Source organism: Moschus berezovskii, chromosome 10 (genome assembly GCF_049115385.1).
Source record: "Moschus berezovskii isolate FMDL1 chromosome 10, NW_MosBer_1.0, whole genome shotgun sequence".
Taxonomy (NCBI): domain Eukaryota; kingdom Metazoa; phylum Chordata; class Mammalia; order Artiodactyla; family Moschidae; genus Moschus; species Moschus berezovskii.
Window position 1 is genome coordinate 28,596,329 of NC_142469.1, and position 72,089 is coordinate 28,668,417.

Consider the following 72,089-nt stretch of genomic DNA (forward strand, 5'->3'; position numbering starts at 1 on the left):
ACTCTCTTATATGACTCCTGCATCATACTTGGAAGATGAAATATTAGTATTAGCCCCTCATTTGGACTTAGAAAAAATGAGTTTAAGATTTGGCAAGGCTAGAAGTCAGTGTTTCATGCCCAAAACTCTTATTCCTGGGTTCTATTCCTTACCTTGAGCTCGTTGGAATTTTAAACTTTAATTCCTCCCCCCAGGAATTAGCAGACCTGGATTCTGTTCCTGACATTGCCAGTAAATGGCTTTGTGACCCTCAGTAAATAACATAGAGGCCTCTTCCCTCAGCTGTAAAATGAGAAGCTTGACTGGACAGTTCCAGTTTTTTCTGGTTATAAAATTCTATAAGTCTGGAAACACCTCCTAGTGACATTTATGCTCTCAACATTCCTCTTTCCCCCTTTCCAAAATGTTTTAGTTTGTGGCTTGATATCATCATTTATACAGATCATTTCAAACCCTTTCCAGGATTTTCTGTTTTTGTTTCTTGACAGCAGCTTGTGTTTCTACGTTTACTTTAAGTATTATTATATGCATTTCTTTACATATTTGTTACACGTTGAAATAGGATTAGTATGACATCAGATACAAATGATTCTTCCAAATTCTCTCCAATGTATAGAGCAATAATTTGAGTCAGTTTCACAGTTGAAGGTTTAAATATTTAAATGGATTCAAAGTAACCTGTATTATGCAACAAACTACACTTTTTCTATAAGGTTTTCAGCCATTATGACTCCTGCATGAAAATGTCAGGAATTTCTAAATGTCTGAATATTACTCTATGGCTGAGCATACTGGCATCAGTCTTTAAAATCCATTTGTTTTGTGTACGTAACAGCAGGAACTTTTCTTGGAACAAACTTTCTTAACATTTTTAGTGGGAAGGTTCAGAAATACCTGTGCTGAATATTTATTGCCTTTGTTTGTTGTCATCTAATTGTATTACTTTATTTCTTTAGGGTGTGAAATACAGCTTGGAAATATTAGCTAATACACATAAAATTATACAACAGAAAAGGTTGGCAGATACTAGAATAAATGGTAGATTTGGGTGAAATTCCATCAGTTTTTCATCCCTCATTTTTTATTCTATATATAATTTAAGGTCAACTTTACCATGACAAGATGCAGATGAAACAACTACAAAAAATAATTACTGGAACACCCGTCAAAAATGACATTGAAATAGGTACTGATGAGTGAAAGTACAGAGGAGAGAGCAATACAATTCTTTCTGTAATTAGCTACATGTTATCTGAAGTTCTGATAGGGTGTGGAAAACTGTCTGAATTTAATTTGCAAAAGACACATGGAAATTAAGAGGTCTGGAGTGACAGAGAGGGTTCAGTTCAGTCAGTTCAGTCGCTCAGTCGTGTCCGACTCTCAGCACGAGAATGAATCACAGCACGCCAGGCCTCCCTGTCCATCACCAACTCCCGGAGTACACTCAAACTCATGTCCACAGAGTCGGTGATGCCATCCAGCCATCTCATTCTCCGTCGTCCCCTTCTCCTCCCGCCCCCAACCTTTCCCAGCATCAGAGTCTTTTCCAGTGAGTCAACTCGTCGCATGAGGTGGCCAAAGTATTGCAGCTTCAGCTTTAGCATCAGTCCCTCCAATGAACATCCAGGATTGATCTCCTCTAGAATGAACTGGTTGGATCTCCTTGCAGTATAAGGGACTCTCAAGAGTCTTCTCCAACACCACAGTTCAAAAGCATCAATTCTTCGGCGATCAGCTTTCTTCACAGTCCAACAGAGAGGGTAGGAGAAACAATTTCATTAGATGATCCTGTAGAGATGCCTTGGGGATATTCCTTTCCCCCCACCCCCACCCCCATGCCAAGATCCTCCTTCTGTCCTGATGAGGATGGAGGCAGAATGAGCTAACATTTCTTAGTACCTGGTACGTAAGTCGTCCCCCCACCCCCCATACTCTTGAAACATCCTTACCAAGTAAATTTTCCCTTTACAGAATTAACAAACTTGAAGTTCGCACAGATAAGTGGTAGCAGTAATTTGAAACCAATATCTCTATGACAAAATTCCAGTGTCCTCATTTAGAGAACCCAGTTCTAAGACCTATTCCTCTGTGTAGTCAAGCTTCTATGAATTTCAGCAAGATACTTGGCCTCTTTGAGCCCTGGTTTTATCAGTAAAATTGGATTAATATCTACAGACACATTTTCTGCAAGAGTGAACTAAAATGAAGATACATTAGCTATCAGAAGTACTTAACACAGAGCTGTGCAGAGTTGTCTCTAGTCCTCACTATTTTTACTATAACTACCATTGTTGTTAATTGCTTTTGAGATTATGATGCTAGGCTTTCAAAACACAGCGTATGATTTCATTTAATTGTCCTACATATACTAAAGTCCTACTATGAGCAAGTTATACTTAGTAAACATTTTAGCTCCCCAAGAACCATTTATCTGGAAGGAGGCAAAATACTGTGACAGTGAATATGTAGAGCTTTAAGGACCACACAGACTTTGGACTTGAGGATAAGCCCTTATTATTTAAAGCTTTATCTAGCATATTTGCTGAATTAGGCTGCAGCACACCTTAATTGAAAACAAGTGTCTCATTGTTTTTTTTTTCCCTTCCCACAATAAATATTGTCCTTTCCCATGGTACCTAATTTCCTCCAGCAGAAAGACATCACCATCACCACATAGATATAGGCAGCAAGCTACCAATGAATCACAAAGAACAAGGAGGCTGGTCTTTATATGCCATTTCGACCTTATTTCAAGACAGAAGTTTGATACATCCTCACAAATCTTTTGAGATTATATATATGAAATTCCTGCCACATTGAAAATACCAACTTCCAAAGGCACCAAAAAGTGCAGTTCTGAAAGGGGGGAAGAGAGAGGTAGGCAAGATGATTCTGGCCTGTAAACAAGGAGTTAACTTTTCCAAATAAGTGAAGTCTAAAATTGGCCATTGTCATCGTGTGATATTAACACCAGCTCTTTTGGCAAGTTTAGAAATACTGGGCTCCCTTATAAAAGTTAAAAATGTCCTGGACCTGGAGTTGTTTACCCAGAGTAGGAGCTGCTCTAAAGTTACAGAGCTCTGGTTGGAAGAGGTGACTCAAAGGCCGCCTCCGAGAACCTGACGTCACAGTAGTCTCAGCTGCTGCTGTGACACTGGGCTGAGCAGCTTTTTGATTTGTGAAAGTGGTAGAGGTTTCAAAGGGACTTGTCAGTACCTCTCTGTTGAATGGTTGGACTGATTTTACATTCCCATTTCATGCAAAGAAGCAAGATTCACTGCTCCAAGACTTCAAAGACTTTTCACTCTAAAACAACCTCCCATTGCTAGGCTGACCGGTGGTTGGACCTCCGTAGGATTTCTCCCCAGTGCAAAAAGGTATGTTTGTTTTCTGGCAGTTTGAAAGCAAGTGAGTAATTGTGGCAAAATATAGAGAGGGTCTGCTGCTGACATGTTTAAAGCTGCGGATAGACCGTTTAAGTGGAGGGTGATTTAAACATCTGCTTGATTCAGCATCAGTGTCTGGGCTTCAAAACAGTGGGGCGGGGTGCATAATGGATTTTACTGACTCCCAGGGAAGAAAGGGTTTAGCTGCTGTGAGTGGATTTCCTGACTCTGGATTGATGGTGCCACCCGCTCTGTGAGACGGTTTTTCAAACACTGCCTTTCAGAACTTTGAAGACCACATTCCCTGCTGTAGGATTTCACTAAATTTATTTATTCAAAACCTAGTTTCATTAGGATGAAGACTTTTTAGCGTTCGCCGAGTAAAGTTCAGTCTTTGAAACTGATGGCATTTGAAAATGGCAGAGAAAAATAAATCAGTGTGGTTTCATCCAAGATGATGGTTTACTCACTGCATGAGAAGTGTTTCTGTAATTTGAGTTGAAGTGCATGACATTCATAATGGGTTCATCTGCAGTTAGGAGGGAACTGTAATCTACACTTCTACTGTTTAAGCTGGTTAAGTTTAGGCATCTGTTTATCCAAGCCAAATGTATTTTTCAAAGCTTTTATCAGTTAAGTAAAATCAGTGTGCCTGTAGGTTGGATGTTTTCTAGTTTGAATATATAACTGAAGAGAGAACAAGAAGATAATGGAAAGGCAAAACTGATTTTTCAGAATTGCGTGTGGTAATATCCCTTTGACCCTATTGGAAGATAAAGAACATGTTGAAATAGCCAGTTTTAAGAATTCCTTTTTGCCTTGTAACAGAATCAAGTCATGGTTTTCTTTGGAAAGTGCCTTTGCCAGTGAACACTAAGGGAGGAATAAGGTCTGTTAATCAGTTGAAATGTTGCAAGTGATTCCTAATAGCCTGGAAAAAGGGCTGGAGAATCCTGGAAGCAAATGGTGCATAACTTTGATGGGTATAGACAAGGGAATTCCTGATTCCTCAAAGTTAAGAGGAAGCAAGGCATCTCCAAGGCAAACGGTTGTTCTAGGAATTGTGAGATTGACAGTACCTACTGTGTGTGGCATTCCTATAGGAATGTGTAACCTCCTACGAATGAAAATGTTTCCATGATATGAAAAGTAGCATGTTTAGGGAAAGGAAATCAGAGAATAGTAAACTCTGAACAAAACTCTCCAAAGGGAGAAGTTACCATCCAGTCTGCTCTCCTAACATTGTTTCATTTGTTTGGCTAAAATCCAGTTTTTAGTGGGGAAGATGAAGGTTTAAGTGGTAATGATGAAGGTGTAGTTAAGAGTGGAGCATCCCTCAGATGAAGAAGTTGTTACCATGACCCATGTGAGGCTAACATGGGAAATGGAACTGACTCACCGTGAAATTCCTGTGTTGCTCCTAAATTTTGCTTCCTGGTAGGGCCGGAAGGTTAGCAGAACTTACTTTCCTCTCATCATCATACTTATGCAACCCACTCACAACTCTTCTACAAATCTGGCTTCCGGCCTTGGGGAGGGAGAAGTGGGTTAAAATGGATGATGTAATGCTCACTTAGAGTTGTTGGGGGAAGAATGTGAGCATGACTGAGTAATGCAACTCCGTCTGTCCCTTTACATGTGCTCTTACACATTTTTATTCTGAATGAAATTCCGGAGAGAGTGAAGTGAAACGGAGAGTCAAGGAGACCTGGGGAGGGGTGTAGAGAGCAGAAACTCTTCCTTCTCTCCCACGGAGATACCAGTATCTGTGGGTGAAAAAGTGTGACGGCTAGGAACAAAGAGAACTTTTATATTGGCCTCCGCAGAAAGCACTGAAATTGAGTTTTTGAATCAGCAGAGCCATTTTACCCCATAACTTTTCATTTCAGAACATTATGTCCCTGCAAAATTGCCCTATTTAGTTGGATTTTTTTTTTTTTTTACATTTAGGGAGAATTATAACAAGAACAGTTTTATGTAAGATTCGTCTACTCAGATTTTTACTAACAATAAAGAAATTCCTAAATCTTTAACTTGCCTTCTGTTCTTAAAATACTTGACAAACACTGAAGGCAAAGGAAAACCATTAAAAATATGAGTCCACACAATTACACTTGCTTCTATGAATTTTCTAATTAAATCAAAATCATAGTTTTATCTAGAGGAAGATAGATTAAAGAAAGAAGGGTGCAGGGGAAGACCAAAAAAAGAGAGAGGGAGAAAGGAGAGAGGAAGAAACCATCCCTTTATTGAGCACCCAGTATGATCCGAAACAGTGTTAGGTGCTTGGATTAAGCGTTCTCTTTCTTGCATATTTAATCCTCACCAAATGCTTTGGACCCCACTTTATTTTTGGAGGAGAAAGCAATATATTCAGCTCTGTTATATTTGACGTTTATGACAAGACAGAGACAATGGAAAGTACAATAAACTCACAGAAATTGACACAGACATTGCCCTATAGGAGTTTTCTCTCAAAGTCTTGTTTTTGATCCATAACCATTGGGTTTTGAGGCACTAGATATGGCTCTAGTCTTGGAAAGGAGAAGCTCTGTAGACTGGTCCTTCTCCGTATTAAGTGATGAGTTTGGCTCTTTGCAATTAAGTGCAGGGTTCTGTTTGCTTCAGGAACATTACCTGGATTCATGTGTAGTCATGTTACCAGGAGCAAGCCTGACTGAAGGTTTTCCTGGATGATGTTCTTCAAGTAGGTTAAAAAGAAAAGGGTCTGTTGCCCTTTAACCCTGATTTGAAAGTGGTTCAAGAAGAATTTGAAGTGAAAAGTTAAAGCCACTTGCTACATAATTGTAGGAGACGCTTTATGATGATTTCTGTATATTTAGTGTTTAAAGACGGAATGAAACATGGACTATCATAGTACCTCTTTTCTAGTAGCCTGAAATTAGCCTGCTCTTTCTGTAACTTGCTTGGTTAAATTTGCAACTTTTTCTCGATATCTTAAATCATTCCACTCTTCCTAAGAAGTTTTAATGTTAAATACCTGTTAGTCTGCAAGAGAGTTTTAGCTCACAATTAATTACATATAGTAAAGCGGTCTGTATTCTCTGAAAATTAACACTGTCTTCATATCCTGTGAATAGTTATCAGATGAACCTAGAAGATTAATAGGTAATCAAAATCAGTAACAGATTCACTAAGACACAAAATTCTGTGTATTCTTTACTATCTTCATTATGTTAGGTCTGCATCGACACATTTATTTTGGGGCAACTTCCATTTGCTGTGGCACGTACCTCTGGTCACTGTCTCATAGGGCTGGAGGGTAGCCAGACGAGGGAAGGGGGACAGAGAGGATGGAAAATGAGATGAGAAAAAGTGGGTAAAATGAGACATGGTAGTGTTTTTAATGGCTAAATCTGAAATTACTTCTTTTTCTTGGCTGAATTTGTCACAGTAGAGTGCCAAAGAAGTAGGTAAGAATGATCGAAGTATCTGTAACAAATTTTTTGAGAGAAGAATAACCATATAGCTCCTAACATTATTAGGGTGATTTTTGAGGGTGGAGCCCTGCATATAGCACTGATATTCTTTGACCCTTATTCAGTTCAGTTCAGTTCAGTCGCTCAGTTATGTCCGACTCTTTGCAACCCCATGGATCACAGCACGCCAGGCCTCCCTGTCCATCACCAACTCCCAGGGTTCACTCAAACTCATGTCCATCGAGTTGGTGATGCCATCCAGCCATCTCATTCTCTCTCGTCCCCTTCTCCTCCTGTCCCTAATCCTTCCCAGCATCAGAGTCTTTTCCAGTGAGTCAACTCGTCTCATGAGGTGGCCAAAGTATTGGAGTTTCAGCTTTAGCATCAGTCCTTCCAGTGAACACCCAGGATTGAGCTCCTGTAGAATGGACTGTAGAGAGTCCAAGGGACTCTCAAGAGTCTTCTCCGGCACCACAGTTCAAAAGCATCCATTCTTCGGCAATCAGCCTTCTTCACAGTCCAACTCTCACATCCATACATGACCACTGGAAAAACCATAGCCTTGACTAGACGGACTTTTGTTGGCAAAGTTATGTCTCTGCTTTTTAATATGCTATCTAGGTTGGTCATAACTTTCCTTCTAAGGAGTAAGCGTCTTTTAATTTCATGGCTGCAATCAGCATTCACAGTGATTTTGGAGCAGTTTATTGTAATTCATTAATAGAGTGCAGCTCAAAACTGTATGTTTGGCACAGTTTAGCACATGATATGCACATTCAGGACAGCCTGACCAAAAAAATCAAATATCTTCAATGTTTATATTTGGCATATGAAATATGCGGCCTTCTTCTATGACTGCAGACTGGGGCTTGCTGCCTGGTTTTGTGGGCTTCATTCAACAATGCCAGTACCCAGGCAGCTATGACTCTTGAGAATTAGCTCAAAAGTAGCATCATCTGCCACCTGGTAAGTTAAGGCACTTTGGTCGTGGCCTAAAAAGTCGAAGAGCTGAAAACGTCTTTTAGTCATGATTATCTTAGATGGAGATTTGAACATTTTAAACATGCTTTTCTGCCCATTAAAAATGTATCTGACTTTATTAACAAAAATACTTTCCATGGAAGTCAGCACAAGATTTTTTTTTTTAAACAAGAAATAGGGGAAATTTTCTTTCTCAAATCTCTTTTTATTCATGTAATTTAATATTTATAATAACCCTGTGGATATCCGCCATTCTAATGTAAGTAAATAAATCTCAGAAATTTTAGGTGAGTTATAAAAGACTTACCAATCAGGTATTTTAAAGTGCATCTTAAAATCCTGAGTACACATGCCCTAAATGCTAGAAATCTATTTCAGTCAGTGCTTAGTATGATCGAAGATTTCCCTGCAAAGTGATCAAAACATTTTCTTCAATACTCTAAATTCAGTATCAGAACATACATTATAAGGAAAAAAGAGCATGGATAAGTTCTAACATTGTTTTCAAAATGATTTTGCTGCTTCAGTATTTTCAGTCAGTTCAGTTCAATTCAGTTCAGTCGCTCAGTCGTGTCCGACTCTCCGCGACCCCATGAATCACAGCACGCCAGGCCTCCCTATCCATCACCAACTCCCGGAGTTCACTCAAACTCATGTCCACAGAGTCGGTGATGCCATCCAGCCATCTCATTCTCCGTCGTCCCCTTCTCCTCCCGCCCCCAACCTTTCCCAGCATCAGAGTCTTTTCCAATGAGTCAACTCGTTGCATGAGGTGGCCAAAGTATTGCAGTTTCAGCTTTAGCATCAGTCCTTCCAATGAACACCCAGGATCGATCTTGATGAAATAAAATAATGACAATATTTTTCCATGCTTTAGTTTGGTTTCTTGCTGATACCATCAGTCCTAGATTGACTACCAACATTGGGGTCTTATTGATACGGTAACTACATTTGCCACAAGATTGAACTGTTCAGTATAAAATGAAGACCATAGTGCAGCACCATCTTGGGACTTTAAAAATCATAAAATTATATAATCTGGTTGCATCAGAACAGAAGGAGTAATTCTACTGCAGAAGAATCTGCCACAGTTGTGTAGCTGTGACTATCCAGTTGAATTTCATCCTTCCACTCTTAAATATTCATGAAAAATTCTATCTTTAGAATTAAGCAGTTAGTTTAAGGAATACTTATATCTCACACATGCATTTAGCCATCCTGTCCACTGTAATTTTGCTGTCTGGTTTCAGAAAGAAGAAGAAAAAAAAACCTGGACAATACTTTTTTTTTGTTTTTGATTGTGCTAGTCTCTTCTTAAGCAGATATTTTTGAGTCCGTCTCTTCTTTTGAGTCCAATTTTCCTGTGGTTTGTTTATGTCAGTGGCTCTTGACAATCTGATAAAATGTTTCCAGAAAGCACATGGATTTGGAACTCTCTCTTGTTATGTTTATATTAGGCTTTGTTTTAAAGGCAAGTGAGACTGCTTCAAATAAAACAACTCCCAGCTTCCAAGAAACAGTTAAGAGAAGGCAGAGACGAGCAGAAATACCCCTTCACTGACACTCACACGGTTGCCATGGACCTGCATAAGCAGTGGGAGAACACAGAGACTAACTGGCACAAAGAAAAAATGGAATTACTGGACCAGTTTGACAATGAAAGAAAGGAATGGGAAAGTCAATGGAAGATAATGCAGAAGAAGATAGAAGAGGTACGTGTTGATTTGTTTGAATACGTTGGAAACTTAAAACTCAGAATGAAAATCCTTTTGGTTTGTTTTGTATTGGAAACTGTTTTTACTTTCCAATTCTACCTAAAATATATTTACTGGTATCAGTGATGCTTACTAGATTGAAAATAACCTAACCCATTGGTAGTGTAGAAACTCTGCTTATTTTATAACTTTGCATGAAAACTCTAAAATATGTCAATTTACTCTTTGACTAAAATGCTGATGGTATCAAAAGTGAGGTATGTATTTTGCATGAGTTTTCAAATGATGAGCTCAGTGTGAAAATAAAAGAAAAACATAATTAGTGGAACATACCTTTGGAATATTACAATTGGGCATTAAAATAGATCTTTTCTGAGAAAATTTATGAATAACGTCTACTAAAGGAAATTATGTACTCAATAATTCAGTCTAACCAAAAGGAGTGTCGTATATCAAAAAGAAAATGACGGTGGACATGATATTTATCCTTGTAAGGTGTGCCATGTTTATTGGCACATTTATTAGAAAAGAGTGTATGAAAAATGACATGCCCAGAATCTGATACAAATAGTAATTTTATCCCTTCAGCCTGTTGGACCTTGAATATTTCCTTTAATGATGTGCATTGATGTATATTCAGGCTTGTTCCAACGGAAAATTATTTATACTTATCTTGCTTTCATCTAACATCCCTGCTGTTGACTTACATGGTTTGTGCACATTTCAAGACAGTTATTTTAACAGACTCCTTGGCCTTCATTCACAGGCAATCAAAGCTAATGCTTTGTGTGTTTATAGTGAAAATATTTTTGTTATTAACAGCCATGTAATTGGTTATGAATAAAATACAAATTGGCATGCTAAAAGGAAAAATAAAAAAAGAATAGCCGTTAGTCTATTAGAAAATTCCATGGACAGACCATTGGGTCACAAAGAGTCGGACATGACTGAGTGACTAACACATAGCCATTAGACTGTTGTTCTTGGAAAATCCAGCTAGAAGTCAGGCATGTGGTAGATGACTGCAGATTGAAAGGAGAATCTACTTCTTGTCCTTCTATAGTTTGGAAAATGCATTTTGCTTCCTCTGTTAACTCCTCCACCTAGAGTTCAATTGGATCAAAAAGGAGATGGCTAAATCAGAGTCTACAATGCCAGTTTGAAACCTGAACTCATAGGTCACTGGCTTCTCAAGATTCAGAAAATCCATTTAATAATAGTCTCAGATAATTCTAGCATCTGAGCAAAATAATTAAGGGAGTCAGGATTAGTCTAACCAATTGTTTAAGCCATGTAGATAAAGATGGTAGCTAAGATAGTCTGCTGTCTGGTTAAATTTGTTATTGTCAAATAATCATTCTGACAGCTCTGCAGATTCCATCTATGGAAGATATTAGGCTTATCAATTAGCAGGCATTAGACATACTTAAAACGTAGGTGATAGTCCGTAAAAATACTGACAGAAGGAATGGAATACTTTTTCTTTATCTTGGATAGTAGCTGTGGTGCTATTTATGTCATGATGCCTGCATTGTACAGCACCATACCTGAGAATATATTTGGATAACGTCCTTACCCAGACTACCCACCCAGAGAGGATACCCTGCAATACCTGAAGACTAGCATTGTGTCCCCCTTGTCGTAACAGTATAGTTGTCCCTCAGTAGACATGGGAAATGGCTCCAGGAGGCCCCATGGATACCAAAATTCATGGATACTCTCAAGTTCCTTATATAAAATGGCAGAGTATGTCTGTATTCTTTTCCACTCCCAGCTTTCCACTGCCAGTATTTGTACCTGTAATAATGTATCTTTAATATCTTCCTGCTTAGACGCTACGAAGCTGGGTTAGAGAAGATTGGGAAAAACAAGAAATTGTCCTCACATGTCATAGAAAGTCAAGACAATATTTTTAACTAAAATTGAAAGTCTACACTTGGAAAAAATGTAAGATACTACAAGCATGTGCATGTGTGCGTGCTAGTCATTTCAGTCGTGTCCGACTCTTGTGACCCTATGGACTGTAGCCCACCAGGCTCCTCTGTCCATGAGATTCTCCAGGCAAGAATACTGGAGTGCATTGCCATGTCCTCCTCCAGGGGATCTTCCCGACCCAGGGATCGAACTTGTGTCTCTTATATCTCCTGCATTGGCAGGCAGGTTCTTTACTAGTAGCACCACCCTAAGAGACTGCATTTCTTTCTTATTTGTCACTAATTCTGTGTTTTAAATCAGACGACAACTTATTAATTCACATGCTAGAAAATTTGACATTTTTAGGTGCATACTTATAACTTCTGTGATTCCAAGTAAATATATCATTAGTGAGAGGATCAGTATTGGGTATTAAGATGCTAATAATTCTTTATTCAGCCACTATCCACAATCATTGCATTTGCTGTTACAAAGTGAAGATGTAGATACTTGGATCTTTGAAACCTAGATGATCCAGATAGTTACCCTTAATAGAGTTAATAGACACCTGGGAATTTTTCTTTTTTTAAATCACTTTGCCATCTTTCCTGCTTGTGTCCTTTGTTTGAATGATCAGATACCCATTGAAAACAGCTGAGTACCAAGTAACAGATTTCCTTACACAAAATAAATGGTTTCCCATCAATAATATAATGTTTTTTGCTTTTTCATACTTCACCTAAGTCCCCAAGAGAATTTAAGATGTCAAAAGAATTCTATGTAAATTAAAGTATTTCAAAATGAGAAGAGAAAGGTGAAATGAAGACAAGAGGAAGGATCCTTTGCAAAATGCATGCAGCAGGTCCGTCTTTCTAGCAAGTAACAAAAAATTATCAGATGCATATTTCTCAATATTCAGGAAACAAAAGCAGGCTAATTTCCCAGAAATAGCACTTTGGTCCCTGATTTTACATTGAAGCAATTTTGTTTTCACCCATGATTCCTCTGAAAGAGGACAGTGCCACCAAGAACATCCTTAGATTTAGCATGGTGCTTTTGAGGGTTGCTTCTTATTATTCCCCTCAAGGTCGGCCAAAATTATAATGCCCACAGCAGTTCAATACAGATAATTTTACAAGGGCCAAAACAGTTGATTCATGATGGCAATTTGATGCTATCCTGACTTCATCCAATGACAAATTTATAACTAGGGCAATAAATGCACTGCATATTCTTCAGGCATTAAATATGTTCTAGTGCTTCTCTCTGAGATTTGGGTAAATACTGAGCAGCAATAAATCTGTTATTATATTCTTTGATTAATAGATCTCGTGCAGATATAGGATGTGACTGTAAAATGTAGAGTCATTTGCTTTAATAGTTCTCTGATAGTCTTTGGAATTTGACAAGCTTTCCCAGAACTCAAGCCTGAAGAGAAAGTCACTAATTGCCTGTAGGTTAAATTAAATCCTCAAGAACTAATTTGGGGCAATTAATAAACTAACAGATGATCAAAGCCTTAGAGTTCGATTATATCACATAGGACAGGGTCACATTTGTTTTAATTAGGACAAAGAAAGAAACTTTTTCGAATGTATATAGCCTTGGAAGTAGAAAAAAAGCAAGACTGAGAATTACCTACTCCTCACCCACGTAACTTCCTAAAGAAACATCTTTTGATGATGAAACAACTACTTAGGGGACAGGATGAGCTGAGTTACTATGTGAGATTGTCAGTCATTTAGACAGTTCAATGTTGACTTACAAGTAGGATCATATGTTTTTAAAACGTGGCCTTAATGTTGGTTAAATTAGAGCACATTGCCAGTAATTGGGAGAAGGCAATGGCAACCCACTCCGGTACTCTTGCCTGGAAGATCCCGTGGATGGAGGAGTCTGGTGGGCTGCAGTCCATGGGTTCGCTAGGAGTCAGACACGACTGAGCGACTTCACTTTCACTTTTCACTTTCATGCATTGGAGAAGGAAATGGCAGCCCACTCCAGTATTCTTATCTGGAGAATCCCAGGGATGGTGGAGCCTGGTGGGCTGCTGTCTATGGGATCGCACAGAGTCAGACACGACTGAAGCGACTTAGCAGCAGCAGCAGACAGTAATTGATTGAGGTCCTTCTAATTTTGTTAACAATGCTGCTGTATCATTATGACATCTATGTATAAATGCAGGTTTCTGTCATTTTTGAATGAGTTGATTTCTACTCAGAATAATAGAAATTACCTTCTTTGTCCTACTACATGTAGTCTTTATGGTTCATCAAGAGTTGCTCCAGCTAATCCAGATTTTAGAAGCATGATTTGGGAGCATAAGCATTAGTGTCCTGGAGCAGTCTATGTATGCATGTGTGCTAAGTAGCTTAAGTCATGTCTGACCCTAGGGACTGTAGCCCACCAGGCTCCCCTGTCCATGGGATTCTCCAGGCAAGAATACTAGAGTGGGTTGCCATTTCCTTCCCGACCCAGGGATTAAACCCAAGTCTCTTCTATTTCCTGCAATGGCAGGTGGGTTCTTTACCACTAATGCCACCCGGGAAGACCCACTATATAGTAATATGGCCAGGAGAACTCAGAACACTGTGTTTAGGATCAAAACTATTGAGAAAGTGGGTTAAGGGAAAATTTTATCTTTGTTTTCCTTATAGCTCTGCCATGAAGTAAAGCGTCGGAGGAAAATCAACATGAGTGCACGTGCTAAGATCACTGATCTTGATTGTGAGAAGGCCGTTGGAGAGAAAATGGAATCTTCTCCAGATAACCCCAATTCAGGACAATTTACAGGGATACATCCCAGGGACGTTCTGGGAAAAAAAGATAAAAAAACAGAGCAGAGATTACTCAGGGAAAGAAATCAAGTGTGCAAGGAACAAAAAACAATCAAAAAATCAAAAGTAGGGTATATGGATTCTGAAGCCAGAGATAATCACAAAGAACATGGGGCCCGGCCTGACCTGAGGACTTCTGAGGCAGAGAACAAGAGCTGCTCTGGTGCCCTCTACACAGTAAGTAAGACGGGATTGGCCTTGGACTGTTTCTAAAGAAATACTTACATTTCAAAGGGCTAACATGCTATTGCTTATATGTATAAAGGCTCTTGAAGAACTTGCCAAAGTTAGTGAAGAATTATGCAACTTTCAAGAGGAAATTCGAAAGCGGTCTAACCACAGAAGGTAGGCTGGTACATCTATGATGATTTTTATGTTGAAAAATCAAGATGGATATTGTTTTAACAAGTCCAAATTACCTTTCACATTTAACACTTTGTTAGCAAGAATTAGTAATGTTACTAAAATCTGTTATTTTAGGAGATAAAAGCTTAAATTGTACATTTCTTTGTTCATTAATTCTTAAATCTTCTGGTTTTCTCTATAATTTGACTTTTAGGTGTACTTTACTTTTTTTTGATGTTTAGTTTTACTTGCCATTGTGCTCAGTCACTCAGTCGTGTCTGACTCTTTGCGAACCTAGGAACTGTACAGCCCACCAGGTTCCTCTGTCCATGGAATTTTCCAGGCAAAAATACTGGAGTGGGTTGCCATGCCCTCCTCCGGGGGATCTTCCTGACCCAGGGATCAAACCAGTGTCTCCTGTGCCTCTTGTATTAGCAGATGGATTCCTTCCCACTGAGCCACCTGGAAAACCCCAACACTCACCATAATAAATAGTAAATTAACAAGTGTATGCAATGGCCTTCTTTTTGTTTTCAGTATTTGGCCAGTGGAGGAGTATGCTGGGTTAACCTAGGTAAATACATCTTTAAGCTGTGTCAAATTTAACAATGTGGTGTTTTAATTTTATAATGATGTTCTGCTGAAATATTCTGAATTATTTATTTCTCTACATTTATTATGTATATAATGAAAGCATTCATAATTTTCAGAACAACATACTGTAAATACATACACACATATGTATTTACAAAGTGCTGTAAAAATGCTGTTTCAGTTCAGAAACACCTATATAATTCTAAGGGTAAGTTTTAGCCAAATTGAAAAATGATGGATTCTCTGCAAGTTAAGTTAAAATCATCATTTATCTCCTTGTGGGACAGCGTATTTCTCTTAGAAGCTATAGCAACGTGAACCCTTATTTTTCTTCATCTCTTTGGAAGCTCAGAGAGTTTTATACTGACTTACAACAGATTTTACTTATCCAACCATGTTTTATACATAATTTTGCCTTCCACTTTTCCCACTTAGCTTTTGCCTAGTAGCTTCTGCGCTTTATTATAAGCTATCTCATAATGGAAGTTAAATAAGTATAAATGTGGTTTCTATTTATCAATATGATTAATTAATGTTAATTTGTGAACCCACATTATTGCTACATTTAGGTTTTTATTTCAATAATTCAGAAAATTCTTACTTTCCAATTTGCTTTTACAAACCATCCCTGGTATAAAGTTCTCACTGTGACTTCATGGCCTTTGGAAAAAAAGCTCAAAATTCTTAATATGTAATTCAGAGTTATTACAATTTGACCTAGTGTTTCTCTCTTATCTGTCATCATTCTTTCCCACTCTGTTTTATATTCCGTGTATGCCAAATGACTCACTGTAGCTTGAGCAGCAACATGATTTTTACTGCAGCTTTTAAAAAAAATATGTCCTTTACTCATTAAAAAAAAAAAAAAAGCTCACTTCTCTTTCTTGTCCAAATAACACCTCCCATTTGGTATTGATCATGTCTCTCTGTGCTTTGATTCAGATTTCTGGAATGAAACAGAATGTTATTTCATTAATTTCTTAGAATGTTATTTCAAATTTGAGGGGAGGAGATTGAGCTCAGAAGACATTATGAATAGGAATTCAGTAGGCCAAGCTGACATAAGGAAATGGCAAGAGAAAACCTATGGAAATGAGAACACCAATAGGAGACACCCAAGAGACTACACAAAGTGGAGTCTGAGTGTAGGTGAAGTTTCAGGTAATAGAAGAAAATGAGAGTTAAAAAGACAGTTTGGGTCAGACTATGTATATAGTCTTGAATACAACACTGAGTGGTGGTCTTTATCCTATAGCAAAAGTGACTTGAAGTTTTGTACTAGGAAATTTTAAAAAAATGTTTAAGGAAGTTGCGACTCCTTTTCCTATAACAGAATCCATTGTTTTAGGCCCAGTGTCTTTTAAGAGCTTATCATAAACAAAGTCATCACTAATATAGAATGTTTTATAATTTTTAGGATGAAGTCAGATTCTTTTCTCCAGGAAACACCAAATGTAATGAATACGCCTCATGGAGGTCACATGATCAACAACAGCCAGTGCATTCCTTCAACCAGTTTAGAAAACGAGAAACAGAAAAACAGAAATAATCTGAGCTGTACCAATGTTTTCCAGAACAATTCCAAGAAAAAAGATGGAATTGATACAACTGATCTGAAAAGAAGGGAAACCCCACCAATTCCTCCTCCAAGAAGCACATCTCGAAATTTTCCCAGCTCATATTCTGCACAAGCCCGTGAAAGTTGGAAGGAATGTTTCAACCACAGCAGCTGGGTGGCCCAAGAGTGTCAAAGTGAAAAGAACAGCCACCCTCATTTCCTCTGGAAGCACGATGAGATGCCTCTGCTGAGTCTAAATGAAGGGAAGACTCTGAATGATGGTATCACGTTTCCTTTTTTGGCACCAGAAGCCAAAGTAGATAACAAGCCTTCATGTAATGAAAATGTTGGACTTAGCATGTGGTTGTGCAAAACTGGGGTTTGTGCAAAAAATTGCCCCTCTACACTGTGGTTTCAGAAAGCCTGCTCTACTCCTGATAAGCCAAAATATGAAAACGTAATTCCAGATCACCCTGCTAAATCTCCTCCTGATCTTCATATAAGCACTGACTGTAGCTCCTTAGCGTCACAGAGCAGCGGCCCACTGAGAAGTTTCAGTTATGGCTTTGAAAAGACTACTGGGAATGAAAAGCTGGCAAAAAAGACTGATGAATTTAATAGAATTGTATTTAGAACAGATAGAAATTGTCATGCTCTACAACAAAGTCAAAGCTGCTCAGAACGATCGGAAGATCTTCAGCGCTGTGAGACCTTGACTGCGTGCTCAGGCAGCACCTTAGTCAATGACAGTGTTTCTGACCTTCTGGAAACCAGCGTCCCCATGCCTGTGCCCAGGGAAAATGTGCCTGATAATTCCACCAAAAGACCCACACCAGGCCAGTTCAGACAAACGCGGGAGCCCATAAGCCCTAGCAGTTACCGGAATATGCTTCACGAGCATGACTGGAGACCAAGTAATTTGTCTGGCCGGCCAAGGTCCGCGGACCCCAGGTCAAATTATGGTGTGGTGGAAAAGCTGCTGAAAACCTATGAGACACCCGCGGGGTCTGCATTGCAGAATTCTAGATGCTTCCAGGCCAACTGGACCAAATGTAGTTCTGATGTCAGTGGTGGAGCCACATTAGGTCAGCATCTAGAAAAGCTCCAAATAGAACAAGAGCTTGAGCACAAGACAGCAATGCATGGAGCACAGCAAGTGAAGCCAGGAGTAGATCGGAAAAAGGTCACTGAGGTGAGAAAGCAATTTAACATATTTTGGTGGAACTGCATCCATATTTAGCAATGGCTCAGAGTTCAGGCATTTGCCCATTCACATAAATAGAACATAGGCAAATGTTTTGACATCTTCTTAATTCTTTGACCCTTCATTTGTGAATAAATACAAACCTTAGGATTGTAACTCAGCGCGAACTTTTAAAAGTTTAGTTTTTAAGTCTGGGTTTAGCACATTACAGCTTTTATTTAAATTCTGAAATAGCAGAAAATATAATGTAATAAATGGGCTCAAGAACAAAATGATCAAATATTTGTTGTGTTTCTTTCTTGAAGAATATTCTGAATGTAAGTTTGTTCATTTATAGAATTTTATCCTATTAAAGTGTTTATATTTTTTAAGGTATATGGAAAGTACTTTAAAAATAACTTGTATTTTTCTGTTACTAGCTATGATTGGTTCATTCATTCCCAGAATTTGATTTATGTTCTTCCTCATGGGATTATTCACATGAATATGAGTTTGGTTAAAAAAAAATAATTTAAAATAGTGCCTCATAAAGTTCTCTTATTATGGAGCTAAAAGGCAGTATATGAAAAAAAAAAAGATAGTATAGCATAAAAGCTTTAAAGTCATTATTATAGGTATAAATTCTTTGTGTGGAAATTTTCCCCCCCAAAATGGGTATTTAAATAAACCGTTACCTTTTTTTTTATTACAGTGTGTTTGCAAAAGAGTGTAATCTTAGAGGAGAGAAAAGAGGTTGAAGAGATCTGTATTTACAGTGAAGAGCTATCCATCAGTACCTTATATACATAATTTATAAAAAGTTACAAGGTGACATATTGTTATAATTAGGCAATACTTTGAAAATCCTAGTTTTATAAAGCACAGTGTGTATGCAGCATAGTTTTAAACAATGCAAGTTGCCTCCTTCTGGTGTGAGAAATTTTTATGTGGTTTTCAAGTCCTACAAAAATATCAGTTTACATCCAGTTGATCAGAAACTTTGTCTATTTGCCCAAAGTGCAAATAACTATCCTGCTTTTCTATGTCTGTTGTTTAGTTGAAACCATAAATACCTGTAAGGTCCTCTGACTTCAGATGGAAGGGCATGGAAGTGGAAGCATGTATATAATAATCAGCCAAAAATTCTCATTAACAAATATTATTAAATATTTCCCATTTTTGCAATGATTGGAGGTTTGAGAAGGGTCCTCTATGTAGATCCTTAAGAGCAGTTCTTATATTTGGGACATCCCTGGTGGTCCAGTAATTATGAGTCCACCTTCCAATACAGGGGACGTGGGTCTGATATCTGGTCAGGGAACTAAGATCTCACATGCCCAAGGGGCTACTAACCCCAAGTGCCGCAACTAGAGAAATACCTCACACATGCCAACTGAGAGCCCACTCGGCAACAAAAGACCCCACATGCCCCAATTAAGACCTAGCACAGCCAAAAGTAAATCTTTCAAAAGAGAACAAAGTTCTATTTTAAAGTCTTTTAAAGATAATTTTGAAGTTTTTGAAAGATTGATAGTAAGAGTGGTTCTTAGTGTACAAAAAAAAAAGGTAGCATCAGACAAATCATTTGGTGGTTTGTGTCTCTTTTGTTTATGATCTCTAAAAGTATCAATAACATGACATAAAATAACCCGGATGCAAATTAATTCTTCTTAAATGATTATCTTTAAAAAACTGAAATATCCTAACACTCCACTAAGGAATATCATTAGTTCCATCATATCAGTGTTACCTGACATAAACTTTGAGTTCTAACATAAGATTAACTTACATAGTTAGTTCCAAAAAGAAATTAGTTGTATTAAAACAGTACGGCAAGATCCACAAGATTAGCAAATGCCATATTCATATTCAAAGTGAGTTGTTTTGATTAAAACATTCCAGACCACAAATATTAGACAAAGAGCTTCTTTAATTTTTCTTGCTTGTAAACATGGTAATATATTAATCCTACAGTTGAGATCCATAGTATATTAAGCTCATTGTTGGTGCCTGAATAGTGAGGTGAAGGTCTTCTTTTGTGTCTTAGGAATCCATGGCAGTGAAATCCTCACCTGGAAAAGGATTTTCCCGACCTGCCAGACCAGCAAATCGCCGTCTCCCATCCAGATGGGCATCTAGATCTCCTTCAGCACCCCCTGCCTTGCGGAGAACTGCCCACAACTTCCCCATTTCTCTGCGATCAGAAGCGTCGATGGTCTAAGTCTCTGGCCTGGATTGCTAGACTATGAAAGTCCCAATTGCCAAACAGTGTATTCCAAGAGTTTACAACCAATTCTGTCTCTTCGGTATCTTACAAGATTAATGGGACAGTTTAAACCTTAACTTCCCATCAGTCTTCAGTGTTTTTAATCTATCGAGTAATTATCTTCCTGTATTTTGATTTCCTAGATCAGAAATTTTTAATGCCATCCTCATTAATTTGCCAATATGATTTAAGTTGAAACAGTGTACTATATTGTATATTCTGACTTTCTTGCAAGTGGCAGAAAGCAAGGTTATGTGCATGGCTATGTGTTTTGTAGGTGCATGTGTTGATACAGGAAATGTCAGTATGTATTTAGATAAGTAAAACTTATGTGCTAGTGTTGACTTTGAAATTATAACATATATACCTACATATTCTTTGTGTTTATTTAAAATTTTTAAAAATACACAGTATTATTTATATTTTTTGTACCTTTTAATAGGTATCCACTTAAGGCATTTGAGGTACATATATTAACTAACCACTTCCTTGGCCCCAACTACGTAGAAAACTAACTATACATATACCTAAGGTTAGTAGGTTTCTACAGCCAACTCAGTTCATTAACCTATATAAGAATAGACTAATAACATTGATCTCCTTGATTATTCTTTTAAATATTAATAAATAAAAAGTTTAAATAGGTTGAAACAGATCAGCCTTCTAAAGCAAACATAAAATGTCCACAAAAATTTTATATATCTTTCATCAGTCTATTATGGCTTTCACTGTATACTTGATCCTCAGAGTTAGCATAAGACTGCTTTATAAACAGCATAACTAAAGAATTAATTTATTTTGACAACTTCAGTAACAAGCATACCTTAAATATGGTTTAAAAAGAAATTCAGTTGGGCTGAATTCTAATTTTGGCAAAATTTTGGTAAACTTTTTTTTCAGCATTTGGAGCAGTACACGTTGTGAGAGGTAAGTTATTCACTTTTTCCTTTTTTAACCTTTTCCCTTTCCCTGAAATCAGTAGATCAGAGACTATTTCAAATTCTTATGAACAAAGAAAATCAGGAACGATGTTTCATTGAGAGCTGAACTGTATTTCTTGTAGTGTGCTACATTCAAAGAGCCTTAAACTAACCTTTGGCATCCGTGGGTACCATAAGGAGCAGAAACCTTTTTGGTGGCCACAATTTGCCAGCAGTGAATATCCAGATACTGAGAGCTGACAGAAATATGAGCGTTGAGGTGCTTGGAATTCTACATGAATGATCTTAGAAGCAACTTTGCTGTCCATCGTTTCTGTATAAAGTTAACTACATTATTAGATAGTAATTCTATTTAAACTTTTCTTTTACTACCAAAAGGTTAACGAATTCTTATTACAAAGATATTCAAAGAGACTTCTTGTGATGCATTCTAACAATTTAGAAAAATTCACTTCATCACACCATGATTTGAGGTACAGTAATTAATTTTTGAATCCCCAACTGCCTTAAAGGCTCAAGACTGTTGCATGGTGATGGCCAGATTCATATTTTCCTATAAGAAGAGTTTCCAGGAGTTGAGCAGAAGTAAACTTCTAGAACGTGAGGTTGGAGCAGATGGTAAAAAAGGGCTACAGATCCAGTCTTTTAATTCTTGTTTGTTTCAGGAATATCCTTTTCCATAGAAAGACTGTAAGAGAAAAGTACCCTAGATATCAAGTGATGTCACTCATATAATGTGCTTTTCATCTAAAAGGGAGAAGACACTGGGGAGGTGGGAGATTATGGCATAAGATGATGAACCTGGTAGGATGATAATGCTGTGTAACAATGGAGCGCAAGCCTGCCCAAGGGCTGTGTGACATAGCTACTCCTCTCCTTCACTGTATCCCAGGTAGTCTGACGTGGGTCTGTGGTCCTAACTTGAATTACAAGTCAAATATTGAGGGTTGTTTTTTAATTCTTGGCCTCACCCCATAACTATTAAAAGAGTATTTCCAGGGGTGGGGAGGGAATTTTGATTCCTTAGTAACACAGAACAAAATATTTGCTAATTAGGGAGATTTGGAAGCAGTGACATTCATTGGTACCCTAATGATGTGTATCATTGGATATTCGTTACTTCTCTGGGACTTCCTTATCTGTGAATTAAAAGGGTGATATTGTCACACATCACAAGTTTGTGCCACTTGTTCTAACCATCTGAATGAAACAGTGGGATACATTTTAACATCCTATGTTGACAAAAATCATAGAATATTAGAGCTGAAAAAAAAAACAGCATCTATTCCAACTCCTTGATTGTAAAGTTGGAAAAACTAAAACAAATATTATTTGAATATTCTGTCTTCTCTTTTAAATATTTTATAATTTTTCATGGAAAAACCTATCAGTTAAATGGAAATTATCCTTGAAAATACATTTTTTATGTATTGTGACTTTTAGCCAGTAGTTTTTCTGCTTTGGATGGGCATTTGCTTCCCCCAGAACTTTATTATACCATCATTACTGGATTTTAGGGGTTTATAAACATTTCAGAGGCACTTGATTAGAAGTTTTCCCTGGCAGACTTTTGAAGGGAAAAAAATCTTATTTCGATAGAGTTACTGATGTCGTAGATTGATCTCAGAAAGGAAACGGGATGAGGCAGAGAAGGGTGTTTGAGTTTCTGTGCCTTTGTGCCTGTTTGTGTGTGTGTGTGAATACACGTGCACGACCCTTGCCCACGCTCCCTCTGTTACTTTATGATCAAAGCCAAATTCAAGTGATGTATAATTCACTTTATTAAAAATTATTCATAACTTTTATTTATTTTTACATAGACAATGACCAGATATTATCATGCACAAAACATGATTACTTCTACATAGAGGATTTAGCCAGTCTCCACGTCATTCTAAGAAAACATCCTAACACTCCACTAAGCCTTTCCAAAAATGAGCTTCATAAAGTAAAAGAAAGCAAAGAAAAAAATTGCAGGAGGAGTTTTAAGGCAAGTGCCTAGCCAACATTTTTTACTGTGGGAATTCTTATCATAGAAAATAATGTTTGTCTCAGTGGGGAAAAAAATCATAAGACTTAAAATCTGATACGTATTACAATGAGCTCATGAATCCAACAGGTAAGATTGGCAACTTCTGGGAAGAAAAATGATTCTGTTTTTATGAATCTATGATGGAGTCTAGAAAGAAGAAGCTAGAGTAGGAAGGACCTTAGAAATCACACAGAGCCATCTCATCCGACTTTAAAAGACAGGCAAGGGTGGTGCGTGTAGACTGAGAGTCTCTTCTTTCCACCTTCCTGTTCAGTTCAGTTCAGTTCAGTCGCTCAGTTGTGTCCGACTCTTTGCGACCCCATGAATTGCAGGACACCAGGCCTCCCTGTCCATCACCAACTCCCAGAGTTCGCTCAAACTCATGTCCGTCGTGTCGGTGATGCCATCCAGGCAGTCATCTAAAATTTTATCTAGATAAACCCATAAATAAAATCAGCCATCTATATCTTCATATAATAGACCATAAGAGCAAAATTAGATACCCCAGAAACTGAAGGTGGCATTTTTCTTCAATAAAAAACAGAAATAGGCACAACATCAAAGAGTAAGACCATATCTAGAAGAACTTAGAAAATGACTGTATATATGAAGTAGAAAAGCATAGAGAACACCCATATTGCATCTGGGAATAAAATATAGTCTCAGGGAAAAAGAAGTGCAGTGATATTATAACTAAAGAAGGTAAAGCTTAATCAGCTTCTCTGAGCTCTGTCCTGAATGGACAGGAGGTGGGCTGCATGGAACAGAGGAAAAGATACTTAAGAGCAAGAGTATCCACTGTTGATCCACTGCCATCCAGTTAAACAAACAAAAAGGCCAGGGCCTGAGAACGTGGAATTTCTGGCCATAGTACTACTCCGTTCTGTCTCTGGGGGAGGAGGTTCCTGCAGACTATCTGTGCCCCACAGGTCTGTGCCACAGGGTCACCCAGTTCCATCAGCTCACTTTTCCCACGCTCACTCAAGTACCATTCTGATTCTCAAATTAACGACTTGTTTAGAGAAATAAGAGAGTATCAAGACCAGTGTTTTCTTTCTTTTTTTAATATTTCCAGGAAGTTTTCTCTAATAGTAAAACAAAAACAAAAACTACCCAAAGTCTCTGTCTGTAGAGAGCTTTCTCCATCCTTGGCTGAAAAGAACATAATCTGATTTCAGTATTTACCATTCAGTGATGTCCATGTGTAGAGTCATCTCTTGTGTTGTTGGAAGAGGGTGTTTGCTGTGACCAGCCTGTTCCCTTTACAAAACTAATCTGTTAGCCTTTGCTCTACTTCATTTCGTAATCCCAGGCCAAACTTGCCTATTATTCCTACTTTTGCATTCCAGTCCCCTCTGATGAAAAGGACATCTGTATTTGGTGTTAGTTCTAGAAGGTGTTGTAGGTCTTCATAGAACTGGTCAACGTTAGCTTCTTCAGCATCAGTGGTTGGGGCGTAGACTTGAATTATTGTGATGTTGAATGGTTTGCCTTGGAAATGAAGTTTGAGACTGCACTCAAGTACTTCATTTTGGACTCTCTTGTTGACTATGAGGGCTACTCCATTTCTTCTAAGGGATTCATACCCACAGTAGTAGATAAAATGGTCATCTCAATTAAATACACCCATTCTCATCCATTTTAGTTTGCTTATGTTCAATCTTGCCATCTCTTGTTGACCATGTCCAATTTACCTTGATTCATGGACCTAACATTCCAGTGCCTTTGCAGTATTGTTCTTTATAGCATCAGACTTTACTTTTCACCACCAGACACACCCACAACAGCATCATTTCCACTTTGCCCCATCTACTTCATTCTCTCTGGAGCTACTAGTAATTGCCCTCTGCTCTTCCCCAGTAGCATATTGGACACCTTCTGACCTGGGAGACTCATCTTTCAGTGTCCTATCTTTTTGCCTTTCATATTGTTCATGGGGTTCTCAAGGCAAGAATACTGGAGTGGTTTGCCATTCCTTCCTCCAGTGGACCATGTTTTGTCAGAACTCTTCACTATGACCCATCCATCTTGGGTGACCCTGCATGGCATGGCTTATAACTTCATTGACTTATACAAGCCCCTTCGCTACAATAAGGCTTTGATCCATGAAGGGTGGTGTCTAAAATAATTTCATTTAGGGTAGTCGTAACTTGAAAATGTTTACAGTCCTTAAACAAGCAAAAATTTTGTTTGCTTTGTTCACTTACTGTGCCAAGTCCTTAGGAAAGTGCCAGCAGAGAGTAAGCTCAATAAATATTTGTTGAATAAATGAAAAAAAAATTGTTAACAGTTTAACAATAACAAAATGCTTTAATCATTTGCTATCAGGAAAATCAAAATAGGTTTTCTTCTCTGCTTCCTTATTTAATTACCACGGACTGAAATTATTTATTTCCCAGAATTGAGCCAGCTGAATTTACACTGTATAGTAATTTCTCTTCTTGATGGCTTCACCATATTTTCAGCACTTAAAATGTGCCTACAAATAGAGATTGTTTTCACTGTTTTGTAAACTTTATAAGCATAATCACTGGCATAAGATGACAAGAATACTACCAAAGAGATAGTATTCTTGAATGTTTGAATTGACTGCTGGTAGAAATTTAAGTATCTTTTAGCTGAAAAGTCATTGTGCTATGTGAAATATTGTAAGGCTCTCTTTTTTATTGTCTGAGGAGAAACATAGTTGAAGGGCTTTTGAGAAGACAAAAAATAACAGCATAGGACTAACTTTCACCACATGTCATTGAATTAAAATTTCCAAAATTTCATGGTCAATGTCAGCTCTTCACAGCTCTCAACATTTTAATTGCTGTCTTATCACACCCAGTGAAAGCTTTCACAGATAATTCAATCTTAAAATGTTTTTGCTAAATAAGCCAACTTTGAGAACTACTGTTTGCCGTTAGATAAAGCAGTGAGTCAGCATTTTAACCCATAGTTTAGCCATTTTTACAAGTTTTTAATTTTCCTCTTAAAAAAGTAGTTTTACTAAATTGAAACTCTTTTTTAAATTGTTATTTCCTTATTTTCGGCTCTGCTTGGTCTTGGTTGCTGTGCGGGGACTTCCTCTAGTTGCAGAGAGTGGGGCTACTCTCCTGTTGCAGAGCACAGGCTCTAGAGCTCGTGGGCTTCAGTAGTTGCAATAAGCCCATGCAACTAGTCTTCCTGGACTAGGATCAAATCCATGTTCCCTGCATTGGCAGGGGGATTCTTTAACCACTGGACCACCAGGGAAGTCCCTAATTTGATCAGCAGTTTTCTTTGCCTAAACCAGCACATATACGTGTCAAAGAGCAGATTTTCAAATTTATTTTCCATTTCTTTATAACTTTATCTAAAAGATAAGCATCTAAATAATTATTTTTGTTAATTTTCAACAAAATTCAGCATTTATGTCCAGCCAACTAATCCACAAAGAAAAGCAAAAAACAAATTCTTTGCGAGGGGATATTATTGATGCACCACCCCAGGGCCGCTGATTCATGCAGAATATAAAAGGGTGATCCCTTGTTGACATCACTATCAACATCATAGATTCATTTCTCTGCAAACACTAATCAATGGGTATTTTCATTAATTAAAAAGAAATCTCATATATAGTTTAAAAATCATTTACTATAATTTCAATGTGTATAAATTAGGATAAAGATTTTTAAATTACCAAATTATCAGTGTCCATGCTTTCCAATTCAAAATAAAGAGCAAAGTTAGGGTTCATCTTTCAATCGGTCATTCTATAATACACTTCTTGTGTGTTAGAACTATCAAGCATCATTTAATAATTGTCTTTTTCATCCTGTTGGTTTCTTTTTAATCTCCAAACAGATATAATCATAACTATAGCATGGAGCTTCACCAAGATTGGGGTTATTTTCTTTAAATGGATTTTAATCATCAGGCAATTTTGTCTTTTCAATTGTGCTTTTCACTCCTAGCTAATATTTTTTTCCTCTGTTGGTGAAACATTTTCTGCTCCTTTGAACAGTTTATTTTAATGTTAACCACGAGAACCATGATGGTTTTTGCAGTTATTCTCAGAGTTTTATCTACTGAAAGGTATAAACAACTAGACTTTTGGCAGTTCCACCATATTGTAGCTCATATTTCAAATATGCCTCTAAGTTCATCCTACTATTTTTAGATGGCAGTTACCTAGTACCAGTTCAGTAGTGAAGAGCATGGTCTATGACCTTTTCATCATCATTTCATTGGTAAAACTCATCTCTCCAACTATTGCTGATTTCTGGATGTACTAAGAAGTTTAAATTATCTATTTTATTTTACTCAATATTCAGCTTGGGACCCAAACTTCCTTTTTAAATGGCATAATATATTTTCTGAGGAAATACAATTTTAAAATTGTTGTTGTTGTTTAGTTGCTTAGTCGTGTCCAACTCTTTGTGACCCCAAGGACTGCAGCACACCTGGCTTCCCTGTCCATCACCATCTCCCAGAGTTTCCTCAAATTCATGTCCATTGAGTCAGTGATGCCATCCATTCATTTCATCCTCTGTCATCCTCTTCTCCTGCCTACAATCTTTCCCAGCGTCAGGGTCTTTTCAAAAAATGATAACATAACATGCAATACAGCTTATTTTAAAATACTTACTCGCTATTGGCAGGAAGTAGAACTTAGAAGGAGTCAAGCACTTGTAAACAAAATACATAATCACAGTAATTTTTAGAAATTCTTAAATTCCATTTTGCAATCAATGACTTTCTGTGGCATGTACTCTAAAGTTTAAAAACAATGATTCTTTCTTTTTCAATAGTGAAAGATATATATCAGTTTTCACAATCAACAGCTAGACAAAAAATAAAATGATCACAATTGCAAGCCATATTGGGAACATGATTAACTTAGCAATATAAAATAATTACATAGAATTTGGGGGGTCAAGCAGAGTGATGTGGTAAGTGAAAGTGCATACATGGACGTGTTTTCATCCACCCAGCCAGTTTATGTCTTTTGGTTGGTGCATTTAATCCATTTACATTTAAGGTAATTATCAATATAAATAATCCTATTACTGTTTTCTTAATTGTTCTGGGTTTATTTTCTATAGGTCTTTTCCTTCTCTCATGTTTCCTGCCTACAGAAGTTCCTTTATTTGTTGTAAACCTGCTTTGGTGGTAACTTTTGCTTGTCTGTAAAGCTCTTGATTTCTCCATCAAATCTGAATGAGAGTCTAGCTGGGTAGAGTATCCTTGGTTATATGTTCTTCCCTTTCATCACTTTAGAAATATTGTGCCATTCCCTTCTGGCTTGTAGAGTTTCTGTTGAGAAATCAGCTGATAGCCTAATGGGAGTTCCCTTGTATGTTATTTGTCATTTTTCCATTGTTGCTTTTAATATTTTATTTTTGTCTTTAATTTTTGTCAGCTTGATTACTATGTGTCTTCACTAAACACACTGATTCTTGCAGCAACTAAATAATTACTCTAAAGACTGGCTGTACAGGTCTCTGAGGACACATGGGGAAATCCCATTTTTCAGCTTTTCCTGCTCTAGCAGCCAGTGCCATGAGCAATCTTAGCACACAGTTCTTCCTTAGTAGCATGTTCACATTCATTTTGTGGGACCACACTGTTGACAGCACTTTATTCCCCAAAGCAGAAGAGTACTAAACTTTCCAGTCAATAATTGTGTCTAAAAAGGTTATGCTTTCTTGGCTGACATAAAAGCCACAAAATATTCACCAACAAAGAAAATCAGGTTATCTAATTTTCACTGGTGCTGGAGAAGACTCTTGAGAGTCCCTTGGACTGCAAGGAGATCCAACCAGTCCATTCTAAAGGAGATCAAGCCTGGGTGTTCATTGGAAGGACTGATGCTAAAGCTGAAACTCCAATACTTTGGCCACCTCATGCGACGAGTTGACTCACTGGAAAAGAGTCTGATGCTAAGAAGGATTGGGGGTGGGAGGAGACGGGGACAACAGAGAATGAGATGGCTGGATGGCGTCACCAACTCGATGGACATGAGTTTGAGTGAACTCCGGGAGCTGGTGATAGACAGGGAGGCCTGGTGTGCTGTGATTCATGGGGTTGCAAAGAGTTGGACATGACTGAGTAACTGAACTGAACTGAACTGAACTGAATTTTCATTGAGTTGGCTTGTACCCAACACAGTTTTATACACTTTTTATTTTGAAGTAATAGTTGACTCATAGGAAGCTGAGAAAATAGAACAAAGAATCCCATACGTGCTTTTTTACCCAGCTTCCCCTGATGATGACATCTTATAGAGGCTCTAGTGTAAAATCAAAACCAGGAAACTGACATCAGGACCTGCATTTTAAAACCTGCATTCATTTGTGTGCGTGTGTGTGTAGTTTTATGTACCTTTTTTCATGTACAAATTTGTATAATCACCACCACAATCAAAACACATGCTTGTTGCACCATCAAAACAATTCCTTTGCACTGCCGCCTTGTATCTGTGTCTCCCTCCCCACTAAACCCATCCTTGTGCCCTGACAGCCACTAACCTGTTGTCTACCATCTAATTTTATTGTTTCAAGGATGTTATATGAATGGAATCATACACTATTAATATTGTGGGGGTGAAAATTAACTTTTTTCACTAAACATAATGTCCTTGGGGTCCATTTGGTTTGTTGCACATATCACTGTGTGTGTGTGTGCGCGCATGCACTTGTGTTCAATTCTTTACAGCCCCATGGACCAAAGCCCAGGAGGCTCCTCTGGGAGGAGCTTTGCATGCAAGAATACTGGATGCAGTGCCATTTCCTTCTCTAGGGGATCTTCCTGACCCAAGGATCAAAACTGTCTCTTGCATCTCCTGCATTGGTGGATGGATTCTTTACCACTAGTGCCACCTGGGAAAGGGACAGAAGTTCCAAAACTACTAGTGTAGCCTAGGAAATCTAGTGGCTTCCTATCAGCACGTTGTCCGTCAGGGACCAGTCAGGAGGACAGAAACAACAACAGGAATCTAAGACATGAGAACAGGAAATTGATAACAAAGGGACAGAATACATGGAGAAACAAACTGATGATGAGGGCTAGAGGAGCAAGAAAGAAGAAAATTTAATACTTCGAGATTAGGAGCTGCTAATGTTCCCTAATGTTCCTAGCCTAGAACACACACACTTGAAGCTGCACTGTTGGAAGCTCCGCAGGACTTGTTCTAGGATGCTAAATAAGGACCATTTCCTATAGAAAAATGCAGCTTCCATTTGGACTGTCGAGCTTAAAATCACTTCACCATCTCTATCATTACAACAACACTGGCAGTTATCACTGGGTGGGAGCTGGAAGCCAGAAGCTTCTCTTCCTTTATCATCCAGATCCCCTTCCAGTACCAAAGGGGCCTAGAAGATCCAGTGTAGTCTCACAGCCCTTGTCACACACAGCAGAGTCTAAAAGGGAAGTGGGAAAATCCAAAATATTTCTGCAGAACTTACTCTAAAATGAAACGTTTGACTTAACGTTAATGCCTTAAACAAAAGGAAAAGTGATCGAAGATGGCACCTGTTGGCCAGCTTTTTGTTTTCTCCAGTATTTTAGAGCAAAATGAAATTATCACTAGTATGTAGCAGGATCATTTACTTATGGATCTCAGTAAAATCAGCAGAGAGAGTTTACAGGCTCAAATTGGTAGAGAGTACTATATGGAAATTTCAAACTTCTAGTAAGGAAATAAAGGAATTTATGGAGTTTTTTCCCCAAAATTGTACTTCAGATATTAACTTCTTTGTGTGAAGAAGAACATGGAATAAGTCTTTCACATAAAGGTATTCAATCTGTTTTTAAAGGAAAGAAGATTAACAAATCACTGAGGATCAGTCTTTAAACTACATTTTACATTTGTGCCCTAAGCAAGCATCTCTTACCCAGATCATCCTAAATCAATTTACAAAACCTGAAAATATATTAATTCACCTGGTATCTCTTCTCTAACTCTGAAATTTACACTCTAGAATGTTCATGGATTATTCAACAAAGCTTCCAAAATTATTTAAATCTCAAGTCCATTTCAAGAGAAGAAAAAAATACGGTACTGGCAAAACCTAATTGAAAATCTTGACCTTTTCAAATATTTCTTTTCCTTAACAGTTCTAATTTCTGAAATTTTATAAAGTCCAAAGGGAAATTTTCAGAATGGAATGAAGAATGGCTTTGATTTTCTGTTTTCCACTCTGGGGTGGGAGTCCACGCCCTTTAGGTTTCATAAAACACAACGAAAAGACAGATCTGATTCTAAATTACCTGACTGTTATGGTCCCCCAATTCAGAAAGTACACATGCAATGAGGGCAAAGAAACACACAACATTAGCAACCAGAGGCATAAAAGTAAAGTGAATGCTTTGGGAAAACATACAGTCAGGGAAAACAGCAAGGCAAAGCCATCCCATTGCCCTGCATACCCTGTATAGCTCTTTGCAGGGCTGGGGGGCCTGTGGGGGGCAAGCTAAGGAGGGAGAACAGGGATTGTCAGAGGAAGACCTCACCAGATACTACTATTCTACATATTGATAGAAAGAGGGGTAGGAAATGGCCACTTGATTTTGACAGTGTAACAAAGGGAGCTTCTTTTCACAATGTCATGGGACATTAAAAACAGGCTTGTTGGAGAGGGGAGCCCCAAATTCAGGCACCGCCATCAGCTTGTTCTTTCATCAGCCTCAGTCCGGAGTCTAGCTAGCTACCAAAAGGGGGAGGAAATGAGCTACTGACACCAGCCATCTCAAGGTGTCTCTCATTATATTCGTGAACTATAGCAGTCAGGGGAAGGAGAAAGAAGAATTTAGAGAAGTTTAGAGGACTTAGTAGCAAATAGGCATTTACTTACTCTTTTGACTGCAAGGAAAAAATTTTGCTATATTGTAGAGTGGGAAAAAAAGTAGTGGGATTTCATTTATGTATAGCAAAATACTTTTGTATTTTCTACTCAAAATTTTACAGAAACAGATATTTGTAAAGAGAAAACAAATTTTAAAATCTATAAATAAAATATCATTTCCTTGATTTACTCTTTCAAATGATGCTTATCTTCCAGTATCCTAATTGGAAAATTAATTTTCCCTAAAGAATAGGAGAAATCTTTTTATCTGCTAAATAAGTGACTTTCTACTCATTTAAATTATGTGTTTTCTGTTAGCTTCATTGTGTCTATCAACTTATTTTAAATAATAGACTATAAAATTATCCTGACCTGGGTAAAGAAATTATCATCTGGGGGAAAATGTTTCCAATTAGCATATTTATGATGATCATATACATGGGGTTTCTATATTTAAAATTATAAATACACGATGCCCAGTTAAATTTGAACTTCAGATAAACAATAATCAGTTTAGAATAACACTATTGGTTTATTCTACTCAGAATCGATTGTTAACACAAAGATAGATAGATGATAGATGATGACAAGCAGACAGAAGATAGAAAGATGGAATACAATATTTGGGACATCCTTGTAGTAAAACATTTTTTTGTTGTTTTCTGATTCTCAATAGAGGAAAGAAAGAAAAAAAAGAAATATTTTGAAAGCAGAGCCCAAAGGAAGGCTAACCAGACTAACAATAAGTTGGTTGCTTTGAAAAGCAGAGGAGGTTTTAAGCCTATCTCCATGAGAGATCAATGGAGCTCCTAGCTGCAACAATATATTAAATATGTATTTCCCAGGCTTAACACCCTACAACATGCAGCTCAGAAGAAAATGGAACAGACAGTCAAAAGAATTCTTTTGACTTGGAAAAATCGATCTGGAGCTAAGAACAGTTTATAACTTAGAGCAGGATAAACAAATAAAGTGGTTATTAACTGATGGTTAACAAGAAAAAGATTAAGAAATCAACTACAAAAATAGAAGCTAATTATAAAATAAAATATTTCCCATTGTATTCATAATAATACTCATTATATAAAATTTGAAGTTAGAGAAATATAATTAGAAACAATGCTTTCCCAACGCAGAAAAAATAATAGAGAAAGACAGTACTTTTATTTTTGAATAAGCACTAAACCAGACTATTATGCACATCACAGGTAATCTGCTAGGAGACTGCAAAGATAGAAAGGAGTTTTACCCTCTTATATAGTGAAGCTGATAGAGTCCATTGCATGCTAAGTCGTTTCAGTCATGTCCGACTGTTTGTGACCCTATGGACGGTAGCCCACCAGGCTCCTCTGCCCATGGCATTCTCCAGGCAAGAATACTGGAGTGGGTTGTCATGCTCTTCTCCAGGGAATTTTCCCTACCCAGGGGTCGAACCCACATCTCGTACATCTTCTGCATTGGCAGGCAGGTTCTTTACTGTTAGCTCCATCTGGGAAGCTCAATACATACCTATTTTCAAGATAATAGTTAGTCCTCAAGTGGGAGGACTGGACAGCACCATCAGTCATACAGAATTCATCCTAAATTCACCTGATAATTCAGTGACCATATATGCTAGGTAACTGAACTAGCCAGAGAAAAAACACCCTTCTCTTATTTTTATGACAGAAAGTAGTTTCATACCTTGGCGCGAGGTGCCCATTCAAGTTAAGGCTCCTGTCCTCCCACAGAGACTGGGAGATTGTTCTTCTTTAATGTTTGCATTGCATTTTATGTGTGGTGGGGCCAGGGCCGGGGTAGGGATGGGGCAGAGGGGCTCAAACAAACATATCCTTCTCACAGCTCCGAAGGCTGTTCTATGCTATGCTTAGTCGCTTAGTCATGTCCAACTTTTTGTGACCCCCTGGACTGCAGCCCGCCAGACTCATTTGCCCATGGGGATTCTCCAGATAGGAATACTGGAGTGGGTTGCCATGCCCTCCTCCAGGGGATCTTCCTCATCCAGGGGTAGAACCCAGGTCTCACGCATTGCAGGTGGATTCTTTACTGCCTGAGCCACCAAGGAAGCCCTAGGAAATCCAAAATCAAGGCAGACAAACTGAACAGATTAGATGTCTTGTGAGGATGTTTCCTAGGTGGCACTAGTGGTAAAGAAGCCGCCTGCCAATGTATGAGACTAAGAAACACGGGTTTGACCCCTGGGTCTGGAAGATCCCCTGGAGAAGAGCATGACAACCCACTCCAGTATTCTTTCCTGGAAAATCCCATGGACAGAGGAGCCTGGAGGGCTACAGTCCATAGGGTCTCTAAGAGTCAACAAGACTGGAGTGCCTTAGCATTGTACTCACACTCACAAGGACGCTTCCTGGTTCATAGACTTCCAGGTTCATTCTGTCCACTGTGTCCTCATAGGGAAAAGAGTTTGATGTTTGCATTTCAAAGAGATAGATCCGTAAGAGAAATGTTCCTGGTTCATGAAGCTGACAAATGCCTATCTAGTTTCCAAAAGGGTTTACATATATTTCAAAAAGAGAGAAGTACTCACAGCTATGGGGCTTCCAAGGTGACTCAGTGGTAAAGAATCTGCCTGCCATTGCAGAAGATGTGGGTTCCATCCCCAAGTCGGGTAGATCCTCTGCAGAAAGCAATGACAACCATCTGCAGTATTCTTGCCTGGAGAAATTCCATGGACAGAGAAGCCTAGTGAGAGGAAGATCTCTTCCTATATTTTCAACAGGAAGAAATAGCCTCTTATTTTAAAACTGCATTTTGCCCTTAAATGTTATGAGAAAAGTTAAGGTGATATCTTGATACTACCTACACCTAGATATAATCCTATTAGCATTTTGTTATATTTTATACATTACTTTGTTTTTTATAGTTTTAATCGAATAATATAAACCTAATTTTGTGTCTAAACTTTTTCTCTTAACATTATCCTGTATTATTACAAATATCACTTTTAATGGTAACCTTTTAATTGTTGCATTATGGTTCATTTCATACAGCAGTTAAAACTTTTATTCTTTCATATTTGCCATTAGTTCATTTTGAAAGATTGTCAGTAATAGAATTCCTAGGCAAATACAAATGAGTCTTTTAAAGCTCTTGTTAGATGTTTCTGAGCTGCTAAAAGTTGCTTTTCTAGGTAACACAATTATGTTTTATCCAATAATTTTTCTCTCCCTAATTTTTCAAGCAATTTCACAGTTTTTATGATTTTTAAAAAGTGACTTGAACAATTCCCTTCTTCTTAATTCAATTAAATACTCCAAAGCATTTAGAATTATTAGGAATCATGAAAAATAATATTCCTGTTTTTTAATTTCTAGGGAGAGCCCACGCTTTTTGCCCTCATTGGAAACCATCACTTGACAGTAAGCCATCACGGACCAATCAGTAGCAGTTACCAGAGGAGAAGGAATACTGAGTGAATCTCATGTTGCCTTTGACCAAGCTCTGAAGCTCTAATGAACACTTGTGATCATTGTATCCTCATATAGAAAAACAGATCACTCAACTTCAAATTAATAACCAAAACTTGTTTTTTAAAAATAATTTGGCTGCATTACATACTTTCCTTGCTGTGCTGCAAGCTGTCCTGTTTACCCTAGAGACAAACTAATATAAACCCTGGAGACTCCACTGATTTGAGTCTCTGAAGCAGCCACTGAAGTCCTTTGATCAACGGATAAAAAGAAAAATAGGTCCCTAAAACGAAGCATCTTTTCTCTCTCTTCACCCCACCCTCAACTTTTCTTCTTTTGTCAGCTGTTTGAAAGATCTAATTAAAGCCACTGTGTTTTGATACACAGTTAAACCCCAGTAGGTTGAATTACAAGTCACCCTGAAGTCAGAAACTCAAGGCAGGGTCCTAACTTTTAAAGCTAAAATGATGAATAACAGGTGACATTTGATCAAATTCAGCACTGGTTTTCTGGCAGAGAGATGAAAATGAGGGATAAATAATTTTTTAATTAATATACAGAACTTAGATCCTCTTTGTCACAATTCCATTTTAAATTACCCCATGTCCCCTATAATTAACAACAGCAAAGAATTAAGTACTGTCCTCACATATTACTAACCAACTAATAAGATATTTAACATGAGATACTCCAGAAGCATTTTATCACTGTATTAAATTCATTCCATAAATTGAGATATATCTTTGTTTATATAGAATGGAGAAAGACTTAGCCAGGCATATACAGCATATACTATACAGCACTCTCAAGAATTTCAGGATGTAGATGGAGAAATAGGATATTTATATATAAATGGTAACTACTACACTGTGTGGATCACAGTAAACTGTGGAGAATTCTGAAAGAGATGGGAATCCCAGACCACCTGACCTGCCTCTTGAGAAACCTGTATGCAGGTCAGGAAGCAACAGTCAGAACTGGACATGGAACAACAGACTGGTTCCAAATAGGAAAAGGAGTGTATCAAGGCTGTATATTGTCACCCTGCTTATTTAACTTATATGCAGAGTACATCATGAGGAACGCTGGGCTGGAAGAAGCACAAGCTGGAATCAAGATTGCCGGGAGAAATATCAATAACCTCAGATATGCAGATGACACCACCCTTACGGCAGAAAGTGAAGAGGAACTCAAAAGCCTCTTGATGAAAGTGAAAGAGGAGAGTGAAAAGGTTGGCTTGAAGCTCAACATTCAGAAAACAAAGATCATGGCATCTGGTCCCATCACTTCATGGGAAATGGAAAAACCGTGGAAACAGTGTCAGACTTTATTTTTTTGGGCTCCAAAATCACTTCGGATGCTGATTGCAGCCATGAAATTAAAAGACGCTTACTCCTTGGAAGGAAAGTTATGACCAACCTAGATAGCATATTAAAAAGCAGAGACATTACTTTGCCAACCAAGGTCCGTCTAGTCAAGGCTATGGTTTTTCCCGTGGTCATGTATGGATGTGAGAGTTGGACTGTGAAGAAAGCTGATCACCAAAGAATTGATGCTTTTGAACTGTAGTGTTGGAGAAGACTCTTGAGAGTCCCTTGTACTGCAAGGAGATCCAACCAGTCCATTCTAAGGGAGATCGATCCTGGGTGTTCATTGGAGGGACTGATGAAAGCTGAAACTGGAGTACTTTGGCCACCTCATGCGACAAGTTGACTCCCTGGAAAAGACTCTGATGCTGGGAAGGGTTGGGGGCGGGAGGAGAAGGGGACGACCAAGAATGAGATGGCTGGATGGCATCACCGACTCGATGGACATGAGTTTGAGTGAACTCCGGGAGTTGGTGATGGACAGGGAGGCCTGGCGTGCTGTGATTCATGGGGTCACGAAGAGTCGGACACGACTGAGCGACTGAACTGAACTGAACTGAACTACAACCATACATGGTATTGAACAGAAATTATAATATATCTAATATTTCTATGATTTATTAGAGTGTGCTAAGTTTGGCCTTCACTATAATTCTGAATTTGGTATTTTTACCACCATTCAATGGATGAAGAAATTGGGATTTAGAGAGACAAGAACTTGCCCCAAATTTTACTTCTAGTAAGAGATAAGATCTGACATAAAATTCAGGATTTGGAGTACTCCAGGAAATTAAATGCCTAGAAAATAAAAATCGGAGCATAGCTTTATCAAAAGAGCATTTATGATAGATGCTGGATTGAACAACATAGGCACAGAGGTCATGTTAAGTGCAAGAGAAGTTTGTTGGCAAAGGCACAAACAGGAATCCCTGAGGCCTTTCCACTGGAATCTGGAGAACAGTGACTGAGCCAGCTTGTCTGCAGGGAGATTTCAAGAGAGACTGAAATGCTAAGGCTAAAATGTTTACACTTTATTAAGTAAACCAATGGGTACTAGAGAAAATTTTGAAAGAAGACTGTGACATTTTATCTTTGAAGAAAATGACAGTTCTGGCTTCCATAATGTACATGAATCAAAAATGTTCTTTAATTTTCTTGAGAAATGACTTCTAGAAACTCAAGCCTGCCATATTAAGCCAGAACACATTGTTCAGACTCCTAAACTTGGCGCTTGTGGTAAAGAACACGCCTGCCAATGCAGGATTCATAACAAATGCAGGTTTGATCCCTGGGTCGGGAAGATCCCCTGGATTACCGCACAGCAACCCACTTCAGTATTCTTGCCTGGAAAATTCCATGGACAGAGGAGCTTGGAGGGCTACGGCTTATAGGATCCCAAAGAACGGGACAGGACTGAAGTGACTGAGCAGGCACACAAACTTGGCAAAAATATTACAGGCGTCAACAATGTTAAAATCCCTTCACAGATGTCCCTACTGTGCTTGGTAGTAGCTATAGGGTAGCAACTCATGTCAACTGTTTCTCTGTTGCAGTGCTCCAAAATGCTGAGGACCATTTTTTGAATTACACACTTAGGTCATTTTATCTCCAATAAATATACTTTATTCTCAGGGACTTTGAACATATTCTGAGGCACAGTGTTGTTTCTCTAAAGTCTTGAGATACCAGGAAACTGGGAGGAAGTGTTCCAAAGAGCAAGTGAAAGGCACAATCATAACATGGGTTTGGGTGAGACTTGAAGAGACCCAAGAGATTCTGATCTAGGATTAGGAGACATTTCTTTGTGCTACTTTTCCAGGTCGGAGCTGACTAGCTTCCATCTTGCAATGGAATAAAGGTGTGCACCACTATTACTCTCTCCACCACAGCTTTGCCCCTCTCCTAAAACTCCTGGTCAGTGAAATATAGGGAAAACCTATGAGTCTGAAAAATTCACTAAAATTGTTCTTGTGAATACTATACCAATTAATTTTATAACACTGTATGGAAGCAAGACACATCCAGATGAATAAGATTAATTAGCTTTCTGAAAATGTTCTCAATGCATAAATAAACTGGAGATAAAATTTGAAGCAGTATAATAGAAAGTTATTCTTTCACTTACCCCTTTTCTCCTACTTTCTGATTCCACATATCTTGATATTTTGAAAACATGCAGGATTTATTTGCTCATATGTAGCTCTTGAATAGCTTGGTATAATTGATACCCACGGATTATGATTATAATTTCATGGCATTATTTGACTTTCAGAATTAAAGGACAGTCATCACTGCACCATAAATATGAGTCAACCTGTACTTTATTGAGCCTTTGCACACACCACCATTTTTATATTATAGTCACCTGGATCTTTGATCTCAAGTTTTAAAATGTGGTTATAGAGAAAAATATACATGCTTTGAAGCATTTCCAAAATTAGCAATCAGTAAGAATAAAACAATACTGTAACAGCACAAATTAAATGTACACATGTAACATAGAATCAGGATGGAAATGACAGAATGGGCAGACAGAGTAATAATTTTTCTGACCACAGATGGTGCCCGTGTCCCATCCAGCAGACGGAGATTTTTTTCCCCAGCTTTTCATGATTTGCTAAACCCCATTCTAACCTACAAAAAACAGGCCATCCTTGTTCAGTCCAATTAAAACCCTGATGACATGGCTAGTCCTCCTGAATAAAAAAAAAAAAAAAGGAAGATTCTAACACTGTAATCCAAAATACTTAGGGGGATGAAGCAATTCCTCTAGATTCATAGAAATCCATAAGAAGGTTAACAGTTACTTTAACTAGACAAAAGACCCAAAGCAATGCTAATGCACAATCTTCCAAGAATAAAAGATCCCACTTATTTCATTCAACAAATATTAATTGATCATCTTCACATATTAGGCATTGTTGTAGGTCTGGGTGAATACAAGTTGATCAAATCCCTTCCTTTGGTGCTTACGGCCTATTGAAAGAAGAATGACCAAGAAAAAACTTACAAAGGTAAGATTTTGAATGCCAGGTGGGGAGTAGGGTGTTGGAGAATGAACTAGAAAGAAGAGAATATGCTGGAATGGGCATTCAATTTAAATAGAGTGATTAGTGAGGGCTCATTGAGAAGAGGATGTTTGAGCCAGGATGATAAGAAGGTGGGCTTCTGAGGTGGTGTTAGTGGTAAAGAACCTGACTGCCCATCCAGGAGAAAACAAAAGACTCGATTCAATATCTGGGTGGGGAAGATCCCCTAGAGGAGAGCATGGCAACCCACTCCAGTATTCTTGCTTGGAGAATCCCGTGGACAGAGGAGCCTGATGAGCTACGGTCCATAGGGTCACAAAGAGTTGGACACAACTGAAATGAGTTTGTTCTTGTTGTTTACTCCCTCAGTTGTGTATGACTCTTGCAATCCCATGCACTACAGCACACCTAGCTCCTCTGCTCATGGGATTTCTCAAGCAAGAATACTGGAATGGGTTGCCATTTCCTCCTCCAGGGGAATCTTCCTGAGCCAGGGATCAACCTTGCAACTTCTGCATTGAAGAGTCTTTACCCGCTGAGCCAAGAAGGTGAGGGACTGAACTCTGTAGGTATCTGGGGGAAATATGCTCAGGTAGAAGGATTAACAAGACCAAACGTCCTGAGGCAGTGGGATATCTGGTGAGTGAAAGGCCCAGCCAGGAGGCCCGTGTGGAGAACAGGGAACAAGAGAGGGATAAACAGAAGAGACTGGAAGGGTCACGAGGAACCAGATTGTGTAAGTCTGGCTGAGATGTTTCAAGGGCTTATAGTTCCACTCCAAGTAGAACAGAAAGTCCTGGCAGGGCTTTAAGCAAAGGAATGATAAGATCTTATACATGTTTTAGAGGCATGGCTCCAATGCCTTGTCGAGAATTTAAAAGAAAAATCCGAACAAATAGTTCTCCTTTACCTCAAAAACAAAGAGTCCATAAAGTAGTATCTATCAATTGAAAAAAGAAATGCCTTGTCCTTTGTACAAAAATGTGGCTCCTTTGTTCTGGCATTTGGCAGAAAAATGGTCAAGTTGGAACTAATGTATCCACCCTCTCTAACCTGAGTTTCTCCTGCCCAGTTGTACTCTCAGAGTAGCCAGCTGGCTGGGATTAGAGGCTTCCTGCCCACTGGGAGGGAATGAAGGAAGTCAGTGGGCCTTGGGGGCTTATCATTGGCAAGTGTAAGTTGAGCAACTTCTCTCCCTGCTCCTGCTCCTACTAAGATGAAGACCAGCTTCATCTCAAGAGGAAATAAACAGTATTTTTATGGATAAAAATAAAGTTTCTTTACTTCAATTGCTTTTACCCTAAAAAAATATATACAGCATGCAAACTATCAGAGTAATATACAAGATCCCAAAGCTGACATCGGAGGCTTCATCACCAAAGCCCTGCTCTTTCCCACATGTTCTATTTTTTTCTGAAAACAATGAGCTTTAGCCAACCTAAAGAGCTATTTTCTGTTTCTTTTTTCATGCTATTTCTGTTTCTTTGCTCATGCTACGTGTTCTGCCTGAAACACTTCCCTGACGCCCATTTCTCCAGGTCCAAAATGAAGCTACAAAGTGGAAGGAGTGATAACTTAAAATGAGGAGCCCTGGGTGAAATTGTTAAACTTTGACCCCAGGAACTTAAACTTTCTCAGCCAATTTCCTTATTTGCCGTACAGAGGATGTTATGTACCAATTAGATAACAGAAGTGAAAGTCTTTATAGATTATAAAATAAAAACATCACATTTATTTAGTCAATAAATACTGATATCTATTTCACTGAAGGAGACAGATTGAGGGGAATAGCGGGAAGGTGGGAAGATATTTAGGAATAAGAAAGTTCAGTGGTAAGTGCTGCTTAAGGAGGCTCTCCTCCACTGCACCCGGTCATACAGTAGAGGGAAAGCGGTCAGTCCTGCCTCTAACATTCACCGGGTTTGGGACAAGAGCACAAAATGAGACCCATGTCACATACCTCATAACAAAATCGCATAAAACTATGGTTTTCACACAACTTGAAAGTATGAAAAACAGCAGAGTTAGCTGAATTCAATTACTGTTACACAGATTTACTGTTCTATTTATAGACTGGTGTTATAACAAGTGATAAAGACAAACCTAGTTCATAAATTATCATGCATTCTACTAAATTTATTTTTATTGTCTTCACTCTGACAAAGCCACTAAATGAAGTTGCTGTAAGTATAAAATGGGCTTCCCTGGTGGCTCAGTCAGTTAAGAATCTGCCTGCAATGTGGGAGACCTGGATTCCATCCCTGGGTTAGGACATTCCCCTGGAGGAGGACATAGCAACCCACTCCAGTATTCTTGCCTGGAGAATCCCCATGGACAGAGGAGCCTGGCAGGCTGCAGTCCATGGGGTCGCAAAGTGTTGGACATGACTGAGTGACTAAGCGCAGCACATAAGTATAAAATACACACAAAATTGGAAGACTTGCTACCCGTCAAAAGAAGGTAAAATAGCTCCTGAATTTTTGTGTTGATTAAATATTGACATGATAATATTTTATAAGGATTGGATTAAGTAAAACATTGAACTTTAAAAAAAAATATATAGCAATATTGACTTTCATATATTTTAGATAAAGCTAGAGAAGAAAATGGCAACCCACTCCAGTGTTCTTGCCTGGAGAATCCCAGGGACGGGGGATCCTGGTGGGCTGCCATCTGTGGGGTCACACAGAGTCGGACACGACTGAAGTGACTTAGCAGGAGCAGCAGCAGGCACTGAGCAGTCTCATACTAATTTGGGATAAACCTTTCATTTTATTTCTGAGGCAGGGAAGATGATGGAACATTTTGGTGATCTCTGTTTCTTCAGCTCTTTCCTTGAACAGACATAAGAAGAACACATCAGGAGCAAGGGCTGCAGCTCGAGAAGCTGACTTAGTTTAAGTCCAACTTTGGCCATGCTGTGCCCCAGGTCTCCCTACCTAGAAAGTAACTATGAGCCTGAGTATTACGAGGAGGGAAGGTGGGGGAGGACTCTGAAAAACATTGGCCATGTGAACAGGAAGAGTCTGCACACCTGGTGGGCTGCATGATCTCACAGCTCCCAGAAAAAACCCCTTCCTCACAGAAACTTGAAATCCTGCAAAGAATTTCTTTCTAAAGTCACAGGAGGAAAGGGACAGTATCCAAACTGTGTGTGTGTATGTTAATCTCTCAGTCATGTCTGACTCTTTGTGAGCCCTAGACTGCAGCCTGACAGGCTCCTCTGTCCATGGAATTCTCCAGGCAAGAATACTGGAGTGGATTGCCATTCCCTTCTCCAGGGGATCTTCCCAACCCAGGGATCGAACCTGAATCTTCCACATTTCGGGCAGACTCTTTACTGTCTGAGCCACCAGGGAAGTCCAGCATCCAAACTACCTCCCATAAAACTGTATTTCATGTTTTCTGTCAGTCAAATTGTATTTGTGAAATCAAGGACTTCAGAGCTCCCAGAAATAACCTTGAAATTGAAAAGTACTTGTAAATGACTTACAGTCTGACAGACGCATTCTGTACCGTTAAGCATGGCACTGGTATGAATTATTACTCAGCTAATTTAAATAAAAGCAGATTCAGGTAACTCTAACTTGACATTTGTAAATATTTCCCTTTTAATCTGGACTCTTTAGGTGTGGCAGTAACCCAGGGATTTAGAACATTCAAGATGTGTGTACATAGGATAGGGTTTGGAGTTTGCTCACAGGAGCAGGGATTTGAATTTCTTCCCTGCCGGGAGCCAGCGAGGGAAATCCTACCCGTGGCAAAGGTCAACTGGGGAAGAGGCCTGACGGGCAAAGGCTAATCAGGACTCGAGGAGCCCCCTGGACTTACCTGAGCATCTACCCCAAAGAAAACCGGAATCTGACTGCTTTACTATCTTAACGCCTCTTACCAAGTCCTCTAATACTTACGGGGGCTTCCCCCCAACCACCTTTCTCTGAAAACATTAATTCAGAACTGTAGTTTAAAAGTTCTCCTTGGCTTAATAGGAGTGTTCCGACCCAAGCCCCTCTGATAGCTTTCTAACTTGCATGACAAGTTTGTCCGGGCTCTTACAACTATGAGTGTGACTGTTTATAGCCTCCCAGCCACGCAAGGACAGAAAGCCTAATATTCTAATATACAGGAATCTGTTGAAGAAGTTAAAATCATTAGAGTAGTACTAAAAAAGATTTCATTGTTGAATCAATGCTTGCTGCAAAGTTTCCTCTATCTATTGTATCCTTGGAAATATATTAATCACATATAGAGAATATAAGTAGTAACCTTTGATTTAACCACATCAGATCTTAAGTTAATAAGTTCCTTTCTTGCAGCTCACTACACCGGTGCCTTATAGGAATGTAACTTTGTTATGCACCTAACTTTAGGAAAGTCACCTTAAAAAAGGGGTCTTTTACTTGCTAACTAACCTATTGTCAGGAGAAGAGGGCCATAAAACTGTTAGCAGGCCCCCTGGCCAGAAGATAATGTAAACCACCTAAAAACTTTTATCACGAGACACACAAAAATAAGCCCTGATCCTAATAAGGGTCAAGACTGCTGACCCCACGCGATTTTGGTGTAACTCTATACCTCCCTTTCTCTGTTTCTTATGCGCATAACTTAGGGTATAAAAGCAACTCTGGAAAATAAAGTTTTGGGCCTTGCTCACTGAAGCTTGGTCTCCCCGTGTCGTTCTTTCTCTCTTTCCATCCTTTTCGCTATTCTCCTTTTTCTGGTTGAGATCCTTGGAGCGCTGGGCCCTCTGCGTTTACTTATCTGCCTGGGCTTCTAAGACTCACTCGAGGGGGTGCCCTGGTGGGGTGCCTCTGGCGATTTGAGAGGGCGCCTGCGGCCTACGTAAACAGAGCAAACCCCATGCTGGGGTTTTATTGGTTTCCAGCGTAAACCAAGGAATCATCAGCCCCTGTCTCTCTCTCTCTCTTTCTCTCTCTCTCTAACGCCGACGCCGTTCATCCCGAGGATACCCTGGGCCATATCGAGGCTGGACCCCGATACTTCCCACCAGAAATGGAGAGTTGGAGAAAAGGTGTGAGGTTGGTGCGTCCCATCAGAAAGTACAGGAAGAATGGAGGAAAAGATTCGATGTGCACTTCTTAACATGACTTGGAGCAGAACAACAGGCCAGGAAGCCAAGCAGGCAAAGATGTGCCAGATAGATGAAGACAGAGAGGAAAAAGAGCCTGTTGATGTTCGGTAGCTAACCAGCTGCTATCAGAGAATGTTGTTCGTCACAGTGGGATACAAAAAAAACAATGCAACTGGTCTTCTAGCAGGTGGGGTACAGGTCTCCTCTTCCTGAGCTGTTTACTTCCATGTGTAGTTGGTTTTAGACAGGTAGAAAGGTAAGTGAGAGAAAAAGGATGAGATCAGGAAGGACCGAAGCATCACATTTAAACTGAGGTTAAATGTAATTAGGAGTTGGTGATGGACAGGGAGGCCTGGCGTGCTGTGATTCATGGGGTCGCGGAGAGTTGGACACGACTGAGCGACTGAACTGAACTGAAATGTAATTAACCTTATTAATTAATTACATAAGTATATTAATTAAATGTAATTAATAATGATACCAGGGCTCAGATGGATATTAACTTAGAGAAAGGCAGGGTGAACTTCCTCCCTGAAATTCTTTTATGTTTTCAGATGTACATTTTACTGACTGTAACCATCAGAGGCAGCCTGTTTGTGACTCTTCTTTCTGGAGGGCAGATATGCAGATGTACATTGACATTTACTTTTTTTCATTCTTTCTCAACAAATATTCACTGGCATTTTTCTTCCAGTTACAGCACAATGAAAAATGAAAACAGGAAACTTTCCAATCTTTTGACTCATATCTTTTTATGATATAATTTTAAAATAATTTTTCTAATTAAACATTTCTCAAAGAGGTGATGTCTGAATGAGCACTTTATAGACTTTGAACATGGAGAAGTTACTTTACTTTTTCTTCTAGTCCAACAATTTCTTCCAGGCCAAAACTGCTTTTCCAGCAATTTTGAAAACTGCAAAAAACTTTTACTTACAAGATCATATCTGGGCAAAAGATACTTGATAATGATTAAACTGGCTACAAGAGAGGACTGAAATTTAAAAAGATAAGCCATTCTGCATATTATTAAAAGGAGGGCAGGGAACAAGGGCACCTGTCATTTTCAGTAAAGTATTTTGAATCTAAATTTCCCACATGCCTGAGACATAATTTTATCATTATAAAAGGTTATTTTTAAGTAAAATATATATACACCTTTTTATAGATTCATTGGTTTTCATTACATAAACAATAAAATCATGCATTCAAAAATGGAAATAATTATACTAAAGTGCTACTGGTATGTGTGTTCATGTGATGAGATGCGTTCTTTCCTCATTCTTCTGCTTTCTAACTTTTAGACTTTCTTCTATGATTTAAGTAACATATTAGGAGCCCAGAGGGAGGAGCTTCCCTGGCCACTCAGCGGTAAAGAATCCACCTGCAATGCAGGAGCCGCAGGAGACATGGGTTCAATCCCTGGATCAAGAAGATCCCCTGAAGGAGGGCACAGCAACCCACTCCAGTATTCCTGCCTGGAGAAGCCCATGGACAGAGTAGCCTGGAGGGCTACCGTCTATAGCATTGCAAAGAGTCATACACAACTGAGCATGCACAGAAGGTAGGGGAGGTATTTGCACTTAGTCATGATATTCTCCTTGGAAAAATCTCAGATCTATATCAATCTGTTGGCTTCTTCTCTCATCTACTGATAAGCTGGAGGAAATTCTAAGCCTCTAAATGTTAGTGTGTCTCCCCAAGGGGCTACTGTCAAGCTTATCAGGACCTCAGTGCCAGCCACTTTTTTATTTCTCCCAAGCCTCTCTCTCCTACTGCCTGAGGGTCACTTCAGTCCTATACTTTCCCAAAACCCTCTGCTTCATATGCCCTACTTGTTTTGAACAGTTTACCTTGTCTTATTTTTAACTGAAAGAAAAGAAAAATAGAGATCTGTCTGCAAGAACTGTGTCAGATTTCTTCACATACTCACATGACACCATCACTCCCTCCTCTCAAAGGTTGGCTCTTTCTCCTCATGCAGTAACAACCTCTTTCAGTCTCTACCCTGTTCTAGACAAGGGAGATGGTACAGCTTATGCTCTACTATAAAGTTCATTGTTGGCAATTCCAACCCTGAGGAAATCTAGGGTCATCTGTTCCCAGACATGAGGAGTACCTACAGTAAACAGTCACTGGAGCAGAAAAGGGCCGTGATGGTTACAACAGTTTCATGCTACTCCTTTATTTATTTAACAAATATTGAATGTCCGCCAAAGTGCTTACCATCAAGAGGGAGATATTAAACCAGTAATTGCACAGATCATTCATTAATTATATTCTATGAAATGCTCTGAAGGAAAGATACAGGATGTTGAGAACATATAACTAGGGGACCTTGCATAAACTAGCTCATTAAAAAAGCCTTCCCTGAGAAAATGTCAGTTAATTGAGAGGTGGAGGATGAGTAGGTGTTTGTTAAGCAAACCAACAGGGAAAAGGCCTTCCAGGCAAAGTGATCATAAAGCCTTGCATGAACCTGGAAAGATATAAAGATTCAAAGTAGGTCAGGGTGGCTAGAGTTTATTGACCAAGGACAAGAAAGGGTAAAAAAGGAGTTTCATAGGTATGCTGGGACCAGATCTTTGAGGAGCCTGGTCTTTTCCTATGATCTTGTCCTATGACTTGGGCTTCTTTCCTGGTGGCTCACAGGGTGAAGAATCTGCCTGCAATGCAGGAGACCCGGATTCAATCCCTGGGTTGGGAAGATCCCCTGGAGAAGGGAACGGTTACCCACTCCAGGATTTTTGCCTGGAGAATTCCATGGACAGAAGAGCCTGGGAGGCTAGAGTACATGGGGTCACAAAGAGTTGGACACGACTGAATGACGAACACTTTGACTTTTATTTAATCCTATGAGCAGTGGAAAGCCACTGAAGGATTTCAATCAAGACTGACCTCATTTGCATTGTTTTTAAAAGTCAATTTCAGATTTTTTTGTTACCAACACCAACTAAAACACTGATTTAATTCATAAAAAACTCTAACGAATTTCAAGAATGCGTTCCTCTTGGCTTTCCTTTCTGGTTATCTAAATCCCACTTCATTGAACACACAGTTCACCATTACTTCCACAAAGTCTTCTTTGAGCATTTCAGGGCTGAGTTATTTACAATTTTGTGAATTCTTAGAGCCATTGCAGCCTTGCAATCCTCCTTCCAGAATGTTAGCTTCTGGAGGACAGGAATTACTATCTACTGTCTTCACTGATCTATGCCTATCACATAAAAGAGGACCTGGCCATGGTTGGTGTTCCACTCAGTTCAGTTCAGTCACTCAGTCGTGTCTGACTCTATGCGACCCCATGGACTGCAGCATGCCAGGCCTTCTTGTCCATCACCAACTCCCGGACTTTACTCAAACTCATGTCCATTGAGTCAGTGATGCCATCCAACCGTTTCATCCTCTGTCATCCCCTTCTCCTCCAGCCTTCAATCTTTCCCAGAATCAGGGGCTTTTAAAATGAGTCACATCAGGTGGCCAAAGTATTGGAGTTTCAGCTTCAACATCAGTCCTTCCAATGAATGTTCAGGACTGATTTCCTTTAGGATGGACTGGTTGGATCTCCTTGCAGTCCAAGGGAATCTCAAGAGTCTTCTCCAACACCACAGTTCAAAAGCATCAACTCTTTGGTGCTCAGCTTTCTTTATAGTCCAACTGTCACATCCATACATGACTACTGGAAAAACCATAGCCTTGACTAGATGGACCTTTGTTGGCAAAGTAATGTCTCTGCTTTTACTATGCTATCTAGGTTGGTCATAACTTTTCTTCCAAGGAGAAATTGTCTTTTAATTTCATGGCTGCAGTCACCATCTGCAGTGATTTTAGAGCCCCCCAAAATAAAGTCTGACACTGTTTCCACTATTTCCCCATCTATTTGCCATGAAGGACTGATGCTAAAGCTGAAACTCCACTACTTTGGCCACCTCATGCGACGAGTTGACTCACTGAAAAAGACTCTGATGCTGGGAAGGATTGGGGGCGGGAGGAGAAGGAGATGACAGAGAATGAGATGGCTGGATGGCATCACCGACTCGATGGACATGAGTTTGAGTGAACTCCGGGAGTTGGTGATGGACAGGGAGGCCTGGCGTGCTGTGATTCATGGGGTCTCAAAGAGTTGGACACGATTGAGCGACTGAACTGAACTGATGGAACTAATGCCATGATCTTAGTTTTCTGAATGTTGAGTTTTAAGCCAACTTTTTCACTCTCCTCTTTCACTTTCATCAAAAGGCTCTTTAGTTCTTCTTCACTTTCTGCCGTAAGGGTGGTGTCATCTGCATATCTGAGGTTATTGATATTCCTCCCGGCAATCTTGATTCCAGCTTGTGCTTCTTCCAGCCCAGCGTTTCTCATGATGTACTCTGCATATATGTTAAATAATCAGGGTAACAATATACAACCTTGTCATACTCCTTTTCCTATTTGGAACCAGTCTGTTGTTCCATGTCCAGTTCTAACAGTTCTTCCAGACCTGCATACAGATTTCTCAAGAGGCAGGTCAGGTGGTCTGGTATTCCATCTCTTTCAGAATTTTCCACAGTTTGTTGTGATCCACACAGTCAAAAGCTTTGGCATAGTCAATAAAATAGAAATAGATGTTTTTCTGGAACTCTCTTGCTTTTTCGATGATCCAGTGGATGTTGGCAATTTGATCTCTGGTTCCTCTACCTTTTCTAAAACCAATTTGAGCATCTGGAAATTCACAGTTCATGTATTGTTGAAGCCTGACTTGGAGAATTTTGAGCATTACTTTACTAGTGTGTGAGATGAGTGTAATTGTGCGGTAGTTTGAGCATTCTTTGGCATTGCCTTTCTTTGGGATTGGAATGAAAACTGACATTTTCCAGTCCTGTGGCCACTGCTGAGTCTTCCAGTTTTGCTGGCATATTGATTGCAGCACTTTCACAGAATCATCTTTTAGGATTTGAAAGAGCTCAACTAGGAATTCCATCACCTCCACTAGCTTTGTTAGTAGTGATGCTTCCTCAGGCCCACTTGACTTCACATTCCAGGATGTCTGACTCTAGGTGACTGATCACATCATCATAGTTATCTGGGCATGAAGATCTTTTTTGTATAGTTCTTCTGTGTATTCTTGCCACCTCTTCTTAATATCTTCTGCTTCTGTTAGGTCCATACAATTTCTGTCCTTTATCGAGCCCATCTTTGCATGAAATGTTCCCTTGATATCTCTAATTTTCTTGAGGAGATCTCTAGTCTTTCCTATTCTTTTGTTTTTCTCTATTTCTTTGCATTGATCTCTGAGGAAGGCTTTCTTATCTCTCCTTGCTATTCTTTGGAACTCTACATTCAAATGGGTATATCTTTCCTTTTCTCCTTTTCACAGCTATTTGTAAGGCCTCCTCAGACAGCCATTTTGCCTTTTTGCATTTCTTTTTCTTGGGGATGGTCTTGATCCCTGTCTCCTGTGTAATGTCCCGAACCTCCATCCATAGTTCATCAGGCACTCTATCAGATCTAATCCCTTAAATCTATTTCTCACTTCCTCATAAGGGTTTTGATTTAGGTCATACCTGAATAGTCTAATGGTTTTCCCTTCTTACTTCAATTTAAGTCTGAATTTGGCAATAAGGAGTTCATGATCTGAGCCACAGTCAGCTCCTGGTCTTGCTTTTGCTGACTGTATAGAGCTTCTCCACCTTTGGCTGCAAAGAATATAATCAATCTGATTTCGGTGTTGACCATCTGGTGATGTCCATGTGTAGAGTCTTCTCTTTTGTTGTTGGAAGAGGGTGTTTGCTGTGACCAGTGCGTTCTCTTGGCAAACCTCTATTAGCCTTTGCCCTGCTTCATTCTGTACTCCAAGGCCAAATTTGCCTATTACTCCAGGTGTTTCTTGACTTCCTACTTTTGCATTCCAGTCCCTATAATGAAAAGTAAATCTTTTTTGGGTGTTATTTCTAGAAGGTCTTGTAGGTCTTCACAAAACCATTCAACTTCAGCTTCTTTAGCATTACTCGTCAGGGCAGAGACTTGGATTACCATGATATTGAATGGTTTGCCTTGGAAATGAACAGAGATCATTCTATTGTTTTTGAGATTGCATCCAACTACTTCATTTTGTACTCTTGTTGACTATGATGGCTACTCCATTTCTTGTAAGAGATTCTTGCCCACAGTAGTAGATATAATGGTCATCTGTGTTAAATTCACCCATTCCAGTCCATTTTAGTTCACTGATTCCTAGAATGTCAGTGTTCACTCTTGCCATCTCCTGTTTGACCCCTTCCAATTTGCCTTATTCATGGACCTGACATTCCAGGTTCCTAAGCAATATTGCTCTTTATAGCATCAGATCTTGCTTCCATCACCAGTCACATCCACAACTGGGTGTTGTTTTTGCTTTGGATTTTTCTCTTCATTTATTCTGGAGTTATTTCTCCACTGATCTCCAGTAGCATATTGGGCATCTACCAGTCTTGGGGTTCATCTTTCAATGTCCTATTTTTTTTCCTTTTCATGGTGTTCATGGGGTTCTCAAGGCAAGAATGCTGAAGTGGTTTGCCATTCCCTTCTCCACTGGAATTTTGTCAAGTGGCGACTGTGCAGCCCTGAACTGAATGGCTGTGAGGAGATACCCCATGTCCAAAGTCAGAGAAGCCCCAGTAAGATGGCAGGAGTGGCGAATTCATGTTTCGAGTTGGACTCCATTCCCACCAGAGACACTCAGAGGGCTTGGGCAGGCCTTGTGTGCACCGGGACCCAGGGACCCCACAGAGACTGGGGCAGAACTGTGTTTGAGCATCTCCTGTGGAGGTATGTGTCAGCAGTGGACTGCCACAGGGACAGGGGCTCTGGGTGCAGCAGACTTGAGTAAGTCATAAGCCCTCTTGGAGGAGGTCGCCATTGATCCTACTGTAGAGCTGCCAGAGCTTACTCAGGACTGGGAAGTAGACTCTTGGAGGGCACAGGGGAAACTTGTGTGCGCCAGGACCCAGGAGAGGGGAGTGGTGACCCCATGGGAGACTGACCCAGACTTGCCTGTGAGTGTCCGAGAGTCTCCAGTAGAAGCGTGGATCAGTGGTGGCCTGCTGCAGGGCTGTGTGCACTGAGTGTAGCAGTCCATGCATGGGATCTTTGGAAGGATGTCACCATTGTCTTCATTGCCTCCACCATAGCTTGGCCCCAGGTAAATAGCAGGGAGGGAATACAACTCCACCCATCAACAGAAATTTGGATTAAAGATTTACTGTGCGTGGCCCAGCCCATCAGAACAAGACCCAGTTTCCCCCTCAGCCAGTCTCTCCCACAAGGAAGCTTCCATAAGCCTCTTATCCTTCTCCATCAGAGGGTAGACAGACTGAAAACCACAATCACAGAAAACTAACCAGTCTAATCACATGGACCACAGCCTTGTCTAACTCAACGAAACTATGAGCCATGGCGTGTAGGGCCACCCAGGATGAATGGGTCATGGTGGAGAGTTCTGACAAAATGTGGTCCACAAAATGTGGTGTTCAGCTAGTATTTGTTAAATGAAAGACTGTATTGCCCTCAGTAAGGTTTTGGGATTCAGGATTTGTTATATTCAGTTTTGAAGTAAGCTATATTAATTTCTTATTAAGTCTATTTTGGCTAGAAAAAAAAAACAAAAATTCTGGCAAAATAAAAAAAATACACATTTGTTTTATGATATATATATTATCTTCATAAATATCCTGCTGCATATATCATTTATATATCCTATAGTAAATTATACATGGGCTTCCCAGGTGGCTCAGTGGCAAAGAACCCACCTGCCAAAGCAGGAGACATGGGTTTGATCCCTGGATCAGGAAGATTCCCCTGGAGAAGGAAATGGCAGCCCATGCCAGTACTGTTGCTTGAGAAACCCCATGGACAGCCTGGCAGGGACAAGCCCTACAGTCCATGTTGTCGCAAAGAGTCAGACACAATTTAGCAACTGAGCATGCAAACAAGTCATACATATTATTAAATAAATATGTTTACACAAAGTAGAACATTTTTAAAGATACAAACAGTATTGAAGAAAATGCTGAGCAATCAGATTCCAAGAAATGTAAGAACCAGGGTATCTCTGGGAATCTCAGCCACAGACATTCTCGATGGTCTTTTTAGGGTCCTGTGTTTGTGTCACTTCACTTCAGACTGAGATTTTTAAGAGATGACAGCACAGTATGGAATACACGCATTGCTTGCCTTTCACTTCCTTTGAATTAGGATGAAGGAAGGAAAACTTCCAAAAATAAAACTGAGGTGCTGTTAACAGGCACTGGAACAGCTGATAAGGGAGCATCTGCAATAAACAACACACAGCTGACCCTCCAGACCCACATCCTCTGATTCAATTAAACACAGATCAAAACTATTTAGAAAAAAAAATTACAGAAAATTTCCAAAAGCAAAACTTGATACTGACACATCCTGACAACTATTTAATTAGCATTTACATTCTATTATATATATATATAAATATATATATATATATATATATATATAGTATAGTATTATTATATGTGAATAAGTAATCTAGAGGTGAATTAACATGTACAGGAGAATGTACAGGGATATATGCAAATACTACATCATTTCATATAGGGTATTTGAGCTTCCTTGAATTTTAGTATCTGTGGGCAGGAGGGAAGGTGGTAGGTCCTGGAACCAATCCCCAATGGAAACAGAAGAATGACTGTGTTCACTTTACTATGATGCAGTGTCTCTTCCTTTAGTTACATGTTGTAATAGACAAGGTATAGGTACAAAGAGGGGCTTCCCAAGTGGTGCTAGTGGTAAAGAACTCACCTGCCAGTGCTAGAAACATAACTAGACATGGGTTCGATCCCTGGACATGAAGATCCCCTGGAGGAGGGCATGGCAACCCACTCCATTTCTTGCCTGGAGAATCCCATGGACAGAGCAGCCTGGCAGGCTGCAGTCCATAGGGTCACAAAGAGTTGGACACAACTGAAGCGACTTAGCAGGTACGAAGAGGCTTCAGTTCCTGAAAACATAAAACACTACGGAACTATCATCTGAATTTGTATTAACAAGTATTATAATTAATTATTTATAATTTTATATTATTCATATTAAGATGTAGATGAATTCTAAAAACGACCACAAACTCTTTCTCTCCCTGAACCCATGTCCTTGCAATTTGACTTTAGAAGTCCTCCCATTAAAGGTGGAATCTGTTTTATCACCTTTGATTTGAGCATAAGCAAAGGAGACATGAGCAACAGAAGCTTGACAAAAACTGGCACATTGGAGCTTGCCCATGTGAACAAGCACACATGGTTAGTCAAGACAAGGATGATAAATTGCGTAAAGAAGCCATATCAGACCAGCCTCCAGCCAACCTGACTTGACAGCAGACACATGAGTAAGACCTGAAGACTCAAACCAGTGGAGCTCAAACAAAATTTCATGAGCCAAATAAATATTGCATGTGTGCTAAGTCGCTTTAGTCGTGTTCGACTCTGTGCGGCTCCAGGGACTGCTGCCCACCAGGCTCCTCTGACCAAGAATTCTCCAGGCAAGAATACTGGAGTGGGTTGCCATTATCTTCCCAACCCAGGGATTGAGCCCAGGTCTCCTGTATTGCAGGCAGATTCTTTACCCTCAATAGTACTCACAGAAAAACCTAAGAGCACTAATTTCAAAACTGTTTCTTTGTCTGTTGCAAGATTTTATTCAGATGTGCATCCCATACTATATCAGTTGCATTACTTAAAGAACTATGATAAGATCTCTATAACTTGCATACTGCACTAAAGAAATGAATTGGGTCAGATTGCAATTTCATGGTGCAACAGCTAATCTTAGAATCAGGGTCTATTACTCTATTCCCAAATTTACTCAATCTTTGTATTCTAATGCTACTTAACTTAATATACAGTATTACATGCTGAGAAGCAGAAAATCATGATTGAAACATAGATCATATTAAGAAAAACAACAGGTGGTGCTCCAAATTGTTTAAAAATCAGTGATGAAAGCCAATTTCAACAGTTGACAGTGGTGGCAGGTGCTTAGCTACATCGCCAGAACTGCTGGGTGTACGAGCTATTGAGCCACAGATGTCCAGCAGACAAATGTAGACTCCACAGTTGCTCCCATCATGTGAGCAATATTTAACTGTGTGATTATCACCTTAGTCCTTGTTAACATGCTCTAGAGGCCAATGAAAGTATTCTAACCCAGCGTGATAGTCTCTGATTTACAAGTTCTATCAGAGATTTCTTAATGTTGATTTTTTTAATCCACTGAAGTGTGATGATATTTTAAAACGAGCTGCACATTTGTTAAAAAGAGAATACTTTAATATTTTTCCTTAGTGGCAGAGCAAGCAATAATGAGGAATAGATCCAGAATGCCAAAGTAAATCTTTCATTTATGTTTTGAATGTTAAAAAGTAAAATGTTTTAAATAGCTCCATGTGGGTTAAGTCGATTCAGTAGTGTCCTACTCCTTGCAACCCTAGGGACCACGTCAGGCTCCTCTGTCCGTGGGATTCTCTAGGCAAAAATACTGGAGTGGATTACCAGTCCCTTCTCCAGGGGATCTTCCTGACCCAGGGATCAAAACTCAGTCTCTTGCTTCTCTTCTTTATCACTAGCACCATCTGGGAAGCGCCAAATGGCTCCATAAAGCTGATAAAATATGAGTTAACTGATTGCAGAGCTGGGGTAAGGAAGGTACAAGATGAGTATGGAACCCATTGTGTACCAGAAATGAAGGATGAGCTCATGAAAAAGGGAAAAAAATAGAATAGGAGCACAAATAAATCTTACAGAGGCCAGCCGGAAATGTCTCCATTTTGGCAATCTGAGACATTTTAATTATTCAAATAAATAAAGATAGTAATATCATCAAATGAAATAGGAATCCATGGGTCCACACTGGAGATAGATAAATAGAAGAAAGGAAAAGCCCTTTCTTAGAGTAGAATGACAACTAATTTCACTGGAGTTGTGAATCATTTTGCCTCCATAATATTAAATGTTGATTTTGGCAAGAATTATCAATTGTTGTTGCTATTCAGTCGCTAAGTTGTGTCAAGTCAGACTTAAGGACTGCAGAACACCAGGCTCCTCTGTCCTCCACTAGCTCCTAAAGTTTGCTCAAATTCATGTCCAGTGAGTCAGCGATGCTATCTAACCATCTCATCCTCTGCCACCCCCTTCTCCTTTGGCCTTCCATCTTTCCCAGAATCAGGGTCTTTTCCAGTGAGCCTGCTCTTTGCAACAAGTGGCCAAAGTATTGGAGCTTCAACTTCATTCAGGAGTGATTTCCTTTGGGATTGACTGGTTTGATCTCCTTGAAGTCCAAAGGACTCTCAAGAGTCTGCTCCAGCACCACAAATCGAAAGAATAAACTCTTTGGTGCTCAAAATTCTTTTTGGTTCAAATCTCACATGCCTACATGACTACTGGAAAAACCATAGCTTTGACTATACAGACATTTGTCAGCAAAATGATGTCTGATTTTTAGTACACTGTGTAGGTTTGTCATAGCTTTCCTTCCAAGGAACAAGCATCTTTTAATTTCATGGCTACAGTCACCATCTGCAGTGATTTTGGAGCCCAAGAAAATAATCAATAGACAGATATGAAAGCAGGGGTTAGGGAATGAGTTTGATGGGGTTGTTGAAAAGCAGAATGGTTTCAACCTCTTGGATTGTTTATTAGTTTCAACGAAGAAGTTAGTAAGGACATAGTGGAGAAACCAGACTACAAATTGACCAGTGATCGAAATTAACATCACCAAGGAGGGATTAGTGAACATCATGTGATTCTAGATATGACACCCTAAGAAGAACGCAACATTACTTTCTTAGCATTCTGGCCAGGAAGGCATTACCTGAATATATGAAAAAAACCTCAGGCAAATAAATATTCAGGAATATTCTATGAAATAACTTCACTATAGTCTTCAGAATATCAGTCTCAGAGACTAGTGATGGAATACAGAGATGCGACAACTTCCTGAAATGTATGAGCCTAGACTAATCTTAGTCTTGTACTGAAAGGACAAAGATTACATAAACGTTATGAGAAAACTGTCCAAAGTGTAATATAAATTGTTGATTTGATAAAACTGTTATATCAATGCTAAATTTACTGAGTGTGATATTGTAGCGATATAAGCTATTCAAATTTTTCTTGTAACTTTTCTATAATTTGGAACTATTTTAAGATAAAAGGTTAGAAAAAAGAAAACTATAAGAAATACATTATATTATTCTTTCCAACAGCTCATAGTACTTCATAATAGATTACTTCATGTAGATACATACATAGAAGAATACATATTTACACCACATTTACACCAAATTAGAAAACCAAGTTGGTAATATAAATCAGTTAACTTTTTAATATAATTAATAGATTTATTTCCCCCACCATGATCTAATTTATTTTTAATATGTGCATTGTAACTTTGTTCTGACCCTATCCATCTGCATCCATTCTAATTTCAATTGTTTTAATAAATAGCATTTTAAGTTACGGGCTTTCCAGGTGGTGCAGTGGTAAAGAATCCGCCTGCCAAGCTGGAGACGCAGGTTCAGTTCCTAGGTTGGGAAGATCACCAGGCCAGGATGATCCCCTGTAGTAGGAAATGACAACCCACTCCTGTATTCTTGCCTGGGATAACACCATGAACAGAGAAGCCTGGCAGGCTATACAGTCTGTGTGGTCGCAAAGAGTTGGACATGATACCACTTAGCAACTAAAGAACAACAACAGAATTCCAAGTTATTTGTGTAACTGCTTCAACTAATTAAAAAATGGATAATACTAGAAATCTGAACCACATTTCTCTTTAAGCCCTCTGGGTTGATTAAATAAGTGTGGTGGAAATATGGTCCAGATTTCCAGTATTATTATCTATAGTGTATACTCTCACTCTGCCATGGCCAGTTCTTTGCGACCTCATGAGATTTCCAGGCAAGGATACTGGAATGGGTTGCCATTCCTCCTCTAGGGGATTTTCCCCACTCAGGGATCAAACCCATGCTTGTGGGTCTCCTGAATTGCAGGCGGATTCTTTACTGCTTTGCCATACGGAAAGCCCTATTATTATCAATATCAGAAAATAAAGTCTTTCTTTTTTTAAAGCTAGTGGCTGCCACTGTATTTTCCTATTCTTTTATTTCCTGACTATTAAGAACAAAGCAAGACCATCTATACTGGTGGAAACTTCTTTTAACTACTGGAAAAGCAGAATAAGAATTGTTCTACAAATGACCTCAGGGTTTTATACATTTTCAGATGTTCCAAACTGAACTCTATGCTTTATTCTTTGACTTGTTTAAACATATATTTTTTTTTTTTTTTACTATATGTTGTATTTATTCTGTTTCCTGAGCTAGAAAACCTGAAGTTTCTTTTTCCAATGTTCATCCAGTTAAACCTCTTGATTACATCTGAGGTTGATTATGTCTTTATTCTGCCCACATGAAACTGTTCAACATTTCACAAATACTTTAGAACTTTGTGCTTTTGTAGATGCTGTTACTTAGAAGGAAGGATTGTTCTTTCTGTCTGGCCAGCTTCTCTCATCCTCTGTGCTCTGTCTCAAATGTCCACAAGCATACTGTGCAACACCCTCTCATGTGCTCCAACAGCGATTCTATCATGTTTGTGGTATTCTGGTATTTTAATTTGTCTATTTCCAGGCATGTCTGTCACGGGAGACTGTGAAACCCTTTCATTAGGGAACATCTCTTATACATCTTCATATGTCACCCGGGGTGTGGGGTGTGGGGTGTGCTTCACAAAAGGCAAGTGTTCAATAACTGTGGGTGCATGAATGTAATAATGAATAAAGGTAAACAAACGGATGGATGAACTGTACTAGAAAGAAATTACAGAGCTAACATCTCTGGGGGAATCAGGGATGATGTAAGACTTCTTAGGAAATAAAGATCTATAGGAATGTTTGCTTATTTGAAATTTACAGAATATCAATATATGTATGTGTCTGGTCATATGTACATTGCTTTTTTTTTTTTAATGGAAGTTCTCTGGGGTCCAGAAGAAGAGACTGTAGATTAGATCACACTTGAGAATGACTCAAATTATTGGCAGAAAGAAGGTCTGAGAGTTTGGTTATGATGAGGTGAAATTTGTCACTCAGGTCCTGGAAGGAAAGACTTTCTTCTCAACAATGACAGCAACAGCAACTTGCTGTGAGCTGTCTTTCAGCCTGTGACAATTCTTACCCTCTGGAACTTCCCTGGTGGTGCAAATGGTGAAGAATCTGCCTGCAATGTAGGAGACCTGGGTCTGGAAGATCCCACTCCAGTATTCTTGCCTGGAGAATTCCATGGACAGAGGAGCCTGGCAGGCTACAGTCTATGGGATCGCAAAGAGTCAGACACAACTGAGCAACTGGCACGTCCACACTTTATGTGTTTCTATGGTGCAGATGATCTTTCTGTCATCATCCTTCTTTGTCCACCACTCTGAATCCTGTAGCTAAGAATTGCATGGCCTTGTTCTGTATAAAACTCTATGATTTCACTTTGGTTCATGGGATAGATTTGAATAACCACCACTGGCCTGGTCTCAACTTCCTCCTATCCAAAATAAGAGAGAGGAACTCTAATAGTCCAGAAGCATCCTTCTAAGTCTCAAATTGTGTGATTTTAATGATAATCACGATATTATCAGGCTATACTTGTGACAGGTAATCTGGTGGGTTGCCAGTTGAAAATCATTAGTCCGTCCCATGGAGGAAAGCTCTGAGGCTGGTAGTGACATCATAGTTCAAGGGGACTTTTTCAGTGGTTGAGCTGAGAGAAATCACCCTTCCAGTGAGCCTCCAGGGCTAGGTAGGCAGACATGTCACTGACAGTGTGCAAGTTTTACTGCAGAAGACTAACCTCTCAAATGTCCTTCAGTCCACGTGGCCAACAGAGCTAAAAATCCTAAACAGCTCCTAGGTCTCCTAGCCTCTGTTTTCACAGGTGTAAAAATAGAAGAACATTGTGGATGAGTTCTTTTATAAACCACAAGAATTGGAAAGACCAAGGCACAAGCTTCCACTGGAGAGAAAGGGTAGGAGTTTGTCATCCGCCTGGCCTGAGGGAGGACATAGGATAATTGATATGCCCGTTATTTATAGCCAGGTGATGATATCAGGCTGGCCATTTGAGCTGTTTAAGAAAAGAATGTTTTTAATTCCTGAGTAAGTCCTGAATTATATTTAAATGATATCAAGCATCCAAATGAGAAAAGAAATCTTGGTGTGGTAAATGAATGGGACTATAAAGGAATGCCTATCAGCTTGATGTGTTGCAGGCAAAATAGCTTATAATTTAATGGAATGTTACACATCCACACAGATCATGTTTGACATTACACAGATGTAGCCTCAGGCTTTGTCAGAGGTGACCCACTCACAAAACTAGGAGCTTTGAGAGACAGGGTGGTGAATGAGTTGCCTGTGAACTGGTTGCATTGTTCATACATATGCTATTTCTATGAAGTTTTCATTTAGCAGACCAGCCAGCACCAGAAGACAGCAGAGCTTCGCACCCTTGTCCTGCCAATTAGTCTAGTCTGTACTTGAGGAGTTCCTGGCTGCAAGATGACTCCAAGACACTAGAAATAGCAACAGAATTGCAAAAAATGGGTGATACTCTCTACCTCACATTATAGTTAGTGCTTTCTCTGTTTTTATTCAGTCACATTAAAGTGTCCAGAGATTTCTTGGCCCTATAAAATGTGTGTTCTCATCCAAACACAATTTCTGGCTTGGCTCTGTCCTCTTTTCACAAAAGGTATTCTGTGTTCACTTACAGTATTAGTTCTAGTAGAGAAGAGAATATCAAAATCAGTCTACTCTGCTGAGTTAAATTCTAAGGGGAGTGCTATTAGTACATTTGAAAAATAATTTTATTTATTTTTTGGCTGTGCTGGATCTTTGTTGCTACACGGGCTTCTCTCTAGTTGCAGCGAGTGGGGGCTACTTCCCAGTTGCAGTGCCCGGGCTTCTCATTGCTATGGCTTACCTTGTCCTGGAGCACACGTTCTAGGGCAAATGGGCTTCAGTAGTTGCAGCACATGGGCTCAGTAGTTGTAGCTCCAGGACTCTAGAGCACAGGCTTAATAGTTGTGGTGCACGAGCTTAGTTGCTTTAAGGCATGTGAGACTGGTTCCAAGTAGGAAAAGGAGTATATGAAGGCTGTATATTGTCACCCTGCTTATTTAACTTATATGCAGAGTACATCATGAGGAAGGCTGGGCTGGAAGAAGCACAAGCTGGAATCAAGATTGCCGGGAGAAATATCAATAACCTCAGATATGCAGATGACACCACCCTTATGGCAGAAAGTGAAGAGGAACACAAAGGCCTCTTGATGAAAGTGAAAGAGGAGAGTGACAAGGTTGGCTTGAAGCTCAACATTCAGAAAACGAAGATCATGGCATCTGGTCCCATCACTTCATGGGAAATAGATGGGGAAATGGTGGAAATAGTGTCAGACTTTATATTTTTGGGCTCCAAAATCACTGTGGATGCTGATTGCAGCCATGAAATTAAAAGACGCTTACTCCTTGGAAGGAAAGTTATAACCAGCCTAGATAGCATATTGGAGAAGGCAATGGCACCCCACTCCAGTACTCTTGCCTGGAGGATCCCATGGACGGAGGAGCCTGGTGGGCTGCAGTCCATGGGGTCACTAAGAGTCGGACACGACTGAGCGACTTCACTTTCGCTTTTCACTTTCATGCACTGGAGAAGGAAATGGCAACCCACTCCAGCATTCTTGCCTGGAGAATCCCAGGGATGGGGGAGCCTGGTGGGCTACCATCTATGGGGTCACACAGAGTCGGACACGACTGAAGTGACTTAGCAGCAGCAGCAGTGGCAGATAGCATGTTAAAAAGCAGAGATATTACTTTGCCAACAAGGGTCCATCTAGTCAAGGCTATGGTTTCCCCTCTGGTCATGTATGGATGTGAGAGTTGGACTGTGAAGAAAGCTGATCGCCGAAGAATTGATGCTTTTGAACTGTGGTGCTGGAGAAGACTCTTGAGAGTCCCTTGGACTGCAAGGAGATCCAACCAGTCCATTCTAAAGGAGATCAATCCTGGGTGTTCATTGGAAAGACTGATGCTAAAGCTGAAACTCCAATACTTTGTCCACCTCATGCGACGAGTTGACTCACTGGAAAAGACTCTGATGCTAGGAGGGATTGGGGGTAGGAGGAGACGGGGACGACAGAGAATGAGATGGCTGGATGGCATCACCAACTCGATGGACATGAGTTTGAGTGAACTCCGGGAGTTGGTGATGGACAGGGAGGCCTGGCATGCTGTGGTTCATGGGGTCTCAAAGAGTCGGACACAACTGAGCCACTGAACTGAACTGAGATCTTCCTTGACCAAGGATGGAACCCTTATCTCCGTATTGGCAAGTGGATTCTTACCCACTGAACCATCAGGGAAGCCAAGTACATTTTTCTATAATGGAAGTATTAAATAAATTAAGATGCCATATATCTCTTTTTCAACATCTTTAAAAAACTGGCATGTTGAAGTTTCCTTCTTCATTTTTGCTAATTTATGTCAGCGATGATATAAAAATGCAGTTCTTAAAAATATTGCTTTATTAATTTGCATTTGCCTCTTACAGAGAATTACCAGTGAACTGGTAACCTATGAAGCTTGGAGATTCCTTTTTTTTTTTTTTAATGCATTGTCTGTTTTTATTTTGCTTTGTGGGAACATCCATTCACCAGGGGCTGTGTGATGATGGTGAAATGGAGAATATATCTTCTTGAAGGCTATTTATAACTCAATGCTAAATAGTTTAATTACAGTGGAAATTCTGTACAGTTTAAGGCTTGGCTCTGAACTAGATTGTAAATATGAACCAGATTTGTAAATAAAACACTTTTTTCAAGTAAAAAAAGAAAAATTAATTTAAAAAAAATACAAGGAAGGAGAAATGAAGAAAGAAAACAAAAGCAAATGAAGCTCAACAAGTTTTCCTGGAGTGAAGTTTAATCATCGCAGTAAATTAACAAAAATACAGGTGAAACCTGGAGATTCCTTTTAACTGAGTTTTTTAGCTTTTGAAAGAAACTAAAACCAAAACTAAGATGAAATCTTTTAAGAAAAATACATAGTTAAAAGAGTATGAAACCCAACATCTCTAGTTTGAATTCTAAATGTGCCCCTTACTAGCTTCGTGCAGTGGGAGGAATTGAATGTCTGTTCCCTCACCTTTGATATAGGAAAACACTTTGCATGGGAAATATCTTTTGAAATTGAATGTGATAACCTGCCCAGCTCCTAGCACAGAGAGTCACAGGCTAGCCACCAGTAAATATTAGTTCCTTGTCTATTCCTCTTTCCTTCTTCATAACCTTAGATTATATATATATATATATATGTATATACATACATATTATCTCTTTTATTTTCTACATCCAGTAGAATATTAACTGTTTCTAGACTTTACCCATTATTTTATTCAGTTCCAAAATGCTTCACAGAAGAAATTGGTTTGAAGCAGATGCCAAGCAAGTGAGCCTGGAGACCACTGAGTCACCATTCTGTGGAGAACTTGCTCTGTGTTAGGTGTTCTTATACTTGCCCAGTTCTGATGTGCAGCTGCACAGTAAGAAGAAAGAGAATGAATTACAGTCTCTCCACTGAGAATATTCTCAGAGCCATTTCCTTAAATGGTGGTGTTATGGTTTCTGGGCCAACAGTTCTGTGAAGCCAGTTTCTTATGATTGAATTGCATAATTGAGAATCTCTTTTCAAAGGCATTCACTCAGCCTCCCATACAATGCAATGCATTCTTTATAAAGTTTTGCTCTCAACCTAGCCCTGACTTGGGGAAACTAGACTAGGAAGGGTGTTATTTTCCCACACAGATATACTCAGTTCTACAGGGCAAGATCAGTTAGTGACCATTTTGCCAGAGTGTGGAGGTTAACGGTAAGAAGAGAGACTATTACAGCTTCTTCTGCTGGTACTACTATTCTTGATGCAAGTCAGAGAGCAAGACAGGCCCGGCTGATGTGTCAGTTCATCAAGTCAATTTGGAAGCAGGAGATCTCTCTGGACTTTACCATTAAACACCCAAACTTTCTGATTGTCTCCTGAACAAAAGGGGGGAGCTCTAAATCGGCTCAACTAAACTCTCTTTAAAATATATTTCTACCCATTGAATGAGGATAGAAAATAAAATTTTGTAAATCCAAAAATATTGCATATGTGATATAAAACATATATGGAAATACGGCAATTTCAGTTCTCTGTCAAATCATAACTAACCTGCACATAAGGAATAGGGCACACTAACAAATCAAGGTAATTATTTATATTTAATTTAATAAGGGTAAAAGGTTGAAAAGGTTTCTTGCCTTTGAGTGATGTATCTTGAGATGCTTTTTAACATGTGAGCATTATATGTAAGGTGATACTTCCTTGCTCTCAGGTAAGGAGACTGGTGTTGAGTGATATAGACTAGTATGACAGGATTATAAAATCTGAGTTATATAGACTAGTAGGACAGGATTATAAAGTCTGAGTTATGTAGACTGGTAGGACAGGATTATAAAGTCTATCTATATAACACTATACATTATTCTGAGGGGAACAGAGAGCCTTTGAAGACCCAACTAAATGTCACAGATTGGATATCCGACACGAAAAACCTGGTATCTGACTATTTCAGGAAGGAATAATCAGTACTGTAGCCATTCCTAAATTTCTGTCATTTTATATATAATACATAAAATTTGATTAGTCCAAACTAGTTCTTATCTCTGTACTGTAGATGCAAAGATGTTTGTGGGTGTGAATTTTCTGACATCTGCATTTGGAAAGCAGGACTTGTAGTGTGAGGAATTACAAAAATAAACAGAGGTATTCAAAGGAGTTGGCCAACCACAGATGAATGTCCACTCAATAGCAGATTGGGGGAATAGGTGAAGTTGATTTTCAAGGCAAGATGAAATTTCATCTGGAAATATTACATTTAAATGTTAGGTTGACTAGATAGGAAGACAAACTTAATAGACTGTTTGGAACCAAGGTGTGATATCTGAACTACAGGTATTATTGGCATTGTTTACTCTTTAAGTAAATGGACTCTTTGAGACCCCATGGACTGTAGCCCGCCAGGCTTTTTTGTCCATAGAATTCCATTTCCTTCCTCAGGGGATCTTTCCGAACCAGGGATCGAACCTATATCTCCTGCCTGGCAGGCGGATTCTTCACTGCTGAGCCAATAGGGAAGCCCTGAAGTACAGGTATAGAGGTGAGAATATTTGTATATAATCTACAAATGTTGAAGATGAAATGTTCCAGGTAAAGCTGCCTAGAAAGTGATTTTTAAAAAAAGGTGGGGGGGGGGGAGAGTGGGGTGAAGGTGTAGGGAGCTATAATGGAGCCCTGTAGAAGAGTTGCTCCCAAAAGAAATTTAGCAATCAGTAAGAACAGCTTCACAATGGAGAGAACAGAACTCAACTTCCTTTGAAAGAATATAGGGAATATTAAGAGGTAAGCAGTTCTACATGTAGGAAGAGAAAAAGTTTTACATTACCCCTGATTGTCTGAGGAATTTTTCTGACCCTATACATGAACAAAGGTCCGTCTAGTCAAGGCTATGGTTTTTCCCGTGGTCATGTATGGATGTGAGAGTTGGACTGTGAAGAAAGCTGATCGCCGAAGAATTGATGCTTTTGAACTGTGGTGTTGGAGAAGACTCTTGAGAGTCCCTTGGACTGCAAGGAGATCCAACCAGTCCATTCTAGAGGAGATCAATCCTGGGTGTTCATTGGAAGGACTGATGCTGAGGCTGAAACTGCAATACTTTGGCCACCTCATATGACGAGTTGACTCACTGGAAAAGACTCTGATGCTGGGAAAGGTTGGGGGCGGGAGGAGAAGGGGATGACAGAGAATGAGATGGCTGGATGGCATCACCAACTCTGTGGACATGAGTTTGAGTGGACTCCAGGAGTTGCTGATGGACAGGGAGGCCTGGCGTGCTGTGATTCATGGGGTTTCAGAGAGTCGGACACGACTGAGTGACTGAACTGAACTGATACACGAGCACAGGAAAGGACTTGGGCATTAGCTGAGTGGCCACTAGCAGGCCCACTGTGCTATTTAGAATGACAGCACAGGCAAAGATCTTAACAGCAGATTTAAAGAATTCACACTCCAGTTCCACATCGTTTAATACTGTTAACAGACATGAATTGTATGTTACACAAGGTTTTTGTCTCTATAATTTCTTCTCTTCAAGTGTTTTTTTTTTTTATGTGAATTACACTCGCCTGCAAAAAAAAAAAAAAATGAATGAATTGAGTTGGTCTAAAGAACACAACTCTCAAAGGAATAAAGGGATGGAGCAAAAGCAAAACCAATACCCAGTTGTGGATGTGACCAATGATAGAAGCAAGGTCCGGTGCTGTAAAGAGCAATATTGCTTAGGAACCTGGAATGTTAGGTCCATGAATCAAGGCAAATTGGAAGTGGTCAAACAGGAGATGGCAAGAGTGAACGTAGACATTCTAGGAATCAGTGAATTAAAATGGATGGGAATGGGTGAATTTAACTCAGATGACCATTATATCTACTACTGTGGGCAGGAATCCCTTAGAAGAAATGGAGTAGCCATCATGGTCAACAAAAGAGTCTGAAATGCAGTACATGGATGCAATCTTAAAAACGACAGAATGATTTCTGTTCGTTTCCAAGGAAAACCATTCAATATTACAGTAATCCAGGCCTATGCCCAAACCAGTAACACTGAAGAAGCTGAAGTTGAACGGTTCTGTGAAGACCTACAAGACCTTTTAGAACTAACACCCAAAAAAGATGTCCTTTTCATTATAGGGGACTGGAATGCAAAAGTAGGATGTCAAGAAACACCTGGAGTAACAGGCAAATTTGGCCTTGGAGCACGGAATGAAGCAGGGCAAAGGCTAATAGAGTTTTGTCAAGAGAACGCACTGGTCATAGCAAACACCCTCTTCCAACAACACAAGAGAAGACTCTACATGGTCAACACCGAAATCAGATTGATTTTATTCTTTGCAGCCAAAGATGGAGAAGCTGTATACAGTTAGCAAAAACAAGACCAGGAGCTGACTGTGGCTCAGATCATGAACTCCTTATTGCCACATTCAGACTGAAATTGAAGAAAGTAGGGAAAACCACTAGACCATTCAGATATGACCTAAATCAAACCCCTTATGATTATACAGTGGAAGTGAGGAATAGATTTAAGGGACTAGATCTGATAGATAGAGTGCCTGATGAACTCTGGACGGAGGTTCATGACATTGTAAAGGAGAGAGGGACCAAGACCATCCCCATGGAAAAGAAATGCAAAAAAGCAAAATGGCTGTTGGGGAGGCCTTAAATAGCTGTGAAAAGAAGAGAAGCGAAAAGCAAAGGAGAAAAGGAAAGATATAAGCATCTGAATGCAGAGTTCCAAAGAATAGCAAGGAGAGATAAGAAAGCCTTCCTCAGTGATCAATGCAAAGAAATAGAGGAAAACAACAGAATGGGAAAAACAAGAGAGCTCTTCAAGAAAATTAGAGATTCCAAGGGAACATTTCATGCAAAGATGGGCTCGATAAAGGACAGAAATGGTATGGACCTAACAGAAGCAGAAGATATTAAGAAGAGGTGGCAAGAATACACAGAAGAACTGTACAAAAAAGATCTTCATGACCAAGATAGTCACGATAACGTGATCACTCACCTAGAGCCAGACATCCTGGAATGTGAAGTCAAGTGGGCCTTAGAAAGCATCACTACGAACAAAGCTAGTGGAGGTGATGGAATTCCAGTTGAGATATTTCAAATCTTGAAAGATGATGCTGTGGAAGTGCTGCACTCAATATGCCAGCAAATTTGGAAAACTCAGCAGTGGCCACAGGACTGGAAAAGGTCAGTCTTCATTCCAATCCCAAAGAAAGGCAATGCCAAAGAATGCTCAAACTACCGCACAATTGCACTCATCTCACATGCTAGTAAAGTCATGCTCAAAATTCTCCAAGCCAGGCTTCAGCAATATGTGAACCGTGAACTCCCAGATGTTCAAGCAGGTTTTAGAGAAGGCAGAGGAACCAGAGATCAAAGTGCCAACATCCGCTGGATCATGGAGAAAGCAAGAGAGTTCCAGAAGAGCATCTATTTCTGCTTCATTGACTATGCCAAAGCCTTTGACTGTGTGGATCACAATAAACAGTGGAACATTCTGAAAGAGATGGGAATCCCAGACCACCTGACCTGCCTCTTGAGAAACCTGTATGCAGGTCAGGAAGCAACAGTCAGAACTGTACATGAAACAACAGACTGGTTCCAAATAGGAAAAATAGTATATGAAGGCTGTATATTGTCACCTTGCTTCTTTAACTTCTATGCAGAGTACATCATGAGGAACGCTGGGCTGGAAGAAGCACAAGCTGGAATCAAGATTGCCGGGAGAAATATCAATAAACTCAGATATGCAGATGACACTACCCTTATGGCAGAAAGTGAAGAGGAACTCAAAAGCCTCTTGATGAAAGTGAAAGAGGAGAGTGAAAAGGTTGGCTTGAAGCTCAACATTCAGAAAACAAAGATCATGGCATCTGGTCCCATCACTTCATGGGAAATAGATGGAAAAACCGTGGAAACAGTGTCAGACTTTATTTTTTTGGGCTCCAAAGTCACTGCGGATGCTGATTGCAGCCAGGAAATTAAAAGACGCTTACTCCTTGGAAGGAAAGTTATGACCAACCTCGATAATATATTAAAAAGCAGAGACATTACTTTGCCAACAAAGGTCCATCTAGTCAACGCTATGGTTTTTCCTGTGGTCATGTATGGATGTGAGAGTTGAACTGTGAAGAAGGCTGATCGCCGAAGAATTGATGCTTTTGAACTGTGGTGTTGGAGAAGACTCTTGAGAGTCCCTTGTACCGCAAGGAGATCCAACCAGTCCATTCTAAGGGAGATCGATCCTGGGTGTTCATTGGAGGGACTGATGCTGAAGGTGAAACTGCAATACTTTGGCCACCTCATGCGATGAGTAGACTCCCTGGAAAAGACTCTGATGCTGGGAAAGGTTGGGGGTGGGAGAAGAAAGGGACGACCGAGAATGAGATGGCTGGATGGCATCACCGACTCTGTGGACATGAGTTTGAGTGAACTCCAGGAGTTGGTGATGGACAGGGAGGCCTGGTGTGCTGTGATTCATGGGGTCACGGAGAGTCGGACACGACTGAGCGACTGAACTGAACTGAAAGAACACAACTGCTATTGAGGAGGAGACACAATAAACTCTACAAGCTTGTTCTGCTTCTTGATTTAAAACAAATGGCATCAGAAATTACAGCCTTAGTGGCAAAGCCCTTGAACATGGCTAATTAACAGATCCTTCTTGGGGGCCTAGGAATGAGAATGCTAGTCATGGAGCCCTTTACATATGTTTGGCTGCTTCAGCCCCTGCTAGTTTACTGGTTGATCTGCGCCTTTGTTGCATGCATTTCTAGTAGTTTTGGAACTTCTGTCACTTTCCCAGGTGGTGCTAGTGTTGAATAAACTGCCTGCCATTGCAGGAGACATGAGACATGGGTTCAGTCCCTGGGTTGAGAAGATCCCCTGGAAAAGGGCATGGGAACCCACTCCAGTATTCTAGCCAGGAGAATCCCATGGACAGAGGAGCCTGGCGGGCTACAGTCGATAGGGTGGCAGAGTTGGAGATGACTGAAGTGACTTAGCACTCAGTCATGTGCTTATTACCAGACCCACCTTTCTCTGGGACCAACCTTAACACCAGGAAGTATGGGTTCCTAAGGGCCCTTATCTATTGAAAATGTCATTGGCAACATGCATACATGCATGCTCAGTCACTTTAGTCATGTCTGACTCTTTTCAACCCTGTAAATTGTAGTCTGCAGGCTTCTCTGACCATGGAATTCTCCAGGCAAGAATACTGGAGTGGGCTGCCATTTCCTCCTCCAGGGAATCTTCCCAACCCAGGGATCAAACCTGAGTCTCTTATGAAACCTATATTGGCAGGTGAGTTCTTTACCAATAGCATCACTGGGAAGCTCCCATTGTCAACATAGCCATAGCTGTTCAATCCAAGGATGGATTCCGCAAACTGGGGTATGCTATAAAACCTTACATTCCCTGCCTCCCGTTTTTAATGCAAGTGCCTGACTTAAGCTTTGATTCCTGAGGCATCCACTTCAAAGACACTTTCTAAAATAAACACATTGGCAGCCATAAGACTAGATAAAGAGCCAGGCCACCTCCTCACTAAGATCCCTTTGTTTTAAAGATCTTTGTAATCTTTGTTGATTTCAGTAAGTGACTAATTGGACCACTTGTTTTTTTCTCTTCTCAAACTTTAAATTCCAACTCCTATATTTTAAATATTCTTCAATAAAGCGTATATCCCTGAAACCCTTGGCTGCTATCCTTGACCCCAGTAAGAGCAGTTCTCCAGGTCCATTCTTTCTCTTCCTCCATCCCTCAAAGGACTTCACCAAGGCCCCAGGGGTGTCATGTGTTCTCCAGGACTCATGGGTAATAAACTTTTTTCCCCCCAAATTTTCCTGATGGTTATTGCTGAAGGGCCTCTTACAGTAGTAAGAAGAACCACAGGGCTAGTCTAGCCACATTGGTTATTGGTTTTTGATAGGCTGGGTTCCATACAAAACACCTGGTCAATCAGGAGGAAGACTAGAGAGCCTGGGAGTTTGTGGAGCTGAGTTCTTTAAATGGCACAAAACGTGTATAATCTCCTGCTCCTGGGTTTCTGGATCAGCCTTCTTCCTTTTCTTGCATCCTCATTTTCTTTTGATTTTGTGAGAGATGTCCATCATCTTCCAACAAATTCCCCACTTCTGCTTTTGCTAGTCAGAATTGGATCCGGTTGCTCCCAACCAAAAAATTTAAAGAATACTCTTAAAATTGAGATGACTTGATGTCAAATAAAGACCATTTCTTGGAGACTGCATGGTAGCATTTGCAGTCTCTGGTTTTCCTAGGAAGCTTCTGGCAGTGCTTGTGTGCTGCCCCATCAGAGGACCTAACCATACACTATACTTTGTCTGTTTCACTGTCAGCTTCCCCAGGAGACTGTGAGCTTCACAGAGGTAGTGATTTGCACATCAACGAATCCCACGCAATCAGCTCAGAGCCTGACATTTCATAGTTGTGCTGATATTGAGTGAAAGAGTTAGTGATCTAGGTACTTCATCATCCTTACCATGGTCCATTTAGCAAAGTGGGTAATTCATTTTGTATTACCACCAGATAACTGGTAATATTATTCTCTTTTGATATATTGTAGGGCTTCCCATTTATATTGACATACAATTTTCTTCTATTAAATCTTAAACTTAGGGCAATTCCATCGTTTTATTGGGGGAATTTGCAATTTCCTCAGTTTTGTCTTGTCACAACAAAAATTTGAAGCGACAGATGGACGGATGTTACAGCCCCATGTAATTTCCTCAGATGGACCAGTGTTATAGCTCCATGTTACAGCTCAGTTTTATTTAGAAAGCAAAGGAAAATACACCCTCAAGGAGTGAGATTGGGCTGACCCAAAAGACGCAAAAAGAAGAGAAGCCCCCAGTTCAATTTTGGCTCCTCTTTTTATGTGTTTTTTCCTCCTCCCCCTGAGTCTGCCCTATGTAAACTGTGCTAGCCAGGAAGGCTGTTTGTTTTACCTGAGGTCCTCACTCCGGTCCTCAGACCTTTCTTTGTTCTGTTTTCATGGGCTTTTCCCTTCTTTGTCTTTTAGCCACCGCCAGTTTTGCGTCTATGGGGACACACAGAGTCAGACATGACTGAAGTGACTGAGCAGCAGCAGCAGCAGCAGCATTTTGGACTCCTTTTTCCTATTCTAACTACCTAACAGCTTTATAGGGCTAAATTCATCCTTAACTCATGAGCATAAGATCATGACTTTACTTGGAAACTGAGTTTCAAACATGAAAAATGAAGAAAATGAAGTGCTGACTGACAAAAAATAACAAAAATGTAGCTTGCAAGGAACTACGAACAGCTGACCCAACAGATTATTCATTCATGTGAGAAAGAGGAGAGATCCCTTTCCAGCTGAGCCTCTCATTCAATGGAAAGCCAGTAGTCATCTGTTGGTGGTCATCTAGTGAAGCATGATAAT

At 39.6% G+C, this 72,089-nt stretch overlaps 1 protein-coding gene across 3 annotated transcripts; it reads left to right on the top strand.

Moving 5' to 3' along the window:
- The first annotated feature begins 3,146 nt into the window (after positions 1-3,146).
- KIAA0408 (KIAA0408 ortholog) lies at positions 3,147-32,125 on the top strand. Of its 3 annotated transcripts, none has more exons than XM_055432947.2 (6): positions 3,147-3,377; positions 9,279-9,519; positions 14,094-14,450; positions 14,539-14,618; positions 16,630-17,962; positions 20,001-32,123. In XM_055432947.2, exons 2-6 carry the CDS (start codon positions 9,385-9,387, stop codon positions 20,172-20,174), a joined length of 2,079 nt encoding a protein of 692 aa, XP_055288922.1. In that variant the 5' UTR covers positions 3,147-3,377; positions 9,279-9,384; the 3' UTR covers positions 20,175-32,123. The 3 variants fall into 3 exon arrangements, with proteins under 3 accessions (XP_055288922.1, XP_055288921.1, XP_055288923.1); XM_055432946.2 differs by having other exon boundaries at positions 9,265-9,519; positions 20,001-32,122; XM_055432948.2 differs by lacking the exons at positions 3,147-3,377; positions 9,279-9,519 and adding an exon at positions 9,644-11,469 and having other exon boundaries at positions 20,001-32,125.
- Positions 32,126-72,089: the final 39,964 nt, after the last annotated feature.

Bases quoted from the DNA above. Each gene is read 5' to 3' on its own strand.
- KIAA0408 (XM_055432947.2), top strand. From the start codon at position 9,385: ATGGACCTGCATAAGCAGTGGGAGAACACAGAGACTAACTGGCACAAA. The intron at 9,520-14,093 runs GTACGTGTTGAT...TTTTCCTTATAG, and splicing joins TGCAGAAGAAGATAGAAGAG to CTCTGCCATGAAGTAAAGCG. The intron at 17,963-20,000 runs GTGAGAAAGCAA...TTTGTGTCTTAG, and splicing joins ATCGGAAAAAGGTCACTGAG to GAATCCATGGCAGTGAAATC.